The sequence below is a fragment of the Grampus griseus genome (assembly GCF_964374135.1).
Source record: "Grampus griseus genome assembly, chromosome: 14".
In the NCBI taxonomy this organism is placed as follows: domain Eukaryota; kingdom Metazoa; phylum Chordata; class Mammalia; order Artiodactyla; family Delphinidae; genus Grampus; species Grampus griseus.
The window spans coordinates 65,307,833-65,369,526 of NC_139008.1; the positions used below are offsets into that span (position 1 = coordinate 65,307,833).

The 61,694-nt window shown below is 48.8% G+C and overlaps 1 protein-coding gene across 2 annotated transcripts; it reads left to right on the plus strand.

The window, feature by feature from the left end:
• The first annotated feature begins 1,334 nt into the window (after window positions 1-1,334).
• Window positions 1,335-48,804, plus strand: CEP250 (centrosomal protein 250). Of its 2 annotated transcripts, XM_082670253.1 has the most exons (34): window positions 1,335-1,421; window positions 7,500-7,557; window positions 8,682-8,977; window positions 9,442-9,498; window positions 10,610-10,692; window positions 10,918-11,083; window positions 11,830-11,936; window positions 12,198-12,452; window positions 14,320-14,416; window positions 16,711-16,812; window positions 17,335-17,496; window positions 18,036-18,214; window positions 18,520-18,702; window positions 20,607-20,751; window positions 21,586-21,732; window positions 22,432-22,662; window positions 23,509-23,702; window positions 23,927-24,054; window positions 24,240-24,409; window positions 30,232-30,399; window positions 30,806-30,940; window positions 32,221-32,364; window positions 32,996-33,129; window positions 34,055-34,193; window positions 35,141-35,483; window positions 36,335-36,456; window positions 37,452-37,572; window positions 38,617-38,738; window positions 39,211-41,829; window positions 43,445-43,558; window positions 43,741-43,896; window positions 44,341-44,442; window positions 45,389-45,451; window positions 46,897-48,804. In XM_082670253.1, exons 3-34 carry the CDS (start codon window positions 8,792-8,794, stop codon window positions 47,158-47,160), a joined length of 7,338 nt encoding a protein of 2,445 aa, XP_082526379.1. In that variant the 5' UTR covers window positions 1,335-1,421; window positions 7,500-7,557; window positions 8,682-8,791; the 3' UTR covers window positions 47,161-48,804. The 2 variants fall into 2 exon arrangements, with proteins under 2 accessions (XP_082526379.1, XP_082526378.1); XM_082670252.1 differs by lacking the exons at window positions 1,335-1,421; window positions 7,500-7,557; window positions 8,682-8,977; ... (9 more) ...; window positions 18,520-18,702; window positions 20,607-20,751 and having other exon boundaries at window positions 21,725-22,309; window positions 22,429-22,662.
• The last annotated feature ends 12,890 nt before the right edge of the window (window positions 48,805-61,694 follow it).

Sequence of the window (61,694 nt, forward strand, 5' to 3'; positions counted from 1 at the left end):
TGGGGTAAACTGGTTTAGGAGATGGCAAAGTATGCCATCTCCCTGAGGTTGCAAATGCCCTGAGGTTGGTGTAACATTCCAAATACTGTAGTGAACATTCTTGCACACAACCTGTTGGGAGAATATTTCCCTGGGGTAGACTCCCACACAACTGAGTCTTTGCATCCTTTTGTCTGTCCAATGTCTGGGATGTTTCTTCTTCCCTCTCAGCATAGTTTGCCTTTAAGAATCACTGTCCTCCCCCCACCCCTCACTTACTTTCTCTTTCTCTCAGTAACTATTAAGAACTTGTTTTGTTCTTATAGGAGAAAAATACAAAGATACTCTTATCAAAGTGTTCTTTTCTCAGGTTCCCTTTGGCTGTGAATTGCCTGTTTCACTCCTGCTATCCATTCATACATCCATCTATTCACTCAGCACTTACTTAGCTCCTATTTTGTACTAAGCCTTGTGCTGGGTGCTAGAGATACACAATCTTATACAGTGTTTCTCAAAATATGTTCCCAACGCATCGGGAATCACCCAAGGTATTTGCTTGAATGCAGAGTCCCGGGCTCCACGCCTGGTTTACTGACTCTCTAGTGGGGGAATCCGAGAGTCTGCACTTTAAGAAGTTCTCCAGTTTTGTGTTTTTTTTTAATCCCAACTAAAACTTTAGACCACTGAGTGGAGAAGAGAGGCAGGTGAATGAAAGTGCATTGATAATTTATGCACAAAACGCTATGGAAAAAACGCCTCTAGAGTCCTCTAGAGAAAATCAGGTTCACGCATAAAATTGGACAAACTGCGGTTCTCCGGACGGATGCAGGACATTCAGGCAAAGAAAACACCCTGTTCAAAGCCATGTGTGTTCAAATGACACTGAATAACTATGCTGTGAGTGTTGTGTTGCCTGAAGCCGTTTGGGGCTTCGGGGGTCTGAAGATGAAGCTGTATCCCGACGAAGCGCCCTTGTTAATTGTATTCGGGTTTGTAGGTGGAACAGTGCGCAGGCGCACCTAGAACCAGGTGACCATACACATGCGCAATGTGTAATCCCGAAGCCAAAAGAGGTATGATTGAGAGCAAGTTTTTTTCTGTTACTAAAACTTCCCTTACTCGAATCCAGCAAGCCTGTCTGTCCCCATTTCTGGCGAGGGAATCTTAATATCTCTTAATATTATCCCGTTTTTTCTTCCGGGCCACACTTTTAAGTCGGCTGCCAGTACTCAACATGGCGGAGGCCCCTAGGTGGCGCAGTCCGTCCTTAGGCGTGCTGCACGCAGGGGCGGGGGCCCTCCGAAAGGGCGGGAGTTTGAGGGGCGGGGCCTGCGCCCCAGCCCCTTGGTGGGCACCCGCCCCCGGCCGGGCCTTAGCTGCTACTTCAGGTGCTGCGGCGCTGAGGAGCACCCGAGGAATCTGCGGGAGCCGAGCGTGGTGAGGTGGGGCCTTAAGGGCAGGCGGGAGGTGCCCGGGTTAACGGTCTGAGGCCCAGAGGCTGGCCCTCTTAGAGCGCCTTAGGGAATTCCGTTCGGGCAGCGGCCGAGGCCCAGAGAGGGGCTGGGACCTGTCCTAGGCGGGTGTGTCCGCGTGCTGCTGCCGCCAACACTCTGCGCTCCCAGTCCGCGTAAAAAGGGATCTTCCCGAGCCCGGGGTTGTCCGGTAAGGCGCTGCGCTCTCCTAAGCGTCTCGCTCCTGGCTCCCAGAATTTTGCGGCTCCCTCTGCCTTTGGGGCTTTGCACATGATCTGTCCGAAAGTCCAGTCCTACTCGCCACCCTACTCTGGAACGCTCATTCTTCGGGACCCACCTTAAATAGCACTTCCTCGGAAACCTTTTCCAACCGCTTTCTGAAGGCGCAGTTAGCTCGCTGCTGGGTTTTTGCACTCATTGCACCGAGTTACTTTTCCTGCATCTCTTTTACAGCCGTGCACTTGTTGGGGCGTTATGCCTTGCCTTTTTCATCTGTATCCCAGGGTCTAGCACGTGATGATCATAATAATAGCTAATATTTATTGAACAGCCACAAAGGTGCTACGAAATGCATTACCTGTAAAGGCCCATTTAATCCTCAGAGCGATTCCATAAGGTGGGTTCTATATCTTCACATTTTATGCGTGAAGAAGCTAAGGCACTCTTAGATCAATTTGCGTAGAGTCCCACAACTAATAAGTGAGTGGAGCCGGGATACGAATTCTAGGCTGTCCATCCCCAGAGCATGTAATAATTCCTGGATTGCCTTTGGGTTTGGTAAATGTCTGTTGAATTGGTGTTTACATTAGCTCCATGAGTTATGGAGGCCAAGATTGTGATGCACATGAGAAGGCTTAGAAAGGAGAATTGATGTTCCCAAATGTACGGAGTGAGTTCATGAGGAACTAGAACCTGGTGCTAGCCCTTGTTCCTTCAGTCACACTCTACCTTTCTTTGGTCCTTGTCCATCAGAGAGCCGAAGACTTAGACCTCATCATTTCACACCCTTTAGAAAGTGTCCCTCCCAGAGCTGTGATTTCATATTTCATGATTTAGGGGGCAGCATTTTGTAATGGAAGGGTGTAGAGTTTCGAAGCAGATTGGGGTTCAGTATTTGCTCTGCCGCTGACCAGTTATACCCCTTCCGTGTTTTGAGCCTTAGTTTTCTTGTCCATAAAATGAAGGCAATAATTTCTTCTCAAAGTGTTTTTTATGAAGATTGCAAATAATTGTGAGAGAGTAAAGTGCTGTACAAACTACATGATCTGTTTCTTTTGGGGTTTTTTGTTTGTTTTTACCTTTTAGAAGATTATAGAACTGTCAGCATTTTGTAAGACCTTTGATATGGATCATGTTGCCTAATGTTCTTATATCCATTCATTTAGTCAAATATCTAATGAGTACCTGCTATATACCAGGCACTGTTTTAGGAGCTGAGAATACAGCAGTCAACAAAACAATATTCTTGCACTTGGGAAATGTACATTGGGTTAGCTATAGTACACATAATACTCAGATAGGGACAGATGAAGCATGGTAAAGTAAGTAGAAAAATACCAGGGACTTCTCTGGCAGCCCTGTAGTTAAGACTCCCCGCTTCCACTGCAGGGGGCATGGGTTCAATGCCTGATTGGGGAACTAAGAGATCCTGCGTGCCGCATGGTGCGGCCAAAAAAAAAAGAAAGAAAGAAAAGAAAAGAAAAATACCAGTTTGTGTGGAGGGGTGGTGGTATTTTATATTGGGTGGTTAAGGAACAACTTACTGAGAAGGGGACATTTGAACAGAGAAGGTGGCAAGGGAGCCAATCATGAGGATAACTGGAAGAAGAGGCCCTGGATGAGTGTGTGGCTTGGTGTGTTCCAAGCATGTACAGCAAGGAGGGCTGTGTGGCTGGAGAGATGTGAGCAAAGGGGAGAGGAGTAAGAAATGGAATTAAAACAATTGGAGGCTGGGATCAAATAATTAGGACCAGGTAAGCCAATACAGTGATTGTGGTTTCTACTCTTGATTAGCCACTGGAGGGTTCTGAGTGACCGAATCTGTCACTGTTTTAATATTTATTTATTTATTTATTGCTTTATTTACTTATTTATGCCATACCATGTGGGATGTGGGATCTTAGTTCCCCAACCAGGGATGGAACCCTTGCCCCCTACAGTGGAAGATCGGAGTCTTAACCAATGGACGACCCAGGAAGTCCCTGTCACTGTTTTAAAAGGATCACTCTGACTATTCTGCTGAGAAAAAGCAAATTTTGAAAGCAAGGGTAGAAGCATTGCTACCACCTAGGAAGCTTTTGCAGTTATCCAGGTGTATTAGTTATCTACTGCTATGCAAGAAATTACCCCAAAACTTAGCAGCTTGAAACAGCAGTCATTTATTATCTCATACAGTTGTGGGTCTGAAATCTGGGAGCAGCTCAGCTGGCTGTTTCTGGCTTAGGATCTCTCAGGAGATTGCAGTCAAACTGATGTCTGGTCTGCTCCCAAGATGTGGTTCCTTACCACTGGGCCTCTTCACAGGGCTGCCTGGGTGTCCTCAGGACACAGCCGAGAGAGTGGGGAGAGAGCAAGAGCTAGAGAGAGGGGAGGCCTTTTATGACCTTGTCTTGGAAGTCATTTCTACTTTACTCAGCTTCATTAACTTTATTCCAGATCATGCTCAAGGGGAGAGAGTTTAGGCTCCACCTCTTGAAGGGAGGAGTATCAAAGAATTTGTGGGCATACCTTAAAGCCAAGAGTGGCTTTGCTCAGGATGATGGTGGGGGTGGGTCAGAAGCGATAGGAACTGGTAGAGCCAACAGGATTTGCTGATGGATTGGTTATAGGCTGTGGGAGAATGGAGTCAGTATAACTGTAAGGCCTTTGGGCTTGAGCAACCAGAAGGATGGAATTAGCATGTACTGAAATGGGGAAGATTGGAGGAACAGGAGTTCACTTTTGGATGAGTTAACTTTGAGATGCCTGTTAGACATCTATATGGAGAAGTTAAATAAATGTTTGGATTTAGTATAGGAGTGTGATGTGCCAGATGGGCTGGAGATGTAACACTGGGAGTCACGGGTGTATAGGTACAGTTTTAAGCCATGAAACTGGATGAGATTATCTAGAAAATGAATGTAGGTGGAGAAGAGGTCTGAAGCCTGAGCCCTGGGGCCTCCAACCTTGAGATGGTGGGGAGGAGCCAGCAGAGGAGACTAAAGGGAGAGAGGCCTTAGAGGTAGGAGGAGGATGGAGAGAGGCCCACATATGAGATTTATATAAGGAGCTGTGTGCTAATTTCTTTTTTTCTGGAATAAGAAACAAATTGTCTCTCCAGACAAATATATATAGTTTCTTTTCTCAGGAACTAAAGTGTCTGTGCCCTCACGTGTTTTTTCTTTTTTGCTTTAAGTGACAAATTCTGTTTAATAATACCAGTTCTCCTCTTAGTCCTTGCAACATTTACACCTCTACTTCAAGTTTAGGTGGTGTTGCTGCTATTTTAAATTTATTTAAATACTCCTTTTGGAAGAATTTGGATGAGATGAGACAAAATATATAATTTATGTCACTCTTGTCTCACTCTTCACCCTAGGTTCAGAGGTCACTGCCCTTCCCAGTCTGGGTCCTAGCAAAAGTAGGAAGTCAGTCTTCCTCATTTCTGTATCACTGTGGCCAGTTACCAGATGCTAAGCTGGAATTCATGAGTGTTTACAGGATAAATTAACGTATAAAAGAAGTGAATCTTTTTCCTTTTCCTGTGGTAATGATAACATCTATTCAGTGGTTTACAGTTTACAGAGCACACTGACATCCATTATTCTCATTGAATGCAATTCAGTCTGTTACCATTTGCCAGCTACTGACCTTTTCCTTTCCTGAGGGCCGTTGAAACCTACCTTTCTTTTGGAGCTTTGCTAGTTTATTTATTCTCTGGCTGATCTGACTGTGTTAATGAAAGGTGCTGAACTGTGTCTTGAGGAAGCTCAGAACTGAATCTCAATTTCAGAAAAATTCCTGGTGTAATTTTTCTCTGTTCCCTCCATCTTTTTATTCCTGTTTGTGTTTTTTTTGGCGGGGGGGGGGGTGTGTGTTAATCATAAAACAATTCAAGTCATTTTTTAAATAAACTTTATTTTTTAGAACAATTTTAGATTTACAGAACTTGCATAGTACAACAAGCTCCTATATACACTGCACCCAGTTTCCCCTGTTAGTAACATCTTATATTAGTATGGTACATTTGCTACAATTTCGCATCATTTTTGAAGTAAATGGGGCATACCAATAAAATACGAACAAAATGAAGTTACTTCATCTCTGTAAGCCTCAGTTTCCTTATCTGTAAAATGAGAGGGTTGGACTAAATTTTTAAATAGCTCTAAAATTTTTAAATTATCTGCTAAAGTAAAATAATCATATAATTCTAATATAATTCCATTTTTTTACTGAGGTGGTACTATCATTTTCTAAAATAATGTATACACATTAACAACAGCCTTATTCTAAAAGAGGATTTAGAGAATTCCCTGCCAGTCCAGTGGTTAGGACTCTTGAGCTTCCACTGCAGGGGGCGCAGATCAAACTAAGATGTTGCAAGCCGCTAGGCGTGGCCACAAATAAATAAATAAATAAAAAGAATAAAAGAGGATTTAATAGGAGAATTCCAGGAACTATGAGAGGGCTGCTTATATATTAGGTTTGTATAATATATATAAATATATGATTATAAATATATATAATATTATTATATTAGGTTGAATTACATGAAATTATCATTTTGTTAGGTTAAAAAAAGGGCAGATATCGGCAATTTCATGGGGTTTAACCGAATGCTTTTGGGGGTAGGGATTCAAAGGAGTGTTAGGGAGCCTTTGGGGCCTCTGAGACTCTGCAAAAGCCTGGCCCATCCCTCACAGTGTTCGGGGAGAAAAGGCTCTTCAAGTCCCTTGAAGCATCTCAGAGCTACTCTTGTTGTTAGTCGTGTTGTCGGTAAGAGCTACTTCCCAGCAGGTTTGTGCCTCCATCCAGAAGAGAGAGATTGAGCCAGCATTTCACAGCTGTGGTGGAAAGGAAGGGCAGAAAGGGAGGACACTGGAAGTACTAACCCAGTTGATCAGCTAGGAAGAGGCATCCTGGAGTGCTGGTGCCACTATGCCTTTCCTGGTGCCGCTGTACTCTTCCTACTTTATGCCCTTTCCTTACTGTCTAGTACAAGCTCAGCAAACCCGGGTATCTGCAGTTGCCCAGGAGGTGATTAGTAAGCTGAGTTTTCCTCTGTAACTCTGTTATAAGAAAAACAATAGCACAAGTGCAATGACATGACAACTAAAATCTGCTATCGGTGTGAGGGAGAGGCTAGGCCAGGGCAGGGGCCTGAGACTAAGGTGAACTGGAGAGCATATGCCTTATCTAAAGGGGGCAGACACTGTTTCACTGCAGCCTGTTGTCGCCTTGTGGGAATGTGGGTCAGGGGTCACTAGATATGCTGATTACCCAAACGAGCCAGAAATATGAATTTTTATATGTATTTTGCCAATGGTAAATGTTGGCACCTAACTTAAGTTCTTAAAAACCATCGTATAGGCCACACAATGATTGAAAAGAACCTGCAGGCTACATTTGTAACCTCTGGCCAAGGGTTTAGATCTGCCAGGAGTGAGGCCCACATGCATTTCTTCATTATGCATTGTTGACAAGCTACTAATGACCAAAATGAATTAGCTCCTGCCTTTGAGGAACTCACAATTAGTGGAGAAGATAGACAAGTAGTAATGATAAGATGTAACATAGACATTCTCTCTATACATTAAATATAAATTTATGTATATGGCTATAAAACTGATAAATTATTCCTGGATACATCTGGGAGGACCTGATAGGAAGTGGCATTTGAGCCAGGATGTAGAAGATCAACAGTTTGGTGCATTAAAGGGACATGGGGCCCCTGAAACTCCCACTGTATGTGCAAATGTTACGTTGGCATTTGCTGTATATACCATTTTCTTCAGATAATGAGACTGATGCTGCCAAGAAGGCAGCTCTAATAGACCATTTTCTTGATAGGTAGCTGGAAATACAGATACTCCTCAAACCTGCTGATGGGTGTCTCAGGGCTGATAAGGTGAGAGAACTCTACCCCCCTCCTCTGCCCCCAGGTTATCGTGTGTTTTAGAGGCCTAAGAAACTCAGAGGTCATGGAGCTGGGCACCCTCATTTTTGGATGAGGAGCCTGAGGAAGTGGCGTGCTCGAGGTCCTAGAGCCCATTAGAGACAGAACTTGGACTAGCACCCCAAACTCTCGATCATCTTGCCTCCCCGTCTCCTGGGTGTGTCTGAAGTCACTGGTTAGGCTGGCCTCCCTCACCTGCCCCCATTGCCCTGTGCTGGCCCATCTCCTGGCGGATGAGGAGGGTTTGCCATCCTGCTGAAGCTGGCTCCTTCTTCCCTCTGTTTTTTGGTTCCCCTGCCTGAAATGCCTGCTATTCTCTGTCAGAGAGTCAGATTGCTTGTATTCAAATCCCTAGTCAACCAAATGCCAACTGTATGAACTAGGACAAATTGTTTAACCTTTCTGATTTCTCAGCTAAGGCTTAGCCTTTGTAAGCCTCAGTTTCCTCATCCATGTGTAAAGTTAAAATAGTACCAATGCTGAAGTATGATAGGAAAGCATTGGAAGGTTTCATGATTCTTGTGATGCCAAAATGACATGGTATGTGTAAAGCACTTCAAGTGACTGACCCATAGAAACACTTAACAAGTATTAATTATGATGATGATTCACACTGTTCACAGCCCCACAGCTTGGGTTAAATGTCCTTCTTTTGTCTTCCCATACTATCCTGTGATGTCTCTGTTATTACTGCACAGACCACATTGTATTGTAATTGTGTCCATCTCCCCTGCTAGCCTAAAATCACCTTCAGTGATTCATTCAGCAGATGTTTATTAGGCACTGTGCCAGGCACTAGGGATGCAGTGGTAAACTAGGAGCTCTTGGTCGAGTGCAGAGTTACGAAAGTCATGCCAGGAAACACTAGTCCTGTGAGCTTGCGTCATGGTCCAATAAATTTGGGAAATGATGCTCATCACATCCCCCCCCCTTTAGAGATTAGGTCCATCTTAGTATTTGAAAAGCTTTGAGGAGTACTGTACTTTGTCCAACCCAATTTTACAGAACTTAATGAGTATTTGCTGAATAAATTTGAGTCATCTAGGGAGTTCTTTCAACTCCACTGTGTGCTTTAGTCCCCAGCTCAAGAGGAGGTCCAAGGGACACAGCAATGATTAGAGAGCCTGCTGGGAGCGAACAGCCTCTGGCTGCATAGGGACCTGTGGACTTACTGTCTGGTGCCCCCATGGAGACAGGGGACCCTGGGTTGAACAATATGAAGCCCCGGTCACTGCAGCTGGTGCTGGAGGAGCAAGTGCTGGCGCTACAGCAGCAGATGGCAGAGAACCAAGCAGCTTCCTGGCGGAAGCTGAAGAACTCCCAGGAGGCTCAGCAAAGGCAAGCAACCCTCGTGAGGAAGCTGCAGGCCAAGGTGAGGCAGCTGCCCTTTCAGGAAGGGGAAGGAGGAGAACACTTGGGGCTGGGGACTGAAGCGGGATGAGGTTTGCAGAAGATGGAGCCACGTGGTGGGAATGTCCTAAACAGCTCTCCTTTGATGTCTACAACTTCTCCACCAGCCATCTACGATGTCCCTTTCAAAGGTGACCTTCATGAGGGGTCAGTTAGTTGTCTAGGTTTGCTTTCCTAGTCTAGAGCTAGGACCTGATCCTAGGTTTGCCGGTTCCAAAGCCCATGAACTTCCTTCTCCAATACAAGAGCTGTAGAGAACATATGATTAAATGACCAAATGGAAACTGTAAGATGTTGTGGCCTCATTTCACTGTCATCACCCAGTCCCTCATTCACAGCGCATTTGCCCACGACCCTTGGGGACCTTTGCTTTGGGCTGTTGGTACCAGCCGTGCCCATTGCCGTGTCCTGCTCTGTTTGCCCCAGGTGTTGCAGTACCGGAGTTGGTGCCAAGAGCTGGAGAAGCGGCTGGAAGCCACTGGGGTGAGTGAGACTCTTCTGTGCTCCTCCTGAGCCCTCAAGGAGTATAGTTAGGCCTCATTTGCCGACTGAGGGAGGCTGGGGTGTGATAAGGCGGTGTTTGGAAGAAGCCTCTCTTTCATCAGCCCCTGAGAGCTTTCATCAGATACCTTCACAGGACCTAGCTATTCCTGCCCCATCAGACTCCAACACCAGGCTCTCTAAGGACAAAATGAGCTTTAGGAGACTTAGTATTACCAGATTGGAAGGGGTGTGGAATCCGAGAGAAGAGATGCATTTTTCCTCCAGGAGGTGTCAGTGTTTATCTGTCTTGGAGAGATGTGTGCCTTTGCAGGCCTGAAAAACCCGTATTTGTGACAGAGAGATTTCTTTGTGCTGTGGGCTGGGTAGAACTGGCTTTCAAAAACCTATCTGCCTTTCTTCCAGCTCCCTCTCAGCATCTTCTCACATTACCCTCGGAAGAGTTCTCTCAGAGGAAGGAAAGGACGAGACTTAACTATGTACCGTTCTATGTAGGCCAGGCACCCTTAGGCATTGTCATAGAATTACGTCACTTAACCTGCAAAGCAACTTTTCAGGGGAATGATATCACCTTCATTTTGGAGCTGAAGACTTTGTGGCTTAGAGAAGTTATAACTTCCCAAGGTCCAAAAATTAGCGTAGTAGAAGCCAAGACCATTAGTGAAAGAAGCTGTATTTTATGCTTCTTAGGTCAAAAGTTCTTTTCACTACCAAATGCCATCTTTCACGAGAAGTCACTGGTTTACGTTTGGAGAGAGGGATGCAGTGGGTTTACTTGAGGAATGCAGTGATTGAGAAAAGAGACATATTGCTAACAAAGGGGAGAAAGAATAAAAAAAAAAAGCTGGGGAATTCCCTGGCAGTCCAGTGGTTAGGACTCTGTGCTTTCACTGCTTGGGGGTGGTGGTGGGGTTATCCCTGGTTGGGGGCGCTAAGATCCCACAAGCTGCTCGGTGTGGCCAAAAATAAAAATAAAATAAACGGATGAACTTTAAAAACAATAAGCAGGCTGCAGTAGAAGGGGGCATCAGGGAATTTGTCTGCGGGATGTTCTTGTTGGAGGTAAATGAAAGCTTGCTTTTGTCTGGCTAAGGGACCGGTCCCTCAGAGGTGGGAAAGTGTGGAGGAGCCAAACCTGGAACAGCTGCTAACCCGATTGGAGGAGGAGCAACAGAGGTGATGGGCCCCAACTTTCTGGCCTGGGTGGTTGGCAGGCGGGTAGAGAAGGTTGATGGAAAACCTCTGTCTCGAGGGCTAACATGGATTAGAATCAAGGACTTCAGCCTTAGCCCTCCAGTTCCTGGCAGTGGAAAGTTCCAGTGGTTGTCATCTTACTCCAAGAGGTCCAAGGGTTGGCTCAGACCTTTGTTTAGTACTTGCTCCTACCCCTCCCCAGTGCAGGTGTGAGAGTCTAGCGGAGGTGAACACCCAGCTTCGGCTGCACATGGAAAAAGCTGACGTGGTGAATAAAGCGCTTCGGGAAGATGTGGAAAAATTGACAGTAGACTGGAGCCGGGCCCGGGATGAGCTAATGAGGAAGGAGAGCCAGTGGCAGATGGAGCAGGAGGTAAGAGAAACAGTGGGCGGGAATGGTGAGAGGAGGACTTGGAGTCTGGGCGCTGCCTGGTCAGTGCTGGAAGGGGTTAACTTCAGGACCTGGATGGAAACTGAGCTGTTTGTTAAAGTCTCTGGCCGTCCTTACTGCTCATGCTGGCAGCTCTGCCCTGCTTGGGCTGTCACCTTAGTTCTGTTCTTACCTGCCCAGTCGAGGTTTTGCTGGCAGGTAGCATGACACTCAAAGCAACTCTGTTCCTGCATAGGTTTTAGATGGATCTTAAAGTTTACTGACCCCCCTCATCTGGAAGTCTGCAATCTAGATGCTAAGGAGGTAGCTGTTGAAATTGAATGGGGAAGAAATTTTCAGATCCCAGTTAAAGGAAACTAATGTTTCCTGGGCCGTTGCTCTGTGTTAGGCATTATGTTAGATGATTTACATATGTTATATCATTTAATCATCATTATAAGTCTGTGGTGATGATGGTAATAGCTCCCATTTGTTGAGCAGCTACTGTTTATCCTTTTCTAATCTAGCTCAAAGAAGGCCATATACCATCCTAGGCCCTTTGACCTCTTGAATCCCACTGCTAACTTTATTAAACACTTCAGCATCGCCTGAACATAGACACCCATTCATAAGCTATCTCCTTTAAGGCCCTCCACTTCCCCCCCAATAGTCAGGAGGAATCCAAGACTCCTGTGTTGGCAAAAGATGTCCTCTGCCCTTTGGTATGACCTGGGTTTCTGAACACACAGTTCTTCAAGGGCTACCTGAAAGGGGAGCATGGTCGCCTTCTCGGTCTGTGGCGGGAGGTGGTGACCTTCCGTCGCCACTTCCTGGAAATGAAGTCAGCCACTGACAGGTCAGTGTGGAGGTATGACGGGAGGAGGTTTGCCCCTACGAACTCTATTCGCATGACAGTGGGCTGCTATAGAAGGGAATCAGGTTGTGGGGGAAAGGCAGAGGTGAAAGAGTTGGTGGGGAGGGATGGAATTGTTGGATTGTTGGATTGAGATGACTTTTCCCAGACCTGCTCCTCAGGCTTCCCTGGGCGTGACCTCCATGCTCCCTTTCCTGTTCCTGGTCCCTGTTGGAGTCTGCTCTTTTCTTTGCTTGTACTCAGAGACCTGACGGAGCTCAAGGCTGAGCATGTGAGGCTTTCAGGTTCCCTGTTGACCTGTTGTCTGCGCCTGACTGTGGGAGCACCACAGTCCCGGGAATCTGATGGATCTGGGAGACTGAATGGGAGTGAGCCATCCCAGTTGATGCTGCTACTAGCCAGGACCCAGGAGCTGGAGAAGGAAGCCCATGAAAGGAGTCAGGAGTTAACACAGCTGAAGAGTCAAGGGCATCTGGAGAAGGCTGAGCTTCAGGATCGGTGAGATGGCCTGGGTCCTAGGAAGGGTTCGCTAAGAGAAACTTGACTCCTTTAGGGAGTCAAGATAGGTGGGGGAGATGTGAAGAGCATTCCTCCCACAAGAGGGGAAGGAGATGTGCCAGAGGGAGTCTAGTTTGAAACCCAGTTGGGGCTGTCTCACTGCCCTCTGCCCTCAGACTGTCTTGCAGCTCAGTTTCTGTCCTTTTGACTTACAGAGCTGGCTGTGACTCTCCTCTATCAACACCAAACTATTTGCCATTCCCAGAACAGCCAAGTTCTTCCATGTTCCCTGCCTTTGTAGATGCTGGCCTTAGCCTGGAATACCTCTCTCCCTTCTCTCTCTGCCTTATCCTTTAAGGCATAGTTAAATGTCACCTCTTCTATGACCTTGATAGCCTGTTACATTACTGTGCCCCCATATGGTCTTTTTTTTGTTGTTATATACATTTTTTAAAAAAATAAATTTATTTATTTATTTTTGGCTGCATTGGGTCTTCATTGCTGCACGCGGGCTTTCTCTAGTTGCGGCGAGCAGGGGCTACTCTTTGTTGCGGTGCACGGGCTTCTCATTGCGGTGGCTTCTCTTGCTGAAGAGCATGGGCTCTAGGCGTGCGGGCTTCAGTAGTTGTGGCATGTGGGCTCAGTTGTTGTGGCTCGTGGGCTCAGTAGCTGTGGCTCGCGGGTTCAGTGGTTGTGGCTCACGGGCTCCAGAACGCAGGCTCAGTAGTTGCACACAGGCTTAGTTGCTCCGCGGCATGTGTGATCTTCCTGGACCTGGGCTCGAACCTGTGTCCCCTGCATTGGCAGGCAGATTCTTAACCACTGCGCCACCAGGGAAGTCCCCCCTGTGGTCTTTTGACGTGCTTGTTACATTGATCTCGTTGATTATTTAGTTTTGTTTTGGGTTTTTTTGGTTAGGCTCTTTTATTTTTTGGATTATAATAAAATAGATTTTTAAAAAATGATAAGAAGGGCAGGGACGTAAACAAAGAGCTCCGTTTGAATCTTGGGGCAAAGTTCAGTTTATACCCCATGGCTAGGGTTGTGTCACCACCTATTGGTGGTGTGTGTAAATTGCAGTTTGTTTTGTTTGGGTTGTGACGGCACTGGGAAGCACAAGGACAGAGACCATGTCTTAGTAAGTTTTGTGTTCTAGTGCTTTGCACTTCACCTGCGATAATAGTAGACACTTAGTAAATGTTTGTTGAATCATACAATAACTAAATGAATGACCATACAGTGAGTTAAAGCTCTTAAAGATGATACAGAATAAAATTATGAAGACTTTGAAATAAAAAATTAAGCTCCTTGATAACTTCATTCAAGAAATATTTATTTAGCTACTTATATAACACCAGGTACTGAGCTCCAGGATATGGTGTTAGGTGATAAAGATGCCTGGTGATTTCCCTGAACTTTGAGGTTAGTATCAGGGAGGTTAACCATAATCTTTCCCAATTCGCCCCTCCTTTTTCTCTATCAGAGTTAGAACCTTGGGCTTGAGGGACCTTGGGACTATCCCATGTGGCAATTCTGATGTTCTTGTTGGCTTCAGGGCGCTTGACTTCAAGATCAAGCGGGGTCTGGAAGGGCCTGGTCCAGGGCTTTCCTTCAGCTCTTGGGCCCCCAAACACGTGTTCCAGTCTTGAGATGTGGTAAATCCCTGCATGCGTCTGAGTGGCTTTTGGCTCCCCCTCCCCGAGTTCAAGGCTATAGCATCATGTATTCAGGGAGTGCAGGGGCTGGGGGCACCCAAGGGACTCTGGGGGGGTGGCAGTGGGGGTGTCTGGCTTGGGTTAGTGTGTGCTGCATAGCTCTGTCCACATCAGTGGGTTCCCAGGTAACTGTGCTATGCTCTTCTCTTCAGGGTGACCGAGCTCTCTGCTCTACTGACGCAGTCTCAGAAGCAAAATGAAGATTATGAAAAGATGGTAAAGGCTCTGAGAGAGACGATGGAGATCCTGGTACGTGATCCTTTGTTCTGGGAGAGTTGGGAGTGGGCGTGTAGATTCCTGTCCTTTATGGACAGAGAGTGTAGGATACCAGTTAAATGTTCCTTGAGGAAATCCCCTAAAGCTAAAAAATTAATTTTGGTTGAATCTGAAAATTATTTAACTCATCCATTTATCCATTTAATAAACATTAGCTGTCTACTGTCCCTACTATATTCCTAGGGGAACTACAGCAGTGCGTGCATGCAGTGTGTCCTCCTCCGAGAGAGTGAGACACACATGAAGAGGCACACTAGCCAAGTGGGGGGGGGGTGTTTGGAGAGATTCAAAACCTAGTCATACGGGAAACACCTGAGGAGCATGAATGTGGTTAGCCTGGAGAAGGAGGGCTTGAGGAAGACATGATGGCCGCCTTCACATAACTGAAGGACTGACACCAGGGAAGAGAGTTAGCTTGTTTAGTGTTTGCCAGGGGGGCACAATCACTGCCAGTGACTGGAAGTTACAGGGTGGTAGAGCAGCTGGAGCTGCTCGGTAATTGAACAGTCTGTCTAATGAAGGAGTGAGGTTTGTGTCACTGGCTTAACATCTGCCAGGGTTGTTATCAAAGGGATTCTCTAAGGTTGGAAGTTAGAACTCTGGCTTGATTGCACGTTTCCTTTCATCTCTGGGAATTTTCAGATCTCTGATTTTAGGCAAATCCTGCACCCCTATCCAAATACATATCCCTAGTCTTCTCATCCAAGCTAGGATCAGCTGGGAGCTAGACATGCTTATGCCTTTTTGGTTTCTTTTTTTTTTTGTGGTACGCGGGCCTCTCACTGTTGTGGCCTCTCCTGTTGTGGAGCACAGGCTCTGGACGCGCAGGCTCAGTGGCCATGGCTCGTGGGCGCAGCCGCTCCGCGGCATGTGGGATCTTCCCGGACCAGGGCAGGAACCCGTGTCCCTTGCATCGGCAGGCGGACTCTCAACCACTGCGCCACCAGGGAAGCCCTTGGTTTCTTTTTGTTCAGGAATTTGCAAATTCAGATGTCTGCAGGGCCCAGGTAATATAAATGAATGAAGTAGGTTCAGCTATAAGAATTCTGATTTTCCAGTGCTGTCATATTTAGTTTTCAGTATAACAGGGAACACTTGATCTCAATAGTAAGGAAACAGTGAGGAGTAGTGAGGACTGCAGGACCCTGAAGAATATATGTCCCATCTGGAGGAGGCATCCTCTATTCAACTTCAGTAAATTATTGCCATGTAGGGATGGGGGCTGGTGTGGCCCATATGTTAACTTTTTGAGAGAAGCCAGAAATTCAGATTTTTATGAATTTTTATGAATTTCTCAGCTCAGAAAAATCTCTCAATTTACAAATGTTGGTTCAAATTTTATATAGGCCAAAAAAAAAGCATAGCTGCAAATCTGCGTCTTTAAGCCTTCACTAGCACAATAAGGTAAGGAGGAGGGGACATTTTGAGAGTTCAAATTTATTGCTGACCTTGGGGCTAGAGGTTCCTCTGGCTTTTATGTCTCAAGTGCCAATTTGCTGTTCAGAGACAGCAACCATCCTTCATCCAATGATAGCTCACATTTAATGAACATTTGCTTTCTGACAGACACTGTGTCGAGTAATTTACATACAGTTTTTTCATTCAAGCCTCAAAACAAATCTATGAAGTAGTTGCTGTTAATTATTCCTATTTTATTTTATTTTTTAAGTTTTTCCATTTTTAGAAAAATTTTGGCTGCGTTGGGTCTTCGTTGCTGTGCACGGGCTTTCTCTAGTTGCAGCAAGTGGGGGCTACTCTTCATTGTGGTGCACGGGCTTCTCATTGCGGTGGCTTCTCTTGTTGCAGAGCACAGGGTCTAGGTGCGTGGGCTTCAGTAGTTGTGGCGCATGGGCTTAGTTGCTCCGCGGCATGTGGGATCTTTCCAGACCGGGGCTCAAACCCTTGTCCCCCTGCATTGGCAGGCGGATTCTTAACCACTGCACCACCGGGGAAGTCCCTTAGTCCTATTTTAAAGAGAAGGAAGCTCAAAGAAGGAGTTGCCTAAGGTTACCAAGCTAGTAAGTGATAGAGCAAGAAATCTTATCTAGGCAGTCTAATTTGGAGCTCTTAATCCCTTAATCTGAATTCTTAATCACCACATCACATTGTCTTCAGAATCCTGGGACAGTGTTAGCATTCACGTGTGGTCAGGGGAAAAGTGGGATTAACAGAATAGACAGAATGAGACTCTGGTTAATTTGGGGCCTAGAATGATAAATTCTCTTCTGAGAGTTTGGCTCATAGGCTCTATTTGGTTCCCTGTCCAGGAGGCAAATCACGCAGAATTAATGGAACACGAGGCATCTCTAAGTAGGAATGCCCAAGAGGAGAAGCTGTCTTTACAGCAAATGATCAAGGACATAACCCAGGTACTGGTAAGCCTCCGGTTCACAGTAACCGGTCCAGCCTCACCCTCCCCAGACCTCCCTGTCCTCTCAGGTGCGCCTAGAGGAGTCTGGACTTAGGGTCTTGTGGGGAGGAATTGTCTGAGTACATTTGAAGACTGGAACCCTGAGGAGTAGCTAAGCTTTCATGTGCTGGCACTGCCTGCTGAAACGCCCTCTCTCTTACTGCTAGCTGCAGTTCTCCGGCAGCGGCTGGATCCTGGCCTTTGCTACCTCAGCAACCTCTTTTTCCTTCATTTATTCCTTGGGTGTTCAAGGGGTGCTAGTCTTGTTGCTCATTCTAGGTTTGGGTGACCGAAGGGGAAGAGTTGGTTTGAGGAGTTGAAGGAACCAACCTTTTTGGCTCTTAAGATACCCTCCTCCCACCCCCCAGGGAGAGGACCTGAGAGAGAAAACATCAGGTTTGTCCAGGCTGGCATGTTAGTCCTCTACATGGATTCTAGGCCTTGGTCAGTAGGATGGTGACCCTGCTGTGTTGGATTTCAGGCCATGGTAGAAGAGGAGGACAATATGGCCCAAGCCTCTGGTCATGAGAGCTCCTTGGAGTTGGACCCTAGTGGCTTCTCCTCCCAGTTTGATTCCCAGCAGCCAGACAAGGCTCTTTCTCTGGTGCGTTCAGTGCTGACTCAGAGACGCCAGGCTGTGCAGGTGAGAACCCCAGCACTCCTCCTCAGCCACAGGGATGGGTGTCTAAACTGACTTGGGCCCCAGGTACCCTCCTAGCCCAGACTGCCCCTTTTGCTACGTTGACCAGTCACAAGGTGTTTTGTCAACACCCCGAAGTGCCCATTAGAATCTCTGTGTCTGCCCAGTTGTGCTCGTGGGGAGCAGGCACACTCTCCGTGCCACTGGCACGCTCCACTTTGATGCAGTCTTTACACAGCACTGTGCAAAGTGGAGCCCCAGGGGAGTGTGGGTAAGCGTTCCCCAATTCTAAGGGTCCCAGCCACACTTACCACCCCCACCATTTTACATTTGAAGATGATGGACTCTGACACTCTGGAAGCCACAGAACCCAGTCATCTCTGATGCTCTGTCTCCTCGACTGGTCTCATCTCTTTTCGTAGCTTCCCTTTGTTGCACCAGCCCCCAACCCCCTTGCCCAGCCCTACTTTCAGGCTTATGACATCCCTCCTCTGCCCTGCGCTCTTGTTCACCACCTCACTTCTGATGCTCTCCCTCCGCAGGACCTAAGGCAGCAGCTGTCAGGCTGCCAGGAAGCTGTGAGCTCCTTGCAGCAGCAGCATCATCAGTGGGAGGAAGAGGGTGAGGCCCTGAGACAGCGGCTGCAGCAGCTCACCGGGGAGCGGGACACCCTGGCAGGGCAGACTGTGGACCTGCAGGGGGAGGTGGACTCTCTCAGCAGGTGAGCGGGAGCTGTTCATCCCCCCCTTCCTCCCAGGCTCAGTCCCCGCCCAGCCCATGTGTTTGGTTGGCTGACCCTGTTCTTCCCTAGACCCACAGCTGCTCAGGGCCTCCTTGCTTTGTGTTCTGCTGGTTCCTGCTCACTCAGTTTTGGGTCTTTGTGATAAAAAAAAACAGTTTCCTGCTCAAAAGGGAAGATGAGATATTTAAAGGAAACGTAAACCTCTCTCCTTTGACCCTGTGCTGTCTGCTTCCAGGAGGGCTTTTAGGTTCCAGGGTTTCTGTTCATGTCCGGTCTCCTTCCAGGGAGCGAGAGCTCCTGCAGAAGACCAGGGAGGAGCTGCAGCAGCAGCTGGAGGTGCTGGAGCAGGAGGCGTGGCGACTGCGGAGGACAAACATGGAGCTTCAGCTGCAGGGCGACTGTGCTCAGGGCGAGAAGGAGGAGCAGCGGGAGGAGCTGCACCTGGCCATCCGTGAACGGGAGCGCCTGTGCGTGCGTGTGACAGCCCCTCCCCGCTCTTAGAAAGTGGAGTAAATTGAAGCCTGTTGTTCGGTGGGTTCAGATTAGCTTACTGCTCCGTCCTTTGCAGGAGGATGAAAACAGAAAGTTCATCCAAGCATTGCTGAACACCCAGGAGGGCCGAGGCCCCGTGGCGGGTACAGAAATAAATAAGACACAGGCTCTGATCTCAAGCAGTTTGCAGTGTAATGGGGAAGTCAGACAAGTAAACCGTGGCCAGATGAAGTATGAGCTAAAAAAGAGCTTCAAGCTAGGTCCTCTGGGAGATTAGGAGTAACAGTTAATTATTAAAAGCTTCATGGAGGAGAGGGTAGCCGTTGAGCTGGGCCTTGACATATTTTGATTGGTAGAGAGTGGGACAAGGGCTAAAGGAACAGATTAGCAAAGAAAAGGAGTCAGGAACGTTCATGGCATGTTCAGAGGAGGCCGGGCTGGCCAAACGGTAGGACTGATCCTGGGAAGTAATGGGAAATGAGCTGGTCAAGGAAGGGAATTCCAGAGTACAGGGACCCAGCTCATTTGTAAATTCCCCGATTCCATGTCATAGAAAAAGCAAGGACTTTAGAGCTGGGCAGAAGCTTGGTTTAAATTATGGCTCTGCCACTTGGACAGATTATTTGTAAAATGGGGCTGATAATGTTTCCCTTGAAGAGTCTGACAGCACAGAGCCTGACATATGGTAAGTCTTCAGTACCTGGTAGCAGGGGCTATATCTTTTTTTTTTTTTTTTTTTTCAATTTTGGCTGCATCATGTCTTAGTTGTGGCATGCAGGATCTTCACTGCAGCATGCAGGATCTTTTGTTGTAGCTCCCGGGCTTCTCTCTAGTTGTGGTGTGCGGGTTTTCTCCCTCCAGTTGTGGCGCACAGGCTCCAGAGCACGTGGGCTCTATAGTTTGTGGCACGTGGGCTCTCTAGTTGAGGCACGCAGGCTCAGTAGTTGTGGCGCACGGGTTTAGTTGCCCCACGGCATGTGGGATCTTAGTTCCCTGACCAGGGATCGAACCCGCATCCCCTGCATTGGAAGGTGGATTCTTTACCACTGGACCACCAGGAAAGTCCCTGTATCTTCTTCATCTTTTTTTTTTTTTTTTTTGCGGTACGTGGGCCTCTCACTGTTGTGGCCTCTCCCGTTGCGGAGCACAGGCTCCAGATGCGCAGGCTCAGCGGCCATGGCTCATGGGCCTAGCCGTTCCGCGGCATGTGGGGTCTTCCCGGATCGGGGCACGAACCCGTGTCCCCTGCATCAGCAGGCGGACTCTCAACCACTGCGCCACCAGGGAAGCCCTCTTCTTCATCTTTGCATCCCCTCCTCACCTGTTCCCTAGCTCCTTCTGCCTAATAGGCATGAATAATGGAATCTTGAATGACTGCTCTAAGGATCATGACTTGCACAAGGAGTGGTCTCCCCTCTACTAAGGAAAAGGAAAGACAATCCACAAAGATAGTTTTATGTTTTTAAATTTAATTTGTGTGACTCGATAATACACTTATTTATATGATTCAAAAGTCAAAACTATTTTAAAAGGTATGCAAATAGAAAGTACTACTTCCCTCGGCTTCATTCATCCCATATTCCTTCCTTCTGTTTGTAACCATTTAAATTAATTTCTTATTAATATGTCTAGTGCTACTTTATGTAATATATGCATATATCCTTATTTCCCCCAATTTCTTGCATAAAAGATAGTGCACCATGTATACTGTTCTGCGCCTTGCTTTTTTCATGTTATGTGTCTTGGAGACCTCTCCTTATCAGTTTTTGGAGACCACCTTCATTCTTTCGCATCGCAAAAGCAATTACATTCCTGTTATCTTTTGGGGTGTGGCCACTCCCTGAGATTTCCTCTAGCCCCCTTCTGTTTTCCATCTTAGTCAGGAGACGCTGGCGGTCCTAGAAGCCAAACAGTCAGAGTCGCTCAGTGAAGTGATCACCCTTCGGGAAGCCCTGGAGTCCAGTCGCCTGGAAGGGGAGTTGCTGAGACAAGAGCAAACAGAAGTGACCGCCGCACTGGCCAGGGTGCGTGGTCCTCCTCTTCGCTGGCTGGGTGGGGCGGGCGGCTTGGAAAGTTGTGTCTCCAGGAAAAAGGCGCGCAGCCTGCCTCATTCTTCATCCTGCAAGTCATGGCCCTTCCTGTTTCTTGCCTCAATGCCTAGTTACTGCTTTTGGGTTGTGTCCCTCCAAACAGACTCTCTGTATTGCAATTAGAATGGTTTTCTAAAGTGTCAGTCTGGTCATGTCAGTCTCTTTCCTAAAACCATTCACTGGCTTCCCAGCTCCTTGGTACCACATGCAAAGCCCTCTGCCACCTGCCCCAAACTGTTTCTAGCCTCCTCTTCACTCCAGATCGCTGTCCTAACGCCTCATATACCTTTGTTCCTGCCACATAGCATTCATTGCATTCTCAGTTTTACCCGTTCTTTCGTGATTTTAATACTTTGTATGTACCTTTCCCTTTACGTGGACTGCTTCTTTCCTCCCCTTTCAACCGCAAACTCTTCCTCATCTGTCAGTACCCAACTTAACTGTCGACTCTTCTACCAAGCATTTTGAATTAATGCTTTCTTTGAGTTCCCAGAGCACTTTGTGCTTACATTGGCTATGGTGTCATCACAGTTGTAGTTGTTTATACATCCTGATGTCTGTGCCTCTGTAATGTGAGTTCCTCTCTTACTCTTCAATGAATGAATGGGTAAGTGAATGAAGAAATGAAGGGAAAAGTTGTTCAGAATGTAAGGGAAGGAATGAAGTGTTAACTGTTCTCTGTACAAGGAAAGCAGCAGATGTTGGGGATGTGAGCTGTTCACTATTGCAGGAAAACTGGAAAATGAAACTCTAACTCTCTGCTTTTAGGCAGAACAGTCTATTGTGGAGCTGTCAAGTTCTGAGAACAGCCTGAAGGCCGAGGTAGCTGATCTTCGGGCTGCAGCTGTCAAACTCAGTGCCTTAAATGAGGCTTTGGCCTTAGATAAAGTTGGGCTGAACCAGCAGCTTCTCCAGGTGAGCAAAGATTTCTCTGATCCACAGGGTAGGGCTGGGCCCCGACCGAGGGCAAGGGAGAGACAGACAAAGCTGATGCCTGTAACAAGGAACAGTTCTTAAATGGATCAGCCCAAGACAGATCAGCTCCCAAATGTAGTCCTGGAATGAGCAAAAGGAACATTTATAGTGCAAAGGAGAGCAAAGATTACAAGGCCTGGGCTCAGCCATTAAAAATAGGCCCCTCCCACATCTGCAGCAGAACTAACTACCTTTGGGCTTTAGGGTAAAATCATCAGGGCTAGGCCCATGTCCTCTGGAAGGAAGACTGGGTTTTAATCCTGTTGTATGAGATAACAGCAATCACAGAAAAGGATCTGTTGAAGAGCCCAAGTCCCAGAATTTTCTCTAGAGGTTACAAATTTAACACGTCTCTTCACTACCCCATTCCCTTGAGCCCCAGAAATGTTGTATGTTCCCTTATTCTGAATTCTTTAAGAGCAGGATTTTGCCTTTTTTCTCTCTGTCCCCAGCATCAACCCATCTAGTACCTGGAGTAAAGACCCCAGACCAAATGTGTGCATAGTCCTCCTCTCTCGTAAGCACTCCTGTGTTCATCTGTGGAGAACAGATTCATATCTCTCTTGGATTTCTGTCTCAGCACTTCATCTCTAAACCGTAACCCTTTGTCTTTGATGTCCTTCCCTTTTTGGCCAGTAGTTAGAACAGGAGAACCAGTCTGTGTGCAGGAGGATGGAAGCAGCAGAGCAGGCGAGAAACACTTTGCAGGTGGGCCTGACAGAGGCCGAGAGGAACAAGGAAGCCCTGTGGGAAAAGAACACCCACCTGGAGGCTCAGCTGCAGAAAGCGGAGGAGACCAGGGCTGAGCTGCAGGCAGATCTCAGGGGCATACAAGATGAGAAGGAAGAAATTCAAGAGAAACTAAGCGAGGTGAGAAGACAAAACTGCTACCATCCCATTAAGGATGCTCGCTGTACATGCTCGTTGTACATACATGCTCACTGTAAAAAATGAAAACACTACAGAAATGATTCAGGAAGGGAAAATCTCACTTCCTAGAAATGACCAGTGTTACTAGTTTGGGGTATGTCTTCCAGTTTTTTTAAAAGAATTCCTAGAGGAATCCTTCACTGATTCTTCATTGCTTCACATCCATCAGTTTGAATTAGATGCCTCTCCTGTGTTTTCTGATAATACATTGTATTTATTCAACCACCACTCCCTTCGTACTATATTATAATTATCTGTGTTTATGTGTCTCCACCATTAGACCAAAAGCTCCTTGAAGGCAAGACTATGTCTTACTTGTTTTTATAACTCCAGCTTTTAGTCCAGTGTGTAACACATAGCAAGGGGCTCTGAGTTTTTTCTGAACCAGTGCCCCAACTCAAAGGTCATCTTTCTTCTTTACCAAGCATCTCATTGCCCTAGTAATTATACATAATCTCCCTTCTCAGAGCCTTTTTCTCAGGGCACTGATCACTTTCTTCCTGGTATTATGTGTGTGTCTTACCTCTCCTTAAGACTAAAAGCTCCTTAGAGGTAGATCTCTTGCAGCCGTAGCACAGGGTATTGCTCAAAGGAGAGCCTGTTTCCTGGGCTGGGGACTCTGTAGGTTGATCAGGGGAATAGATAAATGGTACTTGGTGTGAATGGGCAGTGCTCAAGGCTCACAGAGCTGGGTCCAGAATCTGAGGAGCCCATGGCCCTAATCTGGTGATAGCAGCCCTGGGGGGATCCTGCCTCCCTCTGTATCCCATCAGTTCTTCCTCTCAGGCACATCACCAGCAGGAGGCAGCCTTAGCTCGGGTGGAGCAGCTGCATCAGGAGGCAAAGCGACAGGAAGAGGCGCTTGCCCGGGAAGTCCAGGAGAAGGAGGCTCTAGCGCGGGAAAAGGCGGCTCTCGAGGTGCGGCTGCAGGCTGTGGAGCGGGACCGGCAGGACCTCTCTGAACAACTGCGGGGGCTCAGGTAGGGTCTGGACCTGGTTCTGCCAAGGGCAGAGAGAGCTTTACAAGGCAAGGGGGAGCCAACCTAAGTTCCTTGCCCAAAGTATATGGGGCCTAAATGAGTTATGAATTTGTAATTGCCTCCCCACCCCCAAATTCTCTCTTGGTGACCTGTAGTTAGAACCCAGTTCCTCTTAAGGAAGGGGCTTGATGGGTAAGAACTCTCCCGATTCCTGAACCTGACAGCTCAGCCAAGGAGCTACTGGAGAGCAGTCTGTTTGAGGCCCAGCAACAAAATTCTCTGATAGAGGTCACCAAGGGGCAGCTGGAGGTCCAGATTCAAACCGTCACTCAAGCCAAGGAAGTAATCCAAGGTAAGAACCCAACTTGGATGGGCGCACTTCATTCCACAGGGATGTTGAAAGCTAGGAAGACAGTGGGAAGCTATTAGAGCCAGGCCCAGGGCCTCTGAGATGGGAGTTCCTCATGAGGTCTGGGGAGAGGGGTGAAAGATGGAGGACAGAGGCTCAGAGACAAGATCCTGTCCCTGGCATCTTAGGGGAAGTGAAGTGCCTGCAGCTGGAACTGGACACTGAACGGAGCCGGGCAGAGCAGGCACGGGATGCGGCAGCCAGACAGCTGGCCCAGGCTGAGCAAGAGGAGCAGGCTGCCCTGCAGCAGCTGAAGTCAGCCCATGAGGAGGAGGTGAACCGGCTCCAGGAGAAATGGGTAGGTGGTGGTTGTGGCTAGGGGATGGGAGAGACAGACAGCAGCAGATATTCCTGCTTATAAAAGTGAAATCTGAACAGGACTAGTCTGGTTGGTCACCATGGTGCAAAATCCAGCTTCTAGCTAGTAAATGAGTTAATGTATGGAAAACACTAATAATAGTTCCTGGTATACAGTAAGCTCTATATTTGTGTTAGGTATTATTGTTGTTGTTGTTTCTGTATGTATAGAGACTTAAGAATGGATCCTGGGATTTAGGATCGATAAACTGGCCCCAGGGTGTAAAGGGAGCAGAGGAATGCCTTGGACCTATTATTGCCCAATTCAGAACTGTGTTTCTTTTGTCTTTTAATTATTTGATTTAGTCCATTTGCTTTTATTGTGATTATAGGCATATTTGGATTTATTTCCACCATCTTATGCTATTTCTCTTGACTTTTTTTTTTTTTGTGGTACGCGGGCCTCTCACTGTTGTGGCCTCTCCCGTTGCGGAGCACAGGCTCCGGACACGCAGGCTCAGCGGCCATGGCTCACAGGCCCAGCCGCTCCGCGGCATGTGGGATCTTCCCGGACCGGGGCACGAACCCGCGTCCCCTGCATCGGCAGGCGGACTCTCAACCACTGCGCCACCAGGGAAGCCCTCTCTTGCCTTTTTACACCTTTTGTGGAGGGGAATTCACCTTTCTTAACTTCTTTTAGAGGGTTATATCGGATTATTAAATTGTATTCTTTTCTCACTTCTTTTTTTCTCTCTACTGCTTTGGATGATATGTACTCTATTTTTTATTCTTTTAGTTCTTTAATATTTTAAAATACATACTTAATAAAATCTCAAGTTAATCAGTATATTTACCCTTTTCCTGAATGACACAAGGACCAGAGAACATTTTACCTGCATTCACTCCTCCCAACCTATCAACTGTATTAGTCATTGTGTTTAGTTATTACTAGTTGTTAACACCATACATTATGTGTTTTGATTATTTTATACAGTCAATAATTGTTTAGATACACTGAAAATTTTACCAGGTTTTTTTTTGCTCACCATTCCTCCTTGCGTGTCAGGCTTTCTATTTGGATTTGTTTTCCTTGAAGTAGAATTTCCTTTGGTGAGGGTATGTTGGTAGTTAATTGTCTGAAAATGTCTATTTTACTTTTATTCTTTTTTATAGATTTTTCCTTTTTTATTTTTTATTGAAGTATAGTTGATTTACAATGTTGTGTTAGTTTCAGGTGTACAGCAAAGTGATTCAGTTATATATATATATTATGTCTTTTATTTTGCAGATTCTTTTCCCTTATAGGTTATTACAAAGTATTGAGTATAGTTCCCTGTGCTATATAATAGGTCTTTGTTATCTATTTTATATATAGTAGGTATATATGTTAATCCGAAACTCCTAATTTATCCCTCCCACTTGTATTCTTGAAAGATAGTTTCACTGGGTATAAAATTCAGGTACAAATTCTAAGGTAACCGTTATTTTCTGTCAGCATACTGATTGTTCCGTTGTTGGTATTGAGAAGCCTCTAATTAGTTGTATGTTAGAACTTGGTGTAACCTTCAGGTATCTTAACTTTCTGTCTTAGATTTTTCATGTGTACTTTTTCTACACTGTATTCTGGGTGATATTTTTTCAGATCCCTCTTCTATTCACTAATTTCCCTTTTCAACTGTGTCTAATCTGCTTTATAGTCTATTCACCAAGTTTTAAATTTTATTTATTAAATATTTTATTTCTCAACATTTTGTTTGGTTATTTTTTCAGATCTTCTTGGTCATTTTTTAGTGTCTTCTCCCTAATTTATATTTGCAGTCCCCTCTTTTATTCTTTAAACACATGAAACATACTTTTATGCTGTCTAATAATTCCAGCACCTAAAATCTTTTTGAATCTCTGTTACATGTTGTTTCCCTTGGCTCTCACTGATGACCTTGGCCCCTATGTGTTTTGTGATTCCTGACTCTGAACTCATGTTCTCCGGAAATTTTTCTGTGGGAATCCTTTTAGGCCTGAGGCAAAGGAGATTTTCCTCAGAGATTTGCTTTTGCTTCTCTGAGGAAGGTGAAGGACAAGCATCCCAGGACCACCTTAAAGTACAATTTCTGTTTAAAGTTTTTGGGCCACATTCAGGCCCTGAACCCACATGAACACCAGCCTATGGTTATGAATTCTCAAGTGATATATATATATATAGCCCTTTGTGAAAGTTAAGACAAATTTTCTTGCTATTCCCTTCTGTACAGTGTTTTGTTTTCTCTCTCCCCCACTTTTTCTCTCTCCCTTTTTCTTCCCCTTTTCTCCCTCTCTCAAGTTTATCCATTTACTGAGGACTGTAGCCCAGGGATGGGTGGGTGTTTTTCTGAAGAGCCACGTTGGGCCTTGCAGACCATACAGTCTCTGTCACACTCACTTTTCTCTGCTGCTCTAGTGCAAAAGCAGCTGTAAACGACATGTATGTAAATGAGCATGGCTGTGTTCCAATAAAACTCTATGTATGGACATTGAAACTGAATTTCATATAATTTTCACATGTCACAAAGTCTTATTCTTCTTTTGACTTCTTATCAACCATTAAAAACATAAAAACCACTCTTAGCTCACAGGGCCAGGTTTGGCCCATATGCCATAGTTTCCTGACCCCAGATAGCCCTTTGGAGGTCCAGCCTTATGTCTCCTGTCAGGCTCCCCACCCTTTGTTTTCTGTTTTCTTTGCCCACATTGCCAGAAAATGAATTTCAAGGTTGTTAGGTAAAGTAAATACCTCCAGTGGAAAGCCTGTTCTGTGCTCATTTACCTCTTTAGATCACAAGTATTGCTTTGATTTTGGCTCCAGTGAAATTTTCATTATTTTCCTGCTGGCTCAGTGATACATTAAAATATATACTTAATAGTTAAATTGGCATTTTTTTTGTTTGTTAGTTTGTTTTGCCCTTTTACAGGTGGAGGGTTCAGAGAGCTTGTTTGTCAGATTTCTGGAAATGGAAGTTGACTTGTGCTTTGTGTGTATTTGTGATTTGATAGTTATTACAAGGCAGACTTGCTGGCAAGGTGGTAGCCAAAAGTTTGCCTCTTTTTAGAATTATGTGCCTAGATTATAGTAGTTACTTCAAAATATTTATTGAATGACCAGTGTCCAGAGGCAGTTCAGTTTCCCAGCAAGAATCAGTCATACCACCCACTGAAAACCCTACAAGTAAAAGAAGCTATAAAACTTCTGAATGATGTGTTACCGCCTGATGTAGACTTGGTATCCGTGGAAGGACTGACCATCTCATGGCCACACCTGAATCATGGGAAAGTCTCTTCCGTCTTTTCCTTTCTTCTCAGTCAGATAATCCCCCTGACTTCTGATTGTCTGACTTTATGGTCTCCCTACTGATTGAAAGGGTTGAAAGCCCGCGTAACTCTCGAGAGTCTGTTAGTTTTTTGTTTTTTGGCCACGCCACACAGCATGCAGGATCCTAGTTCCCTGAGCAGGGATTGAACCCAGGCCCTTGGCAGAGTCCTAACCACTGGACCGCCAGGGAATTCCCAGAGAGTCTGTTAGTTTTAACAGTGCCTGCCTTGTCCTGGAATCCTACCAATTAGAAAAACTCTTAGGGGTTATATTCTCCATTCTTCCATCTAGTGTCTGAATCCCCTTTAATAGCAGTGATAGTGGATACTTACTGAGCACTTTCCCATGCCAGGTACCATGCTGAATGCTAGTCACGTTATTTCAGATAGCCTACACAACCACCTAGTGAGGAAACTGAGACTTAGAGAAGTCACTCAGGGTTACCTGGCTAAGAAGTGGTAGAGCAGGGATTAACCATTTCGTAGCATTTATGCTATGTCCACTTCTACAATATCCCTTCCAAGGGTTGCTTAGCTTCTGTTGTATTCCATCCATTGGAATGCCCATTTATTTTTAGATAGATCTAGTTATTAGAAAATTATTCCTTAAGCTGAGCCAAAATCTATTACCTGAAACAAATCAGCCTTAGATTTGCTTGGAATACCTCACCAACATGGTTGCTTTCCTCTAGACATGATACACATCACTCGTGAACCAGTGTGCAGAGTATTCTGATCCACAAACTAGGCAGCAACGCTTGACTGTTACTTCTGGACATCACAGAATTAGCCCTTCTGGTAGCCATAACACACTTCTAACTCATATTGAGCAAATAGGTCAGTTTTGTTTTGGTTTTTTTGACACGTAACTACTATTACATTCATCTTTCCCATATTCTTACAGTTGGCTTTTTGAACCAGAGTGTATGATTTGATATTCATAGCTGGTCTATTAACTGTGGTATTATAGATCACTGTTCTTAAGCATCTTAATAGGCCAGTAGCTGAAATGTGATTCATTGAAGCAATGCTGAGTTCTTACTGTCTGCCAGGCATGATGCTGAGCATTGAGGATACAGCAGAGAGCAAAGTAGACATCGTTCTCCTGATGGAGCTTCAAGTCTTGGGGGAAGATAGGTATTAAATAAATTAATACATAAATGAGTAACTGATGACGGAAGTTCTATGAAGAAAAAGAACTGGGTGATAGAAGAAGAAGAACAAAGGGGGACCGTTTTGAGCGTATGGTCTGGGAAGGCATCTATGAGGAAGTGTCATTTAAGCCATGAGTGACGGTGGGGTGGGAAGAGCAGTCCAAGTAGAAGGAAAGCATGAGTCAAGGCCTTAAGGAATGGAGGTGCGTGGTGTCCTCCAGGACCTGAAAGGAGGCCAGTGCAGCCAGAGTGTAGCAAGTGAAGGGAGAGTGCACAAGACGATGTTGGAAAGGGGTGAAACACTAGAGGCCTTCCCATTAAATGTGGATAACTACGACTTAACGAACATTTTAAAGGAAAGGTGATGAAGATGGTGATAGCTATTGGCTACTGAATGCTTTCTGGGTGCTCAGCACCATTTAAAGTGCTTTACACGACTTACTTCACTCGTGAGAACAACCCTAGGAGGACCCTGTTGTTATCCTCATTTAAAAAAAATTTTTTTTATTTTATTATTATTTTTTTACACAGGATTTATTTATTTATTTAGGCCATGCTGTGCAGTTTGCAGGATCTTAGTTCCCGGACCAGGGACCAAACCTGCGCCCTGAGCAGTGAAAATGCAGAGTTCTAACCACTGGACCGCCAGGGAATTTCCCTGTCCCCGTTTTTATAGATGAGGAAACTGAGGCACAGAGATGCGATAGAAATGAACTGAGGTCACACTAGTAGTACTGGGGTAAAGACTGTAACCTAGGCAGCCTGGCTCCAGTGCCCTTCACCACCATCCTGAGATCCTAATAGAGGGGCTGGATTCGTCTAGGAGATCAGGGAGGGTGTCGGTCACTGATGGACCTCTGGGAGGACCGGGATGCCCCATCCTAACGCTCTTGTATCGTATAGGAGACAGGCTCGGCCTGGCTTTTTGGGAGGCTAATCCTGTCACCCTGAGCAGGGGAGTGGGGACAGCAGAGAGCGAGTCCGCCCCCTCAGTTTGCTGTTACAACCACCAACCATGATGTGCTTGCTTTAAAATAACAGATATTTGTAGCTTATATGAGGGACAGTTGCGCTTTAGAAAACACTTTTCCATGTATTATATCATTTGATTTGTTTTTAATGAATCTCATTTGATCCTCATAAAATTTGGCGAGATGGGCAAGGCAGGGTGATTAGCCTCACCTCACAGATGAGGAAGCAGGCTTGTCACGTGAGGCGCCAAGGTCACACAGCTGGTGAGCAGTAGGCTTCTTGCCCTAACCCGGTTCTCCTTCTGCCTCCTCTCCTCACCCCCTCGGCTCTAACGGTGCTTCCTTCGTACGACCAGGAGAGAGAGCGCTCCTGCCACCAGCAGGAACTGGATAAGGCTCTGGAGAGCCTGGAGAGGGAGAAAATGGAGCTGGAAACGAGGCTGAGGGAACAGCAGGCAGAAACGGAGGCCATGCGGACACAGAGGGCAGAAGAACAGGCCGAGGCCGAGAGCGCCCTGTGCCAGGTGGGCAGCTGGGAGGACTGGGCTGCACGTCCACCCTGTGATCCCCCTACCTTGGGCCATTTCCTTTCCCACTCCCGAGGGTGGTGCTGCAGGGGCTTCCAGAAGAGAATGTAGCTTCCCACTCTGTTCCCCATGAGCAGGTGATCAGTACCGTTAGCTGCACGGCTGGTGGCATGTCCTACTTCCTGAGGGAGGGCTGTCGTTTACCACATCCTGTCAGCTTGCAAACCAGCAGCAATCTTCGTACTTCCTGGCTCTCAGTCAGTGGGTCCAGACCTTCCTTCGCCCTCAGCCCCCACCCCATTTGCTAGAAGAGCCCTAGAGCAGCTGGCGTGTGCTTGTGGCCTAGTGGGTGAGCATGGTGACCCCTAACCCAACAAGCCCTCGCCCTCCTGCCCCTCCACAGATGCAGCTTGAAACAGAGAAGGAGAGGGTGTCCCTCCTGGAGACACTGCTGCAGACCCAGAAGGAGCTGGCAGATGCCAGCCAACAACTGGAGCGGCTGAGGCAGGACATGAAGGTTCAAAAGTTAAAGGAGCAGGTACGGAGGGTGGTTCTGGGCAAGGAAGAAGAGGCAGCGTTGATTTGTTCATTCACATTGACCTGCTCTTTGGCACTTCTTTGCACCGGGCCCTGCCTAGGTGCTGACATTTGACCAGCAGAAGGGTGTGGCACAACGGTGAACATGACAGTCATGGAGTTCTAGTGGCAGAGCAGACACAAAATAAGTGAGATAATTACCGGTTGTGATAAGGACTGTAAAGGAAATAAACAGGACGATGTAATTGAGAGTGATTCAAAGGAGGCCTCTTTGGACAAGGTGGTCATGGAGGGCCTCACTGAGAAAATGACATTTGAGCTGAACCATTAAGGTTGAAGAGCCAGACCCGTAGAACAATAAGGATGAACCTTGAAAGCATTATGCTAAGTGAAAGAGGCCAGTTACAAGAAGGCACACAGTGTATGATTCCACCTGTGGGAAATATCCAAAACAGGCAAATCTACACAGACAGAAAGTAGACGAGTAGTTGGCAGTGAGGATGGGGGATGGGGAGGGTACAGGATTTCTTTCTGGAGATGATGAAAATGGTAAACAAATGATCATGGTGACAGTTGCACAACCCCGTGAATATGCTAAAACCATTGAATTGTATGCTTTAAATGAGTAAATTGTAGGGTATGTGAACTGAATCTCAATAAAATCATTAAAAGGAAAAGAAAAGAAGCCAGCCATTTGAAGAACAGTTTAGGCAGAGGAAATAGCTATCATAAGGGCCTGGGACAGGCAGAAAGGGCCTGGGACAGTTCAGGACAGACAGGAGGCAGCATGATAAGCTTGGGGGCAGGAGCCCTTTGTCAGCCATGGTAGGACCTTGGACTTTGTTCTAAGGGCAGTGGGAACATGTTGGATGGTATTTAAAAAGCAGAGTGGGACATGAGTTATTACATACATATTTTAAAATACTTTAGCTGCTGAGGGGAGAATTTTGTGTGTGTTTGTGTTTGCCTGCTTGCACGTGGGCATGGTGGCATGAAATGGAAACAGGGACACCCGGCAGGAGGCTGCTGCAGTGGTCTGGGTGAGGGACCCTGGCCGAGAAAGCCTGGGTGAGCAGTGCACTTGGTGAGGGAGGAGAGGGAATAGGAGGTGAGGACTTGAGGTGACAGGGTATCATGGAAACAACGTGGATAGCTGGGCCCTGCCTCAGCTTTTGGCAACCCAACCAAAACACCAGTATTTATACAACACGGATTTCTGTAACATGGATTTCAAGACCAAGGAAGCTTTCTTCTGCTCCCTGCTGTCTTCTCCCTTTGCAGGAGACCACTGGGATGCTGCAGACCCAGCTCCAGGAGGCTCAGCGGGCACTGGAGCAGGCAGCCCAGCAGCACAAAGACAGCCTCGCTGCCCTCCAGGAAGAGGGCGGCACCCTGCTGCAGGATAAGATAGACCTGCAGAAGCAGGTCCCTGCTCCTCTCTCCCAGCCCAGCACCCTTCCCCAGCACAGCCAGGCTCTCCCACTCCCTCTGGCAGGACGGGGGAACCTTGGCTGCCTGAGCCTGGGAGGGGGAGGGGAAGCCCCAGTACTGAGTGGAAAAGTGAAGGGTGCTCAGAGCTGTGCATGTGCCTCCCAGATCCCTGGGGTAGTTAGTAACCTCTCTCAGTGGGGACCACAGACCTCAAAATTTCTTGGCAGCCCCATAGATCCAGCCTCCCCATAGATCCAGTATTTTTATACCAGATTGCTTTTCCTTCTCAAAATCCTATATCAGATGATGGTCGGGTTGTTTATTTTTAAAAAAATACAATCACTTGCTCATCACTTGGCCTTTGGACAGAGTTACATTCAATCAAGGTTTTTATTTGTGCCTGCCTCTATACAGCATATGTGAGGCTGGGGAGACAGGGGACTAGGCTGGATGGTACTGGCAGAGGGAGGTGGATAAGAACAGCATGTAAGGGTTGGCAGGACCTCCAGAGATTTGAAAATGGGCTGGTGACTCTGGTAAACCTTGAAGGACCCTAAAGCCCTAGGTGGGAAGCATCCTCCCACCACCCTTCCTGCCCTTGGTCCTCATGCCCTTGACTTTCCAGGTGGAGGACTTGAAGTCTCAGCTGGTTTCCAAGGAAGACTCCCAGAGGTTGGTGGACCAGGAGGTTCAGGAGAAGCTGAGAGAGGCCCAGGAGTGTTGCCGAATTCAGAAGGAGCTGGAGAGAGAGAAAGCCAGGTAGGCTAGACAGGCCATGGAGTTGGCTTTTGCCTGTCTGGGTCCAGGGGTCACTGTGAGGTTGACAGTTTGCTCAGGGCACCTAACCTCTCACGTCTCCAGCTCTGGGCTGTACAGGTAGCTGTGTGGAGAGGGCATGGTCCTTGTCTCCAAAGCTCATGCTTCATTCATTTAGCAGATATTTAGAGAACACATAGCATGCACCAGACACTATGCCAGGGGTTGGGGATATATTAAGACAATAGAGTCTCTGCCTCAGTAGAATTTATCGTTTTGTGGGGAAGACGTTAATCAAATAACCCCCAAAGGAAAGTATTGCAGGTTATGTTACCTGGAGTCTGAGGAGGGAGAAATCCTTTTGTTGATGAAACTAGAGGCAGGAAGACAAGGTAGGAGACTGGTACAATTGTCCAGATAAGAGAACCAAAGCTGAACCGAGGTAGGGTCGTAGGCAATGGGAGGAGGGAAGGGGTTTAAGGGGTGTTAGGGGAGTTGGAATCAGTTATTTGTAGTCTTAAAGTGGACCCAGGTGGGATGAGGGGAGGATGCTGTGATGTGGTCAAGACTTCTAAGGGTGAATGGAGGTGCCACTCAGTGAGCTGGGGAACATAGTAGGGGTGACTGGTGGGAGGGGAGGTGCAGAGGGGTTGGGAAGAATTGGACATGTTGAATTTGAGGTATTGTATAGATATTTCTGGAATTTTTCTAGAGAAGAATAAACTGTGAAGTTGAAATGAAATATATGCATGAAGGACCTAGGAGCACTCAGTAGGTGCTCAGTGTATGGAGGCTTTTATTGTTATACTGGAATCATTATCATCACTGTTTCTATTAATTATTAATGCTGTGTTAGAGCAGTCAGATGAGAAGGTAGTTCTTCACTCCCTGAGAGAATGACCCAGCCCTCTGAACCTTCTCTTTTTAGCCTGACTCTGTCGCTGGCGGAAAAGGAACAGAGACTCCTTGTTTTACAAGAGGCTGACTCTGTTCGACAGCAAGAGCTGAGCTCCTTGCGCCAGGACATGCAGGAGGCCCAGGCAGGGCAGAAAGAGCTCAGCGCCCAGGTATTTCCCACCCCACTAAGAGCCCTCTTCCTTGGTGGAAACCTCCTTCTGGAGTCGGCAGGTGATTGCTCAGTCACGCTGAGACCTCAGCAGCCCTGGCAGGAGGGGGCAGCCAGGACCGGGCTGGGTGGGGCTTGGCAACCTGACCCAGAGTTGAGAACGGACCCTGTGGGGAACCTGATGGCCCAGAACACAGTGCCCAGAGGGGCAGAGCTCACACAGGCCTGGTTCAAGCCCAGCCGCTGCCAAGTGTGCCTGGTCTGCCTGGCAAGACACAGCAGGGGGAATAAGTATTACTCCAGACGGGGTCAGCGGCAGCCTCTTGCTTCCAGGGACTCAGTCTGCTCACAGCAGGACCCCAGACCTTGTGCACAGAGGAAGGATGGAACTGGGAGGAGAATAATGAGGAAGTGAGAGCTAGACGTAGACTGTGGCAGATGAGGACCCAGGTCTGCCTGTTAGACGATCCTGGGTGTGACTCCCAGCTCCACTGCTTCCTGGTTGTGCGAACATCACTTTATTCAACCATAAAACAAGGATGATAATTCTTAATCATTATAGGAATATATAAAGTGTCAGGAACACAGTAAGCATTCAATAAATGGTAGCCATTATTATCGTGACTGGTCTTTTTAGGCTCAGTGTCAGTGTTTCAGGCAGATTTCTAATCATAGCAGGGAGCTGGCATAGTTGCCAGGGGGACCAGGGCCAAAGCCCATTTGCATAGCCCAGGCCCATGTGTCAGGAGTCCGTAGGTGGGCATGTAGGTTAAACCTAGGGTTACACTCATTCCGGAGCCCTCCCTTCCTGCTGGAGAGCTGAGCCTACTGAAATCCTCCCAGCCCCAGTCAAGGTTTGCACAGGGATTGAGTGGGGTCAGGCCCAGGAGGGTCTGGGGAGAGGGTATCCATTCCCTGCTCAGAGTGACCATACTTCCTCTTTGGCAGGTGGAATTACTGAAGCAGGAGGTGAAGGAAAAGGAGGCTGACTTTCTGGCCCAGGAAGCAGAGCTGCTGGAGGAGCTAGAGGCAGCTCGAGTAACAGAACAGCAGCTACAAGCTTCCTTGTGGGCCCAGGAAACCAAGGCAGCCCAACTACAGCTGCGACTGCGCAGCACGGAGAGCCACCTGGATGCCCTGGCAGCGGGACAGCAGCCTGGGCACCAGGCCCAGGTCCAGCTGGCCAGCCTCTGTTCTGTCTTGCAGCAGGCCCTGGGGTCTCCTTATGAGAGGGGGCTTGAGCTGAGTGGTGGGGGAGACTCGGCTTCCTCCCTCTGGGGCCCTGAGCCAGGTGAGGCAGCCACCCAGGAACTCAGTTCTTTGGTCAAAGCCAGGCCTAGCTCCCAGGGGAGAAGGGAAGGGAATGCAGTTCCTTAGGCAATACTCATCAAGGCCAAGGCCACAGACTCTGGGATTAATTCAATCAGAGTTTGAACCCCAGCTCGGCCATTTGCTAGATGTGTGTCCTTGGGCAAGTCACCTCTTCTCTTTGAATTTGATTTTCTCAACTATAAAATGAGGGTGTTAAAAGTACTTACCAGGACTTCCCTGGTGGCGCAGTGGTTGAGAATCCGCCTGCCAATGCAGGGGACACGGGTTCGATCCCTGGTCCAGGAAGATCCCACATGCCATGGAGCAACTAAGCCCGTGCACCACACTTACTGAGCCCATGTGCCACAACTACTGAAGCCCATGAGCCTAGAGCCCGTGCTCCGCAACAAGAGAAGCCACCGCAATGAGAAGCCCGCACACTGCAACGAAGAGCAGCCCCCTCCATCCGCAACTAGAGAGAAAGCCCGAGCACAGCAACGAAGACCCAACGCAGCCAAAAATAAATAATTTTTTTTTTTAGAAGAGGTACTTACCTCTTGGGAGTTTTTTAAGGAGTTAATAAGATGACAAATAAAATCGTTCACACAGTTCCTGGCACTTATTAAATGCCTAACAAATGATAGCATTTTCTAATGCACATCACAGTGCCTGGCACGTAGGTATGCAGACAGGGCATGATGAACAAACTGCTGAGAAGGGGTTCTTTGAGGAGAAGAGGGATGGGTGGGAAGGCCAAGGCCAGGTCTGGGAGGTATGGCTGTTTCTTTTCATAGTGCAGCCAGGTCAGGAGGTGTTTCCTCACTTTTTCAGACCAGAATGGAGCTAGGATCCTCTTTAAGAGATGGCCCCTGCAGACGGCTCTCTCAGCTGAGGCGGTAGCGTCTGCCCTCCAGAAGCTTCACCAAGACCTGTGGAAGACGCAGCGGGCCCGGGTATGTGTCTCTGTTCTCCTTCCTCAGGCTCTTCACCTACGCCGAAAAAGACTTGTGAAGCACTTTGACCTGTTTTATTTCTGACGTAAAGTTGGGATGAGTACCACCTCTGTCACTTACTACCCGGCAACTGTGAATAAAGCATTTGGCGTCCTGGGCCTTGGTTTCACTAGTAAAGTAGGGCAAATCATGCCTGCCTCACAGGGCTGTGAGGAATAAATGAGTGAGGGACTCGAGTGAGCCCTGTAAAACGTGATAGTCTGTATAGACCTGTGATACCGTTTTGCATCATTTTCCTCTCAGCCATGAATTGTTCTTGGTGTCAAGACCTCCAAGAAACACCTGACAAATTGGGGATCGCTGAGGTTTGAGGTTGCCATTTATAGGAACATTCTAGGCCTAAGACTGAACTAAATGTCCCCCAAATTCCACCTCACAGTGAACCCATCAGTCAGTAAAAATTGAGTGTCACCTATATATATGCCAGCCGCTCTGAGCTAGGGATACAAAAAGGAGAAAGACCTGCTCTCTGCCCTCAAGAAGACTTGTGACAGGGCTGAGCAACCAGGCTGCATCCTAAGATAAAGCAGAACTGATAGAAATAATTGGATCAATAACAGATGTACATGATAATAATAGGAGGAAGGGACAATTGGGAGGGTCAGAAGGAGGGAAGCAGTGACCTTTGAGCTAAGCTTTGAAGTAGGAGTTTGAGGAGAGGAGAGATGATCCCGGGCTAAGACTTCAGCAGGAGTTCTGTTTCAAAGACAGACGAGTCAGAAGGGGAACCCTAGGCTCCAGCCATTTGGAGCAGAGCCTGTCATCCCTTCCAGGAGCCAAATGCACATGAGTTCAGAGGTAAATAACCCAGCAATCTGAGAGTAGGTCCGTGATGGCAGACCCTGACAGGCTGAGGGAAGAGAGGGATCGGGCCCTGAACTGGGGCGGCTTTTTGGAAGATGAGGAACTTGAGTTCCACACCCTTTCTTTCCCAGGATGATCTGAGGGATCAGGCCCAGAAGCTGGAACAGCGTCTCACTGATACAGAAGCTGAGAAGAACCAGATCCACACAGAGTTGCAGGCTCTGCAGAGACAGCTCTCCCAGAACCAGGAAGGTGAGAAGCTTAAGGCAGGGGTGGGTTTGGGGCAGAAGAAAGGAAAGGCAGGAAGCCCAGTGGGGCGGGATCAGGCCTGGGAGCCACTGCTTACCCACAACTGTGAGATTTACCTAGAGGCGTCTCCAAAGGGGCGATGACCCCCCCCCCCCCCCGTGAACTATTTTGTGTACTTTGCTTGGCCTTTGAGAGCCGTCCTGGAAGAAGGGATTAGGAGGAACAGATTTGGTGAACTGAGGGAAGTTGCTAGCTAGGCTTCTGTTTTTTCTGTGAAGATTTAAAAACTGGCACCCTAAGGTCAGGTCTATAAGAACACTGTAAAATTCTATGTCTTTCATCATTTATCAGTGTTACTTATTTTGTTATCTCCAACTATGTTCTCAAATGATTAACCTTTGACAGCAGAAGGATTATGGGCTTGTTTGGGAGATAGGAAGAGGGGGAAATCTGGGGAGAAGCTATCTGTGCCACAGCCAAGGGCTAGGAAGTGTGGTGACTACTAGGAAAGGAAAGGAGAGGGGAGGGTCTTGCGACTCAAGGCTCAACTGTAGAAGGGAAGAAGACAACGTGGGGAGTCGGTCTGGGTCTTAAAAGTATCCCAAACGGCTCCCTGAGAGCCACACACATATAGTTGGGTTCTGGTGCATTTTGCAGAAATGGAGGGTACCCAGCAGAGCAACCCTGGTCTCTAGGAACCTCTGCAAAATCATAGACTTAGGGACTGGAAAGGACCTCCAACATCATCTAGCTCAACCCTGTCTGGAATCCAAGGTTGAGAATCTGTGATCGGGATGGGAAGTGTTGGGATGATTGTCAGGCACTGCTGGAGAGCTGGGCAGCAGATGCAGACACGAGTCTGGAAGCAGCAGGGAGCCTAGACAGACAGGAGCAGCTGGCAGACGGGTGATGCCTCTATGAAACTGGGTGTAATTCTCTCCTTCTTGGCCTTTTCCTCCTTTGATTCTATTCCCCATCTTCCATCTGCCTCTACGTCCCTCCTTTCCTCCAATCATGGTTCTTCCTCCACTACCTGTCTTCCCAAAGAGAAATCCAAGTGGGAAGGAAAACAGAACTCCCTAGAATCTGAGCTGAGGGAGCTGCGTGAAACTGTGACATCCTTCCAGAGTCGCCTACGGCAAGCAGAGCTCCAGGGAATAGAAACCCAGGTAAGGTGTTTCTGGTTTGGGGGAGGGGTTGCTTCAGGAGTAGTCCCTCAGGGCCCAGGATCGAGCCCATCCTGGCCCATGGTCATACCCCATCCATATGTAGTGCCCAGCTTCCTTCAGCAGTGTCTCTGTTTCTCTGGCTCTCCCCACATCCCTGAGGGCCATTATTAAGGCCCTAGTGAATCCTCCTTTAATTACTTTTTCTGAATTGAGGTTGAGATTTTTGTCCCTTTCCCTGAAGGACTAGAGTCTGGGATGACTCATTTGCAACAGTTTTTCCCCTCTGAGCACAGCAGAGCCCGGGGTAGGGTAGGGATATTCTTTTACAGTATCAGCCTAAGTGGAACACCCAGTTCCTTTTGCCCAAATCCTTGACAATGCTGGTGCTGCAGAGGAAGGAAAGGAAGGGCCTGTGTTGGAGTGACAGTTTCAGGGAAGTATAGTTTAAGGTGGTTTTGCATCTTGTTTTCAGAATGAGCGAGAGTTACTGCAGGCAGCCAAGGAGAACCTGACTGCCCAGGTGGAACATCTCCAAGCATCTGTGGCAGAAGCCAGGGCTCAGGCAAGCGCTGCTGGGGTCCTGGAGGAAGACCTGAGAACTGTGCGCTCAGCACTGAAACTGAAAAACGAGGAGGTGGAGAGTGAGCGCGAGCGAGCCCAGGCCCTGCAGGAGCAGGGCAAGCTGAAGGTGGCCCAGGGGAAGGCTTTGCAGGAGAATCTGGCTCGCCTGGCCCAGACCCTGTCTGAAAGAGAAGAGGAGGTGGAGACTCTGCAGGGAAAAATCCAGGTGCTGGAGAAGCAATGGGAAATGCAAAAGGCTGCTTTGGAAGTGCTGTCCCTGGACCTGAAGAAGAGGACCCAAGAGGTGGATCTGCAGCGAGAACAGATCCGGGAGCTGGAGGAGTGTAGGTCTGTTCTAGAGCATCTCCCCATGGCCGTCCAGGAGCAAGAGCAGAAGCTGACTCTGCAGCGGGAGCAGATCAAGGAGCTTGAGAAGGACCAGGAGGCGCAGAGGAACATCTTGGAGCATCAGCTTCTGGAACTTGAGAAGAAGGCCCAAGTGATTGAGTCCCAGAAAGGACAGATTGAGGACCTGAAGAAGCAGCTGGTTACCATGGAACGCCTGGCCCTGGACCTAGAGGAAAACCACCACAAAGTGGAATGCCAGCAAAAGGCGATCGAGGAGCTGGAGGGCCAGAGGGAAATGCAGAGGGTGGCTCTGACCCACCTTACACTGGACCTGGAGGAGAGAAGCCAGGAGCTGCAGGTGCAGGGCAGCCAGATCCAGGAGCTGGAGAGCCAGAGCACCCTCCTGGCAAGAGAACTCCAGGAGAAGGACCAGGAGGTGACGTCCCAGCAAGACCAGATCAAGGAGCTGCAGAGGCAGAAAGAGCATCTGACTCAGGACCTGGAGAGGAGGGAGCAGGACATGGTGCTGCTGAAGGAAAGGATTCAGGTCCTGGAAGATCAGAGGACCCTGCAGACCAAGATCCTGGAGGAGGACCTGGAGCAGATCAAGCTGTCCTTGAGAGAACGGGGCCGGGAGCTGGCCTCTCAGAGGCAGCTGATGCAGGAGCGGGCAGAGGAAGGGAAGGGCCAGAGTAAAGCTCAGCGAGGGAGCCTGGAGCACATGAAGCTGATCCTGCGCGATAAGGAGAAGGAGTTGGAATGCCAGCAGGAGTGTATCCAGGAGCTTCAGGAGCACAAGGACCAGCTGGAGCAGCAGCTCCAGGGCCTACACAGGAAGGTGGGGGAGACCAGCCTACTCCTGACCCAGCAGGAGCAGGAGATAGTGGTCCTGCAGCGGCACCTGCAGGAAGCCAGGGAGCAGGGGGAGCTGAAAGAGCAGGCACTTCAGGGTCGGCTGGACGAGGCCCAGAGGGCCCTGGCCCAGGGTGCCCGGGAGCTCGAGGCCCTGCAGCACCAGCAGCAGCAGCAGGCCCAGGGCCAGGAGGAGAGCGTGAAGGAACAGGCGGGCTCGCTGCGGCAAGCTCTGGAGCAGGCCCACGCCACACTGCAGGAGTGCCAGGCTGAGCTGGAGGGCCACAAGGAACACGCGCAGAGGCTCCAGGAAGAGCTGGCAGTGGAGAGACAGCGGGTCCAGGCCCTGGAGGAGGTGCTGGGTGACCTAAGGGCTGAATCTCGGGAGCAGGAGAAGGCTCTGCTGGCCCTCCAGCAACAGTGCGCCGCACAGGCCCAGGAGCATGAGGCGGAGGCCAGGACCCTGCGGGACAGCTGGCTGCAGGCAGAGGTGATGCTCCAGGAACGGGACCGGGAGCGGGAGGCCCTCCGGGCAGATGGCCAGTCCTCCCAGTGTCGGGAGGAGGCTGCCAGGGTCCAGGCTGAGGCTCTGCAGAAGGCCCTCAGCAAGGCTCAGGCCACCCTGCAGGAGAAAGAGCAGCATCTCCTTGGGCAGGCGGAGCTGAGCCGCAGCCTGGAGGCCAGCACGGCCACCTTGCAGGCTGCCCTGGACTCCTGCCAGGCACAATCCCGGCAGCTGGAGGAGGCCCTGAGGAAGCGGGAAGGTGAGATCGAGGACCAGGACCTCCGACACCAGGAGGCCGTGCGGCAGCTCCAGGAGGCACTTGCCCAGAGGGATGAAGAGCTGAGACACCAGAGGAGGCAGGGACAGCTGCTGGAGAAGGCTCTGGCCCAGCGGGGCCTAGAGAATGCGACCCAAGAGAAGCAGGAGCCAAGGCACGAGAGAGAAGAGGAAGAGACGAGGGGCCTTCGTGAGAGCCTAAGGCAGCTACGGTGGACTCTAGCCCAAAAGGAAGAGGAGATCCTGGAGCTGAGGGAGGCCCGGCCAAGGAAGGGTCTGGAGGACTCACCCCCCAGCCACAGAGCCTCCCCAGGAGAGGAGCCGTCTCCCACACTTGATTCCTCAGGTCCCAGGCTGCAGCGGGAGCTGGAGCGACTACAGGTGGCCCTGAGGCAGACAGAGGCCAGAGAGATCGAGTGGAGGGAGAAGGCCCAGGACCTGGCACTGTCCCTGGCCCAGAGCAAGGCCAGCGTCAGCAATCTGCAGGAGATAGCCCTGTTCCTGCAAGCCTCTGTCCGGGAGCGGGACTCGGAACAGCAGAGGCTGCAGGTGAGTCACCCCGTGGGCGGGAAGGGCTGGGGCAGAGCCCGGTCTGCCTGGGCTCCGGGGCTGCCTGCACCTCAGGGTGTAAGAAAGCTGAGGTCACGAGCACCTCAACAGAGTGGAATCCAGGTTACTGTGCTAGTGCGGTGGGGGAAGATGTGGCATCCACAGTCCCTGCCCTCCTAGAGCTGATGGTCTAGTGGAAAAGCAGTTATAATGCAGTGCCTAATTAGGGTTGGTGCCTGACACGTGAAGTTTCGTATGCTCTGAGCATACCGGAGGGACCACCCCACCTTTCCTGGTAGAAGTGGTGTTTAAGATTAGATCTGAAGGGACCAGTAAGGAAAGAGCCAAGCACAGGTTGAGGGAGGGAGAGGAAGAAGGAGGAAAGAGAGCGTGGAGTATCTGTGAGGGAGTTCAGACTGCCAGGGACAGAGAAGAGGCTCTGGCAAGAGAAGAGAGGACAGCAGGGGGCCATCATTTAGGGCTTGTCAGCATGTTAAGGACCTGGGTGACCAGTGCGAAGTGGATGAAGGGTTTGGGGCAGGGGAGTGACACGATCAGGTATATAGTTCAGAAAGATGGCTCAGGCTGCCGGGGGAGCAACTGTAGACCTGGGGAGACTGACCAGGAGAGAAGTAGGAATGGTTATTATCTTCATTTTATAGTTGAGGAACGGCAGTTAAGAGAGGTTAAGTAACCTGTCCAAGGTCATCCAGCTAGTAAAGGGCAGAACTAGGGTTAGACCTAAGCAGGCTGGCCTCGTACTACTAAGCTCCTCTCTCCCAGACAGCCTCCACCCACACGTGTACCTTCCGTTCCTCTTCTCTGTCTGTCCTCTTGACCTTTACCATTTATGAACCCTAGGGTGCCTAGAAAATATCTAGCACTAGTCTTCCCATTTATCTAAAGGGGTTTAATCCCAGAGGCTTAATCTAAGCTTCACATGGTCTTTGTGTGTGTGTGTGTGTGTGTGTGTGTGTGTGTGGCCGCGCCTCCCAGCATGTGGGATCTTAGTTCCCTGACCAGGGATCAAACCCACGTCCCCTGCATTGGGAGTGCGGAGTCTTAACCACTGGACCACCAGGGAAGTCCTCACTGTGGTCATTTTACAAACGAGGTAATTGGGGTTTGGAAAGAGCTCATACCTTTACCCAGGTCATATAGCAAATACGCGATGACACAATACCCGGCTCTATGTGATTCCTGGGTCCATGCTCTTTCCACAACACCTAGTGCTCCCAATTGTCACTTAGCTTAGGGGAGATCTAAAACGGGAGTTCCCTGGTGGCCTAGTGGTTAGGGTCTCACTGCCGTGGCCCTGGTTCAATCCCTGGTCGGGGAACTAAGATCCCACAAGCCATGCGGTGCGGCCAAAAAAATAAAAATAAAAATTAAATAAATAAATAAAATGAGACAGGTTTTAGTCCTAGTCCACCATGTATCCTTGGGAAGATCCCTCTCTGCTCCTTAGTTTTATCCACCTGTAAAATGAAAATTATCCACTAGAATAGCTCAGAGAAGCCAGGAAAAGTAAGACTATAACCTGATGAGAAAATTGTTGAGGACGGAGTGTGGAGTGGGTCTTGATATGAGGCCATAATGGTGTGACTCACCCCAGGATGAGTTGGAGCTCAGCAGACAAGCTCTGGAGAAGGAGCGACTCCACAACCCAGGCCTGACCAGCCGAGCAGAACGGGGGCCCAGAGGAGACCCCGGCGCCCAGCTGGGAGAGGTGAGCTGGGGGCCTGGTGGGAACAGATGGCCCAGGAGGGAGCGCCTGTCCAGGGGCTTGTCCCCTTCCCCTGGGAATTGGGTCCCTGTAGCCCAGACCTGCCAAGTTAGTCCTTTGCCCTCTATCTGTTCCCCACCTGTCTGAGGGGCTGCCCGGCTGAGACGGACAGGTCTCTCCTTCAGGTCTCGGGAGCGAAGACTGAGCCGAGTCCTGAGGTGGAGGAGAAGCAGCTCTGGGAGCAGAGGCTTGAACACCTGCAGCGAGCGGTGGCGCGGCTGGAGGTTGACCGAAGCCGACTGCAGCACCACAATGCCCAGCTGCGGACCACCCTGGAGCAGGTGGGGGACTCCTGTCCTCAGCTCCCTCCCCGGTCCGCTGGGCATGCATCTCCACTTCTCATGCAGCCCCCAGAGAAGGGGTTAGTAAACTATAGCCCAGGGGCCAAATTCAGCCCACTGCCCGTTTCTGAAAATAAAGCTGTTTGGAGACACTGCAGTAGTTGTGACACAGATCGAATGGCCCACAGCGCCTAAAATACTACAGAAAAGGTTTGCTGGCCCTGCTTCAAAGGCTGAGGAGGCCGGCCCCACCTCCTCTGCCGCAGCAGCACTTTGCACTCAGGGCTGCCTCAGCAAGTGCTCTCCTCAGCCCAGTTCAGCTTCCCACGGCTGCTGGCCCGTTACACTTGCCCCACCCTCACACCGGCCTCCTCTCAGAAAAGGCGGCTCTGCTCCAGACCCAGAGCCAAGCCCAGCCCTGACTTCTCACTCGCATCTCGGCAGGTGGAGCGAGAGCGGAGGAAACTGAAGAGGGATTCCCTGCGAGCATCGCGGGCGGGCGTCCTGGAGAGCGGTGAAGCCACGGCACCGTCACCCACCCAGCAGGTTTGTCTGTTTCATCGACTGCAGCCTCAGGAGAGCCCAAACCCAGCCACTAGAAACAGCCCTCTGCAGTGCGTATCCCAGGCTCCCCTTGCAAGGGGAGGAGCCACTCCAGCCAGTCCGTAGGGCCCCTCCTGACCGGGCTCTGCCCCACCCAGCACTGTCCCTGACCCGGAAAGGAGGCCCAACATCAGTGGGCGGGGCTGGAGTCAGCCCTGCTTTCTGAGGAACCCAGCCTTCACTGATACACAGTCCACCTGCCCCCCGACCAGTGCTTCAGGCTCCCAGGAGCAGGCCTCCTGGGGCTTCTGGTCTCTCCCTGCATGTAGGTGTTGGGTGGTGCTTGCCAGACCTGGATGTTCCTAGGAGCTTGATAGCAGCTTCATGGACCTCTTAGACTTCCTTGCCCTTTGCAATACTGAATTTACAAGATATGGGTCCAGGGTAGTTCCTGGGGCCAGAAGGATCTGGGGGAAGACACCACAAACCAGCACTCTTTTAGTTGAGTTATGCCTGTCAGTAGACAGCCTTGGGGCCTGGCAGGTAGGGACTGTTTCTGGTGTCTGAGCACCTCCTAACCCTCCATCCCCCTTCCTTCAAGGAAAGCTTCCCAAGGGACAGGCCCCTTGTCTTACTTCCCCTCTGCATCCTTAGCTCACGGACCAGGGCTAGCACGAAGCAGGTGTGTGCTGAACTTTAAATGAAGAGGTACCTCAAAGAAGCAGTCCCATACAAGCCTTTGGGACATTTGGCCTCAGGTCTCCATTGCGTTGGTTTGGGCCCTCTGGGGCTTCTCCTTGCCCCAGGGCCATGGTGCCCCAGAGAGTTCAATCTGAGTTCAGGCACTTCTGGCCCATAGCCCTTGCCCTGGTCCCCAGGATTGTGAGGAGGCCTGCACGAACTCCGGTGGAAGGCCTGTTCCAACAGGAATGGCATTTGTCTTCCACAGGATGGAAGAGGAGGACAGAAGGGCTCCTCAGATGCCAGGCACATGGCTGAACTGCAGAAAGAGGTACGTTCTGGAAGGATCCGTTTTCTAAGCCCCTTTTCCCTCCCTTGCACTCAGGCAGCAAGGCTTTGGTGTCTGCTATGTGCTTGGCCCTTTGTGCACCTCCAGCAGGGAGAGGGGAAATAGTTCCTGCCTAGAGAACTTCAGTCCTTGTGGGAGGCAGGCAGAGCCCCGTCTCAACTCCATCTCCCACACTGAGTGGACTTAACCTCCCACGTGCTTAGGGTGGGACTGGGGAAGAAAGCACACTCCAGGCCCCAGACCTCCTACTTAGGAAAGAAAAGGGAAAGGCAGAGGAGCAGATGAAGATTTTAAGAGGACAGACTAAAGCAAGCAGAAGCATCCTGGCCTCCTCTGCCCTCACATGCACCCAGCACACCAGGCAGAGTTGCCTGGCACCAGCGCCAGGATCCATACCCTAGAGCTCAGGTCAAGCTCAGGGGAACTGTATAAAGTGCCTTCTTGCCTCTTAGGCCTCCCCTAAAGGTTCACCCTGTCTTTCAAGGCCCAGGAGTAATTAGAACTGTGGAGTTTTGATTTCTGAGCCTGTTTCAGAAATCAGTAGTCACTACTGGCAGGCCCTGACTATACAGCTAGACCTAAGCTATTACTTTTTTTTTTTTTTTTTTTTTTTTTTGCGGTACGCGGGCCTCTCACTGTTGTGGCCTCTCCCATTGGGGAGCACAGGCTCCGGACGCACAGGCGCCACCAGGGAAACCCTAAGCTATTACTTTGAATTCTCTTAAACTCACACAAAGCAATTGCTGAGACAGGGCCCAGACTAGGGGGAGGCAAGACAGGCCTCACTGTTGACCTGGAGCTCCTCCTTAAATTTTGCACCCTAGGAGCATCTGTTGCCCCACCCTAGTCCTGGATGTGCCCTGACCTCCCAAAAACTTCACCTCCTGGGGCCCTCAGTATACTCATCTTGAGAAATGGATCAATCAGTGATTCTCAACCCTGGCTGCACGTTAGAACCACCTGGGGAGCTTTGAAAAAAATACTGATGCTCAGGCCTCACACCTGTCTAATTAAGTCAGAAAATTTCTTAAAACCTTCCAAAGGGGGCATGGTGGAGCTTCCTGCAGGGATGAAAGCATCCTGTATCTTGATTGAGATAGTGGTTATATATGGTATGTATGTTATGAAATTGGTCAAAACGTACTTACAATCTGGGCATTTTATTACATGTAAACATGTGAATAGTCTGGTTGGTTTCTTTAAGCTCTCTCTCTGAGTCTCCTTTGCAGCCAGGGTTGACGATCACTGGATTCTCCGATTGCCAGCAGCCCTTCCCCCAAATGCTGTAAAGCCTCATCCGGAGATTCGTGGGTGAGGTGTTCATTCAAACGCTGGTCTGACAGGAGCCACAGGAGCCGAGCAGGAAGGGTTGGGGCAGCTTCGAGGCCCTCCACTGCTCTCACCCTCTTGGTTTTCCTGCCCCCCAGGTGGCCCTGCTGCGAGCCCAGCTGGCCCTGGAGCGGAAGCAGAAGCAGGACTACATCGCCCGCTCAGTGCAGACGAGCCGTGAGCTGGCGGGCCTGCACCACAGCCTCTCTCACTCCCTCCTCGCCGTGGCCCAGGCCCCAGAGGCCACTGTCCTGGAGGCCGAGACCCGAAAGCTGGATGAGTCCCTGACTCAAAGCCTGACATCCCCTGGGCCGGTCCTGCTGTGCCCCAGCCCCAGCACTGCTCAAGGCACCTCCAGGTAGCAGCTGCAGCAAGAGCAGGACACGGGCCAGCCTGGGAGCACACAGACAGACAGAAGGCCGTAGAGCGGGTCGTGGCCCCTCCACACAGCTGCTGTTTGCCAAAGAAAATTCTGACTCTGTTACCCAGCCTGGGAGCCCCAGGTCAGCTGGCATTCCCCGGAAGAGGGAGGGAAAGCTGCAAGGCTGGGGGAAGGCCCTGACTCACATGGGAATGAGGCACATCACACTTGCTGCCAGCCTGCGGTCACCCAGAGAGCGCCTTTCCCTGGCCAAGGGGCGTCTGCTGCCTCTCGCCTAGAACTCATCATCCAGCACTCACCCGCTCGGACACCTCCCCCTCCAGCAATAAACCCTGGGTCTTTGCATTTGTTCTCTGCTGCTGTCTCTACTGTGTAGCTGGGCAACAGCCATACATCAAGGGCATCTATTAAGGAAGAATTCACTGAAGATTCCTGTCAGGTGGCATGCATTTGTCATCTACCTGCATTCTGATAGAGAAGGGCTACAGAAGATACACAAGACAAAGCCCCTGCCCACAGGAAGCTTGAGCCCAATTGACAATAACAGGCAGATGAGTCAGAGACAGTTGTGTGTGCTGCCTGGAAGTGCTGTAGAAATTCCAGGGGCTGAGGCAGGAAGGTATGAACTGGCCCTTGGTGGCTGGAGAGGAGTTGGGAGGGTTGCTAAGCATACTGGTGAGAAGACTGGTCGGCCTTAGCAGGGTGTGTTTGCGCTGAGGAATGAGTCACGAGGGAGAGGAGGGAGGGCCTTGGGATCTAGATTTGAACTCATGGATAATGATGAACCATCATATGTTCTTGACTTAAAACATGTTCTGGGGACTTCAAAAACACTGAGCTGGCTTTTGGCTAAAGTCAGCCTCTTGAGTTCAGAAGTTCTATCTGGCTTCATTCCCCTTCTGCGCTGGGTGAAAGGCCTCAGGGTGTCCCTTTCTGGGCATATCAGCTGCAACCGACTGTGGCCCCCTGTAGTCCAGCCATAGGTCAAGCCAGGAAGGAGGATGGAGTGTGGCAGGACTTGTCACTTATGGCCTGGCCCTGGTTTAGGCAGTGTACAGGCTTAAGACCTATTGTTGGAAACTTCCTCAAAGCCTAAGAGAGAACAATTTTCTTTAAAGAAGCAGGCATGGGATTTCCCTGGAGGTCCAGTGGGTAAGACTCTGCAGTCCCAATGCTGGGGGCCCAGGTTCAATCCCTGGTCGGGGAACTAGATCCCACATGCATGCCACAACTAAGAAGTCTGCTGCAACTATGAGCCCACATGCTGCAACTAAAAAAAAAAAAAAAAAATCCCGCATGCCACAACTAAGACCCGGGGCAGCCTAAATTAATTAATTAATTTAAAAAAATATATATAGGGCTTCCCTGGTGGCACAGTGCATAAAAATCTGCCTGCCAATGCAGGGGACACGGGTTCCATCCCTGGTCAGGGAAGATCCCACATGCCGTGGAGCAGCTAAGCCCGTGTGCCACAACTACTGAGCCTGTGCCCTAGAGCCCGTGAGCCACAACTACCGAAGCACGCGAGCCACAACTACTGAAGCCTGCGTGCCTAGAGCCCGTGCTCTGCAACAAGAGAAGCCACCACAATGAGAAGCCCGCGTGCAACAACGAAGACCCAACACAGCCAAAAAATAAATAAAAAATAATGATAATAAAAATTTTTTAAATAAAATAAAGAAGCAGGCATGACCTTCTTCCAGCCCTCCAAACGTAATCTGTGATTCCTCTTACCTAGGCATGGGGATGGAGCTAAGGCCGGCTAAGAATGTGGGAGTTTAGGAGCAGCACCACGGTCCCCCAGACCTACTTACCCGGAGCTCAGGCCCCATTATACCCCGTCACACCACACAGAGTGTGTAGGGGGCTGTTCACAGCTGCTGGAGCTTGGTTCCAAAGCCCACGCACGGGACTCTGCACAGATGCTTAGTATAAAACAGTTTAAGACCCCCCAGAGCTAAATCTGGGGCCCCCAAGATGCCAGCTGGTCTCTGCCTCTAGTCACATCCCTGTGGCTCAATCCTTACCTGGCCTTTTCGATGCTAGGAGTTCTCAGGGACAAACGAGATTTCTCTGGGCTCCTTACCTTTTTTGGTCCCCCAACTCTGGTTCTGTAGCTTAGAGCCTGAGAGCGGGACCCTGTTGTTTACCTTGGAGTTTCTTCTCAGTTCTGTTATCTATAGGTTGCAAGCCAAGGCCTTAAGCCCCACACACCTTCTGGGAGCAGGGAGAGAGCTTTCAGCAGATGAAAGGCGTTGTAGAGGCAGCCAAGCAAGGTCTTCATTAAGTAATAAACTATATCTGCTCCTCACTCCCCATCCAACCCTCAGTAGCCCCTCGCCCTCACTCTAGACCTCAGGCTAAGGCCTCCCCTCCCCACCAGATATTGGTCAGGGTTAGTCTTCAAGTGTAGACTACATTCTTGCTCTCACATTCTTAGCTTGTGGATGATTTTCTGCTCCAACTTCCTAAAATACACTTTCTTTGACCAACAGTAGGATCAGCTGTTTGGAGGGTCCCACCAGTAACAGAGCCAACTGCTCTTCTTATCAGCTCCAAACCCAAAGAGAGAGACCTGAATTGGAGAAGCACGAAGGAAAGAATATGGGTCTTCCAGGCAGAACCCAACCTTGCCCCAAGGCATCAGGCCAGAGCTCCATTTCCTTCTCTTTGTCACGTGCAACAGGCCATAACCAGAGCAGTGAATCCAGCGGATGGGCACTGTCTGTGACCATCCAGCCAGTTCTCACAGATACAGCAGAGGGTGGTGTGATTGATCTCCAGAACCTGGGGGAAAGGAGGTCAGAGCTGAGCACGCAGGTCTTCTCCATCCACAAATCCTCCCCCTCCCTCCAGCCTTCTTTCCTGCTTTGATAGAGGCTGCTACAGGCCCCAAAGTCCTGAGAACAGAAGGGGGCGAGAGCTGAGTCAGAGTCTGGGCAACGTTCTTGTTCTCAGGGAGCGCTGGGTCTGGTGAGTATGACACCCTGCTCGCTCAAAGAGCCTCCATGCTTTGCATGTTAGAGCGACAATCACCACGTTGCAACCTAATACCTTTTCTCATCTGCTTCCCGCCCGGGGACTACGGGAGTGCTAGGCAAACCAGGTAGACACCCTGCTGATGCAGGCAGGCTATGTAGATGCTCTGGAGCCAGCAGCAGAACTTCCAGAAGTACCTGTGGAGGTGGGGAGACCCCACCCACAAAAGCAGCAAGGCATCCTCCAGCCCGAGAATTCACATGCAGGCCTCATCTCAGCCCATGGGACAGGTCCCTTGGGCAGTGAGTTGGTTCAGTTGTTCGATCTTAGGACAGATGATGCCTTTAGCAGTTCCCCCTGCAGTGCTGCACCTCTTACCTCCTGTCCCATGAACCACCTACTCGCACTTGCTCCCGGGGCTGAGGAAGGGACCAACTGAGCAATATGAAAACGCTGAGTCCTGAAGAGCCGGGGGAGTGGTGAGCAGAGGCAGGGAGGGGCAAGGAGCGGGGACCACCAGTGTGCCCCGAGCCATGAGATCCCTCTGCGCAGTCCTGGCGTTCAGGCTTCGCTCCGCTCACCACACTGAGAAAGGAGGCAAGGGAGAAGGAAGAAAGAGAACAAGGGGTCTCAAGTCTGGGGCCCTGCAGTTTACTCCCCTGCTCTCCTGAGACCACGGTTTGCCTAGACCCTGACGGAGGCGAAGGCAAGGAGCGAGGCTTCTCCGGAGAAGAAAGGACTGTGCTCCCGGCCCTGCTGTTGCTCACCTGACTCACATCAGTAGCCTGTCACGGAGTGGACATTATGACCTCTTTCTTCTTAGTCCTTTGTCATTAATGCCCCCAGCTCTTTAAATGCCTTCATAGGGCCTGAAGCTTGGCACAGGTGGAAGGGCTTGGAGGCAAGAAGTTGAACGGGTCAGGGGTCAGAGGAGAGACGTGAGCAAAGGCTGTGACGTGGCCATCTGAGAGCGGGTGCTCGCTGTTCCCAGCTCATGGTCATTTGTGTGGAGGCAGAAAGCGGTAAGAATTAGTATTCAAGTTTAGTCCTTCCTTAATTACTACTACTTGTGGGGTGAGGGAATCAGGGAAGGCGTTTTTTCAGTGCCTGGTAACCCATACATCGCTCCTGCACCTCCTGTCTTGGTTTCCTGTCATTACCTCTCCTGTGTCTGCATATTCCAACCCTACCAAGAGTCTAAGGCTTGTTGCTGGCCAAGAGTAGGCTCACATCCGAGCTGGCTAATTCCCTTACCTTCTGCTGTAGCGTGATGCTCGGCAAGTCGGGCTGGAGCCTTAAGCTATAACTCTCTTCCCTGCATAAGGGGTCATCTCTTCAGCTTGTCCACCCGACCGCAAATAGAGAAACCCTGTGGATGAGGTCAGATGCACTGGTTGCTGCCCCCTGCTCCTAATCCAGCTTTTTATTCATCTGACAAATACTCATCAAATCTATGTGTCACAAAGCTCCATGACACGCACTGAAAGGAGGAGCTCGTCTCCAGGGGAGACAGACCCTGGACGTAAAGAAACACTCACAGCATGACCTGGGTGCTGGGAAGAGACTGGCCACTTGTAATGAGGCCAGGGAAAGTGTCACAGAACATCTTGGAGGAAGAGAGGGCTTGAGGGCCCTTTCAAAGTGTTTGTCGAGCCGATTGGTTACACTGGGTGCATGGCGTCAAGGGCTGCACCTGCGGGTCCCAGGAGCAATGGCAGCTCTTGGAGTTGTGCCAGCTAGCCTGGTCAGGTAAGACCGCTCTGAGAACAGCAGCATCAGCCACAGGTGAGTGTCAAGGCAGCCCACCAGCCTCAAACCCACCATTAAGCTTTCATTCCTGTCCCGTGGGACAACTCACAGGGCAAGTGGCAGGCTGACTCGGACAGCAGGCTCCGGAAAAAATAAGAAGCTGTGGTCACAGCCTCCACCAACATCCCACTGCCCTGGTGGCCTCCATCACTTCCTCAGCCCTCCTCACCACATCTCCTTATAGCACTTCACCCTTCACCTCCCCAGCCACCTGCTAAGCCCTACAGGGTGCTGTGCTGGAGGATGAGGGGAGGGAGGCGAGAAGTGCCTTTTGGTGTGTCCTGTGGCCTCCCTGGAGGAGAAGGGGTTGATGCCCAATGGGGTCCTTCCTGCCAGCCCATTTGTATCAGGGACCCCACCACACAAGTCACATTGTGAGTTCCTGAATGCAGGCTTTGTAGGTAAGATCACCTTCACCTTGGCATTCAGCCCAGGTGGTGAGAGAGGGCTTAGAAACCAAGTATGATGGGGACAGGAATGAAAAGGGCAAGACTACATGCCAAGGCTAGTGTGGTGCATCTCTGAGAGGGATGCCAGCTATTCCCGATGCAGGCTTGTTAAGCATGAGGCAGACAGGGGAAAGGAAGAGCCTTTTGTCCCCTCTTGAGAAAAGAGCCTACGAGAAAACTTTGTGATGTGCTTAAAAGCAAATTTCTATCCAACCAAACTTGGGGGGCGGGTAGGTATTTTTGTTTTGCTTTGTTTTTAGGCCACATTTAGGCTTGCAGGGATCTTAGTTCCCTGACCAGGGATCGAACCCAGGGCTCTCAGTGAAAGCGCTGCGTCCCAAACCACTAGACGGTCAGGGAATTCCCCAGATTTTCATTTATTTAAAATGAAACAATTGCATGCACATGGTTAAAAATTAAACAGAATAGAAGGCAGGGGCTTCCCTGGTGGCGCAGTGGCTGAGAGTCCGCCTGCCGATGCAGGCACACGAGTTCGTGCCCCGGTCCAAGAAGATCCCACATGCCACGGAGCGGCTGGGCCCGTGAGCCATGGCCGCTGAGCCTGCGTGTCCGGAGCCTGTACTCCGCAACGGGAGAGGCCACAACAGTGAGAGGCCCGCCTACCATCAAAAAAAAAAAAAAAATAGAATAGAAGGCAGCAGTTTCCTACCCCATTCCTTTTTTTTTTTTTTTGGCCACGCCACGCAGCATGAGGGATCTTAGTTCCCCAACCAGGGATCGAGCCCACGCCCCCTGCAGTGGAAGCACGGAGTCTTAACCACTAGAAAGCCAAAAAAGTCCCACCACCCCATTCTTTTTTAACCCCTTTCCAATTTTTTAAACGCTATTTTCGTAGAGGGTAACTTTGGTCCTCTAAATAGTGTTTATATAATGCCATATGGGCCCAGCATCTGGAACAAGATGGTGATAGGTAGCTGCATTGCCCACACCTTTGGGGATTCTTGGACTCTGGTTCTGAGCCAGACACCCGGCATCTCAGTGCCCTTAGGGAGTCGGGTAAATGTGCTCTCAGCTGTACCAGGGATATTTACATTTTGTTAGGTTATGTGTGTTTGTCGGGCAGCCAAAGTAAAAATGTAGTGGATTTGTTTTGGATACCCATCAACTGAAAACCCTCATTAACTAAGGCTCTTTGCTTACCTTGAACTACTGTTTCTACCAAGAAGGCAAGATAAATGCTTGCCCTCTGCCCTCGTTTGATGTAATAGTCTTCTCCAACGATTGTTTTTATTTCTCTTTGAGTATCATTATGGACCCAAGGATTTTTATATATTCACTGTGTTTCATTCATGACAGTTGCTTTTTTTTTTTTTTTTTTTTTTGCGGTACACGGGCCTCTCACTGCTGTGGCCTCTCCCGTTGCAGAGCACAGGCTCCGGACGCGCAGGCCCAGCGGCCATGGCTCACGGGCCCAGCCACTCCGCGGCATGTGGGATCTTCTCGGACCGGGGCACGAACCGGTGTCCCCTGCATCGGCAGGCGGACTCTCAACCACTGCGCCACCAGGGAAGCCCATCAGTTGCTATTTTTGATGCTCAAATTGTCCCAAATTTGATGTCCAGGTTTTCCTTGTACTTTTCTTGTTCAGACCTGGCATCTTTTGGTGGAAAAAAATATTTAGAAAATGAAATCTGCATTCCAGAGTTGATCATTGCCTCTGGGATGTTACAGTTTTTAGACTAGCAGAAAATGTGTTTTGAAAATTGTGAGTTCAAGATGGTGATGGTTGCACAACAATGTGAGTATACTTAATGCCACTGAACTGTACACCTTCAAATGGCAAATTTTATGTATAATTTACCACAATAAAAATAACATAAAAATTGAGTTCATAATGATATTTGCAGTTTGAATTTAATGTCACAGGGTTTTTATTATACCTGTCTGATTTTGTATTTGGTTCCTAATAATATTAATATAATTACTTATTTATTTCATTCTGTGATATTTATTATATAGTTTATAATATTATAAATATTATAATAGGTTACAATATTATAATAAATCTACTGAGTGAAGTTGAAAATTTCTTTGTGGTTCTTTTTGTCCACAGAATCTATCCTACAGAGAATACACAGTATATTGAATTCTAAAGGAACTTGAACTACTTCTTTCCCTGGTGGTTATGTTATCAATCTGATATACAGTTAGGTCCATTTGATGTGTTTTCAACTTTAGGGTTTGCTTTTTCCTCTTTTTCGTTTAATTTTATTTTTTGGTCAGGTAAATATATATATGAGTAACAATGAAATGTTCTCTGTTGAGAATCTAGAAGAGGATGTAGGCATTTAATGCCACAATGTAGGGTTTTATTCAGTAGCAGAGTGACCTTCATCCAGGGTGTGTTTGAAACCCCAGTCCCTCTCTGACACTCCAAGGTCCCCTTGATTACCTGTCAGCCTCCTGGGGCCTCCAGTGGGCTGAATAGGCTGAGGACCATCTCAGTTGTAAATAACAACCTTCCCCTCACACTGCAGCTTAAGAATGACCTGTTGCTCTTCTTTAAAACTGTGCATGTTGCTCTTGAACCAATATTCTTCATCCCAGTAATGGGACCACCTGCTGAGCTGGTCTGTCCGCAAACCAAATAAGGATACCTGGAAGATGGGGTAAGACAGGAGAGGGCTGTGGGGCAGCAGGCTGGATCCTGCCCTGCTTCCATGCCCCCCAACCATTCCTTCAGCAAACACTCACTTAACATCAAGGGTGACAGGCCGCCTCCCGGAGCTGGGAGGAGAACGGAGCTCACCTTCCCCAGGGGAGACAAACTCTGAACACACAGAGGGACCCCAGAGCCCAGAAAAGACAGCACCAGCTAGCTGATTCTCATCATATTGGAGGAAGAGAGCATTCCTCGGGGAGACAAGGGGAAGGCATTCCAGGTAGAGGGAGCATCGTGTGAAAAGGCATGAGGCAGATGGTGTGTTTGGGGAACGCTGAGAAGCCCATGGTGTGAGCCTGGGAGAGAGGAGGGGTGGGGGAGGGGTCAGACCATGCAGGGTCTTGAAAACCAGACAGAAAGATTTAGACTTAATGTGAAGTCCCTGGGAAAATGGACATTTTTAGTGGCAGGGGGATGAAATTCTGTGAGTTGCAGACGGTGTCTTACCTGGTCACAGGCGTGCAAGGCGTACAACAGAGCTATGAACCCCAAGGATGGAAAGGGATCGTTTTTTCCCAGCCATCTCTGCTGGACATACTGGAGGAAGCTGAGGCTGATCACTGAGACCTGGGGAAACAGAGGAGGGTGGTGACCTGAGGTCTGTCCAGTGGCTGCCCAAGCCACATCATTTTACTCCTTCCCCTTTTCCCTCCTGGTCCCTCACCTTGTCTTTGCTCTCTTTACTTCCACCAGGGACCTGGACTAAAAAATGATTGGGGGTGGGGGAGTTTCAGAGTCATTTGACACAGCAGCCCCCAAGCTTAGAGTGGTGCCCTGATATCTAGCAAGGGTCTCTCTGGAGTTCCCACTGTCACCCCTTACAATGCCGCACCCCACCATGCCCAGGATTTTTTGGCTTCCTCGTGATGCCCTCTTTCTGCAGTACCTCCATAACCCACTTCAGACCGGATGAATTCAGAGGAAGCAGCAGCAGCTGGGCGCCAGGATCCTGAGGGCTGTCTATCTCGGGATATGTAATGTGCACAGTGGTCGTGTCTCAAAGCCTTGGACAGGGGCCTGGAAAGGAGGGCAGGATGGACATCTGAGGGAAGAGGAGGATTTGGCCTGACTTTCCTAGTCTCCACCTTCTACCCTGCACCCACCTGAGGACCATATCATGTTGGTTAATCTTGAAGCCGAGGCCAGAGCCCCGTAGGAACTTTTGAGTTTCCAACCACTGCACAGGTCTGGCACCCCACACAGTCCAGTGGGTGTGTGAAAGGTTCTTTAATTGACTGCTGGTTTTGATTCCCAAACTCCTTCTCTGACTTGATATCCTAAAGTTCATAGGACCACAGGAAGAAATTTAGGGGGTTACCCTAGGCTCCCAACCATCCGTAGAAGAAGGTTAGAGCCTGAGGCCTTGAAAGGAGAGATGGCCGGGGCCTGGGGTTGGGCATGGGGACTGGACAGAGACCGAGATTGTGCACTGACCAACCACAATAGCAAAGCTTCAGAGGACATGGGCACTTCTGACCTCATCAGGGGCTCAATGTGCATTTCAAAGCGTTCATCAAACCAAACAGACTCTCCGGGAATGTGGAGGCAGGTAGAGCACTCCGTGGGCCCCAGATGAACAGATACACTTTCCTAGAGTTCCTGGGGCAGTGGCAGGTCCTTGAGCGGATCCTGGGCTTCTCCTGAGAGTCATTCTGGCTGGACTCCTGGTCCAGAAGGGAGGCCACCAGCCACATGTAAGCAGACAGACAGCTACCAGACCCAGCTTCAGGTATTGAACCCTCATCTCTGGCCCAGACGATGGTGCCCCAGCAGGCAGTAGATTGGTTCTGACACCAAGAGCTAGGAAGGAGGAAGGGCTGGGGTCATCAGACATCCCCAGCACCCCCTGTCCTGGTAGCTTCCGTTCCTCCCCCAACCCTTCACACCGCACCCCCTCCCTACACCTTACCTCTTGCCTCCCCAGCCACCTGCTAACCACTAGAAGGAACTCTGCCCAGGCCCGGGCTGGAGGCTGAAAGGATGGAAGAGGTGACAATTGTTGTGTCCTGTGGTCCCCCAGAGGAGACTGTTGGCCAGCGAGGTCTTTCATACCAGCCCAGTTACACCAGGGGTCTCATCACAAGAGAACACACTGTGACCGCCTCTGCGCAGGCGTCTTGGCAAGCCTCACCCCCACTTTGGCATCCAGCCCAGAGCCCGGCTGACAAGGGAGGTGTGGATTTAAGCCTCAAGGGGACAGGAGGGTGAGGAGGGAGTGGCTGTGTGCCAGGTCTGATGTGGATGAGCAGGAGACCCAGAGGGGAAAGAAGGGGCCACTTGGAACCTCCTGGGTCAGAGAGAATTTACCATTCCGACAAAAGTGAATATTTGGTGTAGTCAACCCTTGAAACCTCTCGGGGTTGGATTTCTTTTCTTTTCTTTTCTTTTCTATTTTTTTGAGATTGTTACCAAGGAAAATACATGAAAATTTCTTCCATAAAATATCAGAGTTCAGGGCTTCCCTGGTGGCGCCGTGGTTGAGGGTCCGCCTGCCAATGCAGGGGACACGGGTTCATGCCCCGTTCCGGGAAGATCCCACACGCCGCAGAGCGGCTGGGCCCATGAGCCATGGCCGTTGAGCCTGCGCGTCCGGAGCCTGTGCTCCGCAACGGGAGAGGCCACAACAGTGAGAGGCCCACGTACCGCAAAATAATAATAATAATAATAAATAAAATAAAAAGTAGATTTACATGTCCCAGTTATAACAAGTATACTTAGAAGTTTCCTGGGACTTTCCTGGTGGTCCAGTTGTTAAGACTCCGTGATCCCAATGCAGGGGGCCCCAGGTTCAATCCCTTGTCAGGAAACTAGATCCCGCATGCCGCAACTAACGATCCCACACATGGCAACAAAGATCCCACATGCCACAACTAAGACCCGGTGCAGCCAAATAAATCAATAAATATATTTTTTAAAGTTTTCCAAAAACTGAATTGTTTCCATCTTAAATTTTAGATTAAATTAAATTAAATTAAAATTTCAATTCCTCACTTGCACTAGATACGTTTCACTTGCTCATCCACCATATTGAATGGCAGGGGACTATAGGCTGATTCTGAAAGTCGAATATCTGTTATCAATGTTTACAATATTGCAACTACGTAAGTATTGTTTCCTATAAAATCTAGTAGTAAACTAGGACTACTTTCCTTTTATTGTTCATTAAAATTTCCTAGGAAATACTATATAGGAAATGAAATTTCTGAATCTTTTTATGTCTGGAAAAGTCATTATTCTGCCTATAGTGGGTAGAATTGTGTCCTCCTCCAAAAAACAGATTCAACTCCTGACCCCTGGTACCTGTGAATGTGACCTTATTTGGAAATAGGGTCTTTGCAGGTTAAAGTGAGCTCATACTGGATTAGGATGGGCCCTAATCTAGTGACTGTTATCCTTATAAAATAAGGGAAATTTAGGAATAGAAGACACAGGGGAGAGTGCCATGTGAAGATGGAGGCAGAGGTTAGACTGATGTGTCTACAAGCCAAAAATGGCAAGAGTTGTTAGCAACCACCAGAACTAGGAGAGAGGCATGGAACATATTCTGCCTCAGAACCTACAGAGGAAATCAACCTGAATTTTGGACTACTAACCTCCAGAACTGTGAGAGAATAAATTTCCGTTTTAAGCTACCTAGTTTGTGGTAATTTGTTACGGCAGCCCTAGGAAACTAGTACAATGCCCTTGGGCTTGATCGATAGTTTGGCTGGGTATAAAAGATTCTAGATTTAAAAAAAAAAGATCCAAAGCTTGAAGGCATGTTCCATCATCTTCTAGCTGTCGTTCCTGTTGGCAAGAGTATGATTTTTTGATCCTTGTTAACTGTAGTAGTTGGAATTCTTAGTCTCAGAAACAGAAACCAGACTGTGGTAAACTTAAGGAGAAAAACAATTCACTGGTTAAATATCATGCAGTTTACAGAATAGATGTGAAAGCTAGAGAACCAAGCTGAGGCTATAACCAATGGAGACAAGATGTAGCCAAAGCCTATCCCAGGAATGGCTGTCCTAGAATGTCACCACTCTTGCTACCAAAACAGAAACCTTGACACTGTGGAACACTGTGGTAGTTTAAATATGGCCACAAATTCTTTTCAGCTCCTTCCATTAGGAAAAGGAATCCATTTCCCCACTTATTGAATCTGGGGTCATTTTATGACTTGATCTGACCAATGGAATGCTGCAGAAGTGACACTATGTGACTTCATAACCTCAGCCTTAAGAGGCTTTGCAGCTTCCCCTCTTACTTGTAATGCTTCCACCAACATATGAAGAAGTCTGGGATGAAAGATTACATGGAGAGAGAGGCCTAGTCTCCTAGCAACTCCAGCCATCCCAGATGAGGCCCAGACATGTAAGTGAGATAATCTTAGACCATTGTCTCAACTAAGCAACCAGCTATCAACAGCCACATATGTGAACTCAGGTTAGATCATTAGAAAAACTGCCCTGTTGATCCACAGAATTGCAATAAATACTAATTGTTGTTTTAAGTCACTATGTTTCAAGGGAAGTTTATTATGAAGCAATACCTAATAGATACAGACGTCCTGCCCAGTTCACACTAGCCATAGAGAAAACTTTGTGATCATGATGTGAAGTTTCAGAGTTCATGAAATAACCACCTGATTGAACCCTCATAGGTCATATGCTATGTTCTAGCCTCCATGGGGTAGGAAGGAGAACTACTGGACCCATTTTGGATTCCATAGTGGGAGGCAGAATCCTCACTCTGCCTATCTTGAGTCTGTTCCCAACAGAAAGAAGTGTTTTTCTCTCTCTCTCATCACAGTGCATATTGGCTTGGCTATCTCTCTCTCTCTAGGTTTTTTTTTTTCCTCTCATCTTTTTATTGATAGTAAGCATTATGGCAGGAGTCTTTTTCTGCCATATATAGCTAGTTACAAATGGCTAGTATTTTTTCAACTAAATAGAAATGTATTTCTCATTCATATAGGTTAAAAATAGATAGGAATAGGGTAGTGTCTCTATTCTATGAAGTATTCAGGCCTCCAATAAGATAATAATTGAGTCTCTGTCATCTTCAACATAAGGATTCCAAGATTTTCATGGGTACCAACACACAACAGGGTGTAGGGGAAGAGAAAGAGAATTGTATGTGGGAGAATATTTACACCAGGAATGGAAATAGTACACAAGATATCTGTACACATACAACGAACAGAAATAAATTACATTGCCATACCCAACTACAAGACAACCTGGAGAATGCGGTTTTATGTTTCCTCAGGAATAAGAGATGGGTTTACTTAGCATCCAGCCAGTCTATGCGGTATCACTACCTCTACTTCCACAATTGCCTTATCCTTAGTCTACTCTCAATATCAGTTATTGTGCAAAATACAAGATCAAACTGGCTAACTGGTGATTTCTGACTATTTCTCTAAGATATATTGGATTTTAAATTCCAATTAAGTTTGTTTCATCAAATAATAAAGCTTTTGACAAAAGAGGATGTTGTTACATTTTTCTGCAAAATCAACCATTCTAACAGGCTGTGTTTTTAGTCTCTTAATACAGTTTCCTGATTTTCCCTCAAAAACATTAGGCTAGGGGCTTCCCTGGTGGCACAGTGCTTAAGAATCTGCCTGCCAATGCAGGTGACACGGGTTCGAGCCCTAGTCCGGGAAGATCCCACATGCCACAGAGCAACTAAGCCCATGTGCCACAACTACTGAGCCTGCACTCTAGAGCCCACAAGCCACAACTACTGAGCACATGTGCCACAACAATTGAAGCCTATGCACCTAGAGCTCGTGCTCCACAAGAGAAGCCACAGCAACGAGAAGCCCGCACACCGCTACGAAGAGTAGGCCCCACTCACCACAGTTAGAGAAAGCCTGCATGCAGCAACAAAGACCCAATGTAGCCAAAAATAAAATAAATAAAATAAATAAATTTATTTTAAAAAATAGGCTACTTTAAAAAATCTCAATGCTTGTCTATAAAAAAAACTCTGTTGTATATGAATATATGCTGCTTTTCTTTTTCTTTTTTTAATGCCTTTTTAAATTATTTATTTATGTTGCACCATGTCTTAGTTGTGGCAGGCGGGCTCCTTAGTTGTGGCATGTGAATTCTTAGTTGTGGCATGCATGTGGGATCTAATTGCCTGACCAGGGATTGAACTTAGGCCCCCTGCGTTGGGAGCGCAGTCTTACTCACTGAACTACCAGGGAAATTCCTGCTTTTCTTTTTCTCAATGACATTTTTTCCAGTTTTACTGAGTTATATAGTCATATGACATTGTAGTCACTTAATAAGTAGGTACAGGGAATTTCCTGGTAGTCCAGTAGTTAGGACACTGCACCTTCACTGTGGTGGCATGGGAGTAATCCCTGGTCAGGGAACTAAGATCCACAAGCCACACAGCGTGGCCAAAAAAAAAAAAAATCAGTAGGTACAACAAAATAATTTGACAGGGCTTCCCTGGGGGCGCAGTGGTTGAGAGTCTGCCTGCCGATGCAGGGGACACGGGTTCGTGACCCGGTCCGGGAAGATCCCACATGCCACGGAGTGGCTGGGCCCGTGAGCCATGGCCGCTGAGCCTGCGCATCTGGAGCCTGTGCTCCGC

Coding starts and splice junctions, on each gene's coding strand:
- CEP250 (XM_082670253.1), top strand. CDS start 8,792: ATGGAGACAGGGGACCCTGGGTTGAACAATATGAAGCCCCGGTCACTG. Junction 10,693..10,917: donor TTGGAGGAGGAGCAACAGAG/GTGATGGGCCCC, acceptor TCCCCAGTGCAG/GTGTGAGAGTCTAGCGGAGG. Junction 24,410..30,231: donor ACCGGCTCCAGGAGAAATGG/GTAGGTGGTGGT, acceptor TCGTACGACCAG/GAGAGAGAGCGCTCCTGCCA.